The 72,089-nt window shown below is 35.1% G+C and overlaps 2 protein-coding genes and 1 long non-coding RNA gene across 3 annotated transcripts; 2 read left to right on the forward strand and 1 right to left on the reverse strand.

Annotated features, from left to right (window-relative positions):
* The first annotated feature begins 20,529 nt into the window (after nucleotides 1–20,529).
* Nucleotides 20,530–25,978, forward strand: LOC108363842 (uncharacterized). Its single transcript, XR_001847665.1, has 3 exons — nucleotides 20,530–20,539; nucleotides 24,630–24,637; nucleotides 25,867–25,978. It is a non-coding gene; the product is annotated as an uncharacterized LOC108363842 (long non-coding RNA).
* A 7,194-nt stretch (nucleotides 25,979–33,172) lies between these two features.
* Nucleotides 33,173–33,865, reverse strand: LOC108363841 (uncharacterized). Its single transcript, XM_017617348.1, has one exon. The coding sequence runs from the start codon at nucleotides 33,863–33,865 to the stop codon at nucleotides 33,173–33,175; it is 693 nt and encodes a 230-aa protein (XP_017472837.1).
* A 22,840-nt stretch (nucleotides 33,866–56,705) lies between these two features.
* On the forward strand, nucleotides 56,706–58,163 carry LOC108363843 (putative nuclease HARBI1). Its single transcript, XM_017617349.1, has 3 exons — nucleotides 56,706–56,924; nucleotides 57,000–57,144; nucleotides 57,817–58,163. Exons 1-3 carry the CDS (start codon nucleotides 56,706–56,708, stop codon nucleotides 58,161–58,163), a joined length of 711 nt encoding a protein of 236 aa, XP_017472838.1.
* Nucleotides 58,164–72,089: the final 13,926 nt, after the last annotated feature.

The raw sequence follows: 72,089 nt of genomic DNA on the forward strand, positions 1-72,089 counted from the left end.
CAAGGAATTTTAACTACTTTATACATATGAAAATAGTTGAAATGTTGATTACTCATTTTACTCGAAATGTTGATTAATCATAAAGCAAATTACTCAAGTATTTCTTTTTTTTGGTTAATCAAAAATCTTGATTACTCGAGTAACTGAACTTTTGAGTAATCAGAATTTCCAATTAATCGAATAATTGAGTTATTTACTTTATGATTAATTAAAATTTTGAGTAATCAATTAATCGCACAGCCCTAGTAGAAAAATTTTAATCGAAATGAGTTTGAATGATTTGAATGTTTTTCATTCATTCATTCACATTTTTCCATGTGAAGGTCCTGAGCTGAGTTTTTGTATGTGAAGTAAGATATTCCCATCTACTGTACTCTGTTTGGGTAGAAGTTTGAATGAATTCATGCAGCCCTCTAATGTGTAAGCATTCCGAAATCAAAGCGATCCCCAGTAGAAATTTTATGTATATGACATCATTTTGGTGGCATGAACTTGCTGCCAGTATAAATGTACTTTCATTTCCATTTAACAGCGTATGCGTACTCTAACCATACCCCTGTACTACTGCTGTATGCATATGGTTGTATTAATGTTTAAAACATGCAAAAGCACTACTATACAGGCATACAAAAATACACATAATTAGTGCTTGCAAAAGTACTAATGCTGCACTAATGGAACTGTATTAAAGCATTCTAACACGATATACATTAGGCTGGGTCGTATTGTACTAGTAATATTATGATGATGTCTTAGATCTAAGCCAATTGTTATTGGCCACAAAACAGTACGTCCNCCTTTGAAGGTCTTCTGTTTATATATTTCCATATTTTCTAATATATTCAATCTTTGTCCTTTATGTTGTACACGGAGAAGTTCTGTTGTTTGTCCAATCTTCATTGGTGTGCATTTATTTTTGATCATGTGATTCGCGAAGTTCGATTCTATTGCAGCCTCTGGTTTTCGTTTTTTCTTATTATAATCCCTTATGTGTTCTCGATACCTTGTTTTTATATTTCGCCAAGTTTATAAGATGTCTTCCCTGTGTAAGTTATAACTGCCCAAGTTTTTTTTATTGTTTTCCTCTTTTCTAGTTTGAACCTCTAAAACCACGATGTAGGGAGACAGAGGTGGCGCAATCAGCAGTACAGCTACTTTGTTCGTGGCGAATTTGACAGAATCAGCTGTTCGTGTGATGTCATTTTAGCAAACTGTTTGTATGTATGCAGAGATGTTTATATGTATGTAAATATGGCGACCTCCATGGTTTGACAGTTAACACTCTTTCTCTCCTCCATCTCCAATTATTCTTTCCTTTATCTACACTATTCGTTGCTATCTTGACGTCATTACCTGCAGGAATGCGCAATCTTGTATTCTATCATTCTTGCTCTAAAACTACTATACGAGAAGAAAAATGACAACAACAAAATATTAAGGACAGACATGGAAGGGAATACACCAACTGCAAAAACAAATAAGGTAAAAATCACGGACTTCTACCTGCCGTCAAAAACGAGCCAAAACAATTCATCTACCTATTGAGCACCGCAAACACTGCAAAACTAAAAATACGTACCTAACAAAAGAAAGAGGTAGTTAACAAGGAGTATAAATACGAGCAACCAACAAAAAACATGCAGAACGAAAAATGACACTGAAGATGGCACAACGCCGAAACCGGTTTGTCTCCAAACCAAATTTGACAAGGGATGACGGAAATTCGTTCCAAAATACATTAATTTAAAACTTATCTTTAGCCCGCGCAATTGAATTTTGAAAATGAAACTTTGACTTGTAATATCTATGGAATGCGGTAGTTGTTATAAACAGGACGATAGGGTTATTAAATTTCGTACCTTACGTTCATTTATCAGTCTACCAGTTTTTAAGATATTAAGATAAAACTTACACAAACTACAATTTTCCCTTATGAATTTTCAATTCTTCCTTACTTCAGCAATCAAGTCAAAAATACAAAAAATTTAGACGAGAATTATTTCAAACAACTTATTTATACAATTGAAGATACATTTTTTTAGAAAAAACTGAAGATCCACTTTTTCGATATAACTTTGGTAAATGTTGCTCGATCGGTACATAATAATTACAAAATTGAAGGCGCAACTTACTGTTACTGATTTATAATAATAATATGATGAAAATCGTTCAGATTATAAACCAATTAGTTAAAAAAAAAAATGTTGAACAACATTTTTTATAATTTTCCTATATTTGTAATTTGTATATTGTATGCATAAACATAAGTATGCTAATTAGTGTTTCAAGAAGTTGTGCCTGTTCAGCTTTTCCATACAAATTTGCATAAACAAAATTTTTCCACGATGATGGAAAACAATGGCTTTTCTATTAGAACTACCGAAATTGTTCCAAAATTTGCAAACAATAGCTAATATTAAAAAAATATTAGAATATTTGGAACCAGCGACCTAAATGCACGCCAGAAATATTAATGCTATTCTTTACACCTTTTGACTATAGGCAAGTGCAAATACAAGAGAACAATTAAAATTTTATTGAAAAAGATAACTTTGAGATTAACGATAAGCTAAAGGGCTGCGAGAAATGATATTTGACTTTATCTTTTGCGTTAACGGATTCATTATCTAATAATACGCACCGAACCTTTTTGCTGAACCCAGAATTTTTAACAAGAATTGGTCTTATTCGACCAGTGGGCTGTGGTCACTTTGCGGTCGATGCGCGTCGGCGGCTCTTACAATTAAAACAAAATACTAATACTTTGCAGGCTTGTTGTTGACTTCATGATACAATATATTTTTACTAGGGATTTGAGAAAAATTATATTTTCGACCCGCCCTAATATTAATATATTTCCATATGTAAATTCTACTTTTCTGATGCATTTTAATATATGACACATACGAGTACAAACAAAACGGTAGCATTTACATATGCATATCCACATCATATAAAAGCCCTCTTAGTGACGAAAATATTATCGCACAACACGTCCGCTCGCTACAATTTTTGCACAAGACTGAAAATATTACAAACATTTTGTGTTGCGATTTATAGAGAAATGTACTTAAAATAACAACAAAGTACGTTCGCTTACAATTCGCTAGAATTTGACTTTATTTCTGGAAATTCATGGCCGCTCATGAATTCTTCACCCTTTTTCACTCATACGGCATGCATACTTCATGAATGCATACAACCAATTTTTACTGGGGAGACAGTCTGTACCGTTTTTGTGAATGTATTGTGTATGTGAGTTTGTTTATAAACGTATGTGTTCATTTTCTGTTGTACGTGTTTATTGATATATCTGTACTGTAATGTTTTCGGACGGTACTAGCTCTTACTGCCAATATAGGAATATTACATATATGAGAGAACCTAACTACATATACATATGTACATTGGTAACTAAGTAAAAAGTTCTGTAAAAGATTTTGAATCGCTTAGTCAAAAATGAAAACATATATATTTGAATTTTAAGAAAACAAGGCAAATAGCAAAATCGGCTAAAACGACTATTTTTTTACAAAACGGCTGCCGGTTAAACCGAAATGTTTCCGGCTGTTTGCTATTGCAACCGGCTAAATCTAGCCGGAAAACTGCTAAAATGCCTGTAAAACAGTCTGTAACAGTGGCAATGGCCCGTGAGCAGAGCACTTTCGTGCCGTTCAAGAGATCCGAGTTCGATAAATAAAAGGTTTTTATTAAATTTTTTTTTTAAGTTTTATTGCATAAAAAATTAATATTTTTTATTTTATTTTCGTTTAGAAACTTTTTTGATTAATCTTTTTTCTTTTACTTTCAGTTTCTCAAATTCTTAGTTTTTCCTGTTTTAAAAAAATATGTTTTTCCTTTCGTTTAGTTTTTAGAAAACTTATTGCTAAACGATAAATATAAATATAAATATAAATATTAGCACATCTTTCAATTAGTCACTCGAAATACAGAAAAGAGCTTTCAAGATAGTTGCCGGAATATAAAGTCTTTTGTCTCTCGAAAGACTGAGGTGAGTTCAGACACAGATGTCAGAATTTGCCTGTTATTGGTTTTGTTGGTCTTTTAGCAAACAGTTTCTAAAAATTTAATTATATTTAAAAAAATTTGTTTCCTTTTTACAGCAATTAGATCTACAAATTAAAAGAAAATTTTATCAAAAAAGCAAAAAAATCCAATAAAAACAGTTTATACATTGAACAAGAAAAAAAAATATAAAAAATTTCCTGCCCTAGGGTATGAGTCTAAGGTAAGTGGGTATGTTGGTATGTTGGCTTATGCGTAAACGTAGTAATAGCTGGCTTATCGACGAAGACTTTTGACTTCACATAGCCCCAAAGAAAAAAATCCAAGGTGTGAAACGAAACGCTGCCGGCATCACGGGCGTCAATTTCAGGCAACAAAAAGGTAGTTATAAAGGTGCGGCAGCGCTCTTTATTGGCGTTTATTTATGTTCTGCCCGCGACCAGCATTTGAATCAAATTATTTTAAAAAAGTAAATTTCAGAGAATTTTCTTTCGGGTAATAATAAAAGTTCCGACATCCAGTTCTGTTTTAAGTGTTTTATTTAACATTAAAAAAGGGTCTATATCAGGCATGGGCGGCAGCGCTGGCAGAACTCAATAAGCATGTACAAAACTTTTGCACTTGCTTATGGAGTTCTGCCTGCGCTGCCCATCACTGGTCTAGATGGATCACCCGATAGATAGCCAATTTTATTGATATAAACTGAGAAAAAATATAACAACATAACCCGATAGCCACGAAGGCGGTAATACATATCTGCAGGGAACGGATTTTATGGAAATGGCATTTTTATTCGCCAAAGAGATAGAGTATATTCGATTTAGAATGTCCACGATTTAGCTTTCCCTGATTCCATATATACACATTTGATGTCGCCTTTTTTAAGGTATTTTACTTTTTTTGCCTTTTCTAACTTTCAATTGTAAAGGGCAAGCCCCTATTTCCTGATAATATAAGTTTTAAACGGTCCATATTTAAATTGGGGGCCACTTGTATCAACTCACGTCAGCGAAGGCTTTTCTTCGCGTGAATTGAATAAATATGCTGCCAGAAAACTTCAAAATGCATCTTGTGGTTCAATATTCCTACAACTATAGAGATTGAAGTCCTAAAAATCTGTTCCCTGCGTATATGTAATAAGAAATAATGTAAAAAAGAGCCGTAGATTTGCAGGCAAATAGCCGCATTTGCCCACTATGGCTATATAAAAATCTCATTCTTACGGGCCATCTCCACAGGCAAAAGTTTTTGTCTTGATAACGTTATCAGACAATATATTGTAAAAGGAGGCAGCAGTAAGATGACTTTTCAAATTTGTTTATCTCCGATTTTTATTTTATTTTATATTCGCACACTCATCCCGAACATATGTATGTATATTCACAGCTTTAAAGGTATAGCATTAATTGTTTTTTTTTTTGCGTAAAGGTAGAAGCGTTTGGTTTAATTGGCGATTTTCTGCTCTCGGAAAAAAGTAGATCAAAGAATTTCAACCAATTTTGTGTAAAGAAAGAAGTTGCTAAAGACGTGGGCATTCCGGTTTGGGTGTCATACAATTTGTTCCTTTGTTTTGGGCATGAAACATATGGCAGCAGTCATCGAATTAAATTACGTCAATAATCATCCTGACATGCTCAAGAGAATCATAGCTGGTGACGAATCATGGGTATGTGGTTGTCAGGTCGAAAACGCAGATATATCGTCCCAAAGAACCCAGAAAAGCAGGACAAGAAATCGCCGATGACACTAAACACTTCCAACCTTTCCGCATCTCACAAAAAAAAAAACAAATAATGCTATACACTTGAAGTTGTGAATATATGTTTGCGATGAGTGTACCAACATAAAATAAAATAAAAATTAGGGGATCGAACATACGTACATAGCTCAAGCAATATGAAGATGCAATTAAATTAATTGCAATTAAACTTTTAATTGCGCATTGCAACTAAATTTACTGAAATTGAACTTTTACTTGCACACGGCAATTAATTTAATTGCAATTACTTTTCTGATAACAATTAACCTACTTATAAACAATGATCGGACTTCAAAAAAAAATGTGTGTGGTAGAATCTGGAAAAAAATGTGGTTGATTTCAAAAAAATGTTGTAGATCTAAGGTTCTGGATCAAACTTTCTAGAACAAAATTAATTTTAGTATAATAAAGTGCACGATTGTAGTTGCTATTCCGTCGAGTTTTGCTATTTTTTTCTTGACAGTGTAAAGCAGTTCCTTCCATATCACGATGTTTTTCGAACTTATTTTGAAAAATTTCTGCAACCTTGCGGAGTGCTTCCAGCTTTTCTTTTTATCACATTACGATGTAGCGGACAAATGTGGCACGTTCCAGAAACCGCTACTTGAGATTTGCCGATTTTGACAATTCTCAAGTAAAAGTAAACAACGCTTTATAAACTTTAGATGCACTGAAATTTTCCAATACTTTCACAAAAATCGCCGTTTTTTTAACATTTTCGCTATTAATTCTTTTTTATAAATCATATATTTTGCAGTTTAACACAATAAAACCATGTTTCCTGTCGAAAAATTGAATATTGGGAAGATTTACTATTTTACGGTTTATTTTATCCACCCATTCTGCCTGGTGTTAGTGTTTAAAAGTTGACTAAACGGCAGCCGAATGTCAGAAAATAAAGCGAGAAAGCTGTTTTATTACTTCACCTTTTTATTGCGCCATGAGTAATATCGCATCACTATTGGATTATTTATGATTACGTCAAAGGAAGTTATTCAGTAATTTTTTAGGCTCTCAAAGCCCTAAAATATGGAGAATGTTGTCTTTTGGCGTTATGTGACAAATACTTTTATCAAGATAAATAGTGTCTTCACACAAATATTTCGACTGATAAAATATATTCTGCCAACCAAAATGACAGTTGGGTAGGCAATAATTTTTGCCCGTGGAGACGCATCGTTAAGGAAAGTAAGGGGCAATTATGAGCCTAACAACACAATTTTCAAATAACTTACATTTCTTTGGCAGCAGCTGTTGTACTGGAGTGTTTTTTTTTATATTTTGCAGCGGAACGTAGCACTTAGTTTTTTTCCCCAAAATTGATGGTGATAACATTGCTATCTTTGCAACCAGTTCATTTTCATCTACAGTTGGAAATGAATTATTGACTTTTTTTTTAGATGTCTGCCCTTTAGGATTTAAATTGTCAAAGAACTTTTTTTTAGTTGGTGATCCAGAATCACTTTCAGTTTCCAGTCCGTGAGCGCTAATAATGGAACCATCTTTATTAAATCGCGTTCGTGATTTCCGCGGTCCTTTAGGAATTTCAGCTACTCCATCAGACTCCTCAGATTTATCGCATTCAGAACACTGCCAGCCGTAAAGTTTAGACTTCTTTGGGTGGCGTGTGAGTGGTGGATTCAAACAGCTCAAGTGATAGTGTAATTGGCAAGTGTCGCATTTAGCCAACAAATGCTGATCGGTTGTGCGTTTACATATTCCACATTCGAAGGTCTGAACGTTTGAGGTAGGTGTAGTTGGTGGTGAGGAAGTTGGTCCACTAACTATTGGCGAAGATTTGGCATGAGTGCTAAGCAGACGTGACGAGTCGACCTTCGTGCCTGGCGGCCCAAGATGAACTAAGGGAAATCCCACCCCCATTTTCAGAGCAGCAGCCGTTGGAACTGAAATGGGTCTTCTGGGTGTTGTTGACGCAGATTTATGAACCTCGTATTGAGCATGGCCGATATTAGATGGGTGCGGAAAAATTTTGTTTGGGCACACAAGGTTAATTTCTTTGTGAAATTGAGATATTTTAAATATTAAAGATTCCTGAAAAGAGAAAGCAAAATGAGATTTAAATATGTATTTTTTTGGATTGCATTGAATCATATATGAATAATTTATTCACATTTTACTCCACATTACTCTGAACATAGCAAAAATACTTTCATTCTAAAGACGGCACAAAAAGGTCCGTTAAACTTTGCTAATGGTGTAATACTTCAGTCCAGGGTTGTTACGAATATTCGCATTCGAATTCGCAACCGTGGAGTTTCCGCATTAATTTTAACATTCGCATTCGCAATAATCAATGCGGAGCTTTTGTGAAAGCGAATATTGTGCAAGTGCACTGATAAAACGTATATCTGGCAAATAAAATGACAACTTGTACCAAATATTTTTTGCCTGTGGAGATCCTACGTTAAAACTGTCCCCCTTTTCTTTTGTAATTTAAAGTCAAAAAGTAAAATCTGGATGGACTTCACAAACAAAAAGGAGAAGGTTATCAGTACATCGGTACATTTTTTTAATTTTATTTTTTATGTATGTTACCGCATAACTTAGGACCACATTAACCGATTTCTATAATCCTTTTTTTTAAAGGAAAGGTGTTACCTCACAACAGGCGGTCCCATTTTAATTTGGTTTAAATCCGATGATTGGATCATAAGAAATTACCGACAATCTTAAATTTGTATATGATAATTGAAGTCGGTTTTGTTTTTTGCTTGAAAATTACTTATCATTCTACACTGTGCAGACATGTTGTTCTGGTGCTCGTCAAAAATCTTGATTTTACCCGGTATAAACATTTTAAATTTAAAGTTTCTGTCGCTACGTCTTGCGAAGTTGGTGCGGGGATTCCTGTTGTCATTAATTCGTTTGTTTGCTGTATGTTTTATTTAGTTTTGTAAACCAATCCTACCACCTGCTACATATGGATTCTTCTGGTAAGCGAGAACCCACAACAACAACCATTAGCAAAGATTCTGCGGCACGTAACGGTAGTCTCTCTGACGCCGTAGTGAAGGCACTGAAGTCAACAGAAGAGAAAGTCTCTTTGATGGAAGAGAAGATCAAAAAGCAAATTAGTGGCCTCTACAGTCAGCTGTCGCAGCAGATCTCATCACTTGAACAAAAATTCACTGCTGGGTTATTCCATTGTGACGGCTGTGACCATGATACTTCCCACCCTAGCATTGAAGTCGTACGATTTTGATATCATGGCGGGGACAACGCTCGTATGTGCGCTTCAAGCGCTCATAGAAAAGATCCTTGGACGCCTCGTCCTTCTCTTCCGTCGGGGTATTGGCGCAGATCAGCGAGATGTTGAAGAATCCTGCTTTGGTGCGGATTGCGGCTAGGCACTCGACCACCGGGGTGAACGACAGTGCTCGGCGACGGAGTCTCTCTCCCACCACAAATCCAACACCGAATTCGCGCTCCTTTACATGGCAGCTGTAGTAGACGTCGCAAAGCCCAAGACATTTTTTGCCTTGCCCCGTCCAACGCATATCTTGATCATTTTATCTTTTTCCTTCCAATGACTTTACCCATCATCATCTTCTTAGCATCTCTTCTTTTTTATCCCTTTCTCTCTCTAAAGCTAAATGTAGTTCATATTTATCTTTGCTATCTTTAAGTTTCTTCCCTCGCTCCCGCTTTCTATTTTTGGCATTAAAAAAATCGCACTTAAGCGTTGGTGTGACGGGTGTGACCGAATACTTTCTATTAAAAAATACTCCAATATTTAAAAGAAGTGGATATATTTGGAAGAAGTGGAAAGTATAAAGTGTTTATTATGTCAAGCTAAATTGTATTTAACTTTTTCAATGTTTACTGTGGCGGGTGTGACAAAAATTGTAATATTTCAATTAATCCACAAAACTCTTCTTATAAAACATACAATGTCGAAACTTCAACAAAAAGCAAACAAGATGATGAGAAAGAGAAGAAAAGAAATTGTAAAATAAAGACCAAACATACAAAGACGGAGAACTGAGGTTCAATATATACAAATTTCAAAGTGTTGCAAAATTTATAGAAATAAAAAAACTTTTAGTTTTTTTATGTGTCCATAATTGTCACTCTCTGGTAGACATGAATTGGCCGAATTTTATTAAAAACAAGCAAATTATTATTCTTCTGTGCGGGGCGTTTTACATGGAATTTACCTGCTAAATTGCAAGACAACTTCGAGACTGTATCGCAGCGTATTGATACGGTTGAGTGCAGGTGCACTAAACTTGAGGAATACGCTGCTTATATTGTTAGCTTCTCCGCTGAACTTAATACAGTCAAAGACGAATTAAATAAACTAAAGAAAGAGAAGGCGGCTGGTGAATCGACTGATGCTATAATTTTGGTTTGCCCTTTGCTAAAGAGGAGAGTCTAAGAGATATCTTCAGCTGTGCCGGCAAATCAGTGAGCGGACTTCTGCCACTTTTTTGAGCATCTACCACATCTACCACACAAGGTCTGAAATCTACCACATATTCGCGTGTTTGAGTAGTTTTATTTTTGCTCGACATAATTTTCTTAATTTTAAGAGCAAAAATTGTCCAACACTAAATACTAACAACAGGCAGAATGGGAGGATAAAATAAACTGTAAAATAGTCAATTTTCTCAATATTCAATTTTTCGACATCAAACGTGGTTTTATAGTGTTAAATTGCAAAATATATTATTTATAAAAAGAATTAATAGCGAATATGATAAAAACCAGCGATTTTTGTGAAAGTATTAGCAAATTTCAGTGCATCAAAAATGTCTAAAGCGTTGTTTACTTCTACTTGAAAATTGTCAAAATCGGCAAATCCCAAGTAGCGGTTTCTGGAAGGAGCCACATTTGTTCGCTACATCGTGATGTGATAAAAAGAAAAGCTGCCAGCACTCCGCAAGGTTGCAGAAATCTTTCAAAATATGTTCGAAACTGTCAAGGAAAAAAATTGTCAAAACTCAACGCAAATTTTAGTAACTTCAATCTTGCACTTTATTATACTAAAATTAATTTTGTTTTAGATTCTAATTAAAATGTTGGCAATTTAGGTGAAACCTTGCGTAATTTTTTTAATTTTTGTACAAAATTTGATCCAAAACCTGAGATCTACCACATTTTTTTTTTAATCTACCACATTTTTTCCCAGATTCTACCACACAAATTTTTTTTTTAAGTCGGATCACTGCTGCAAATCCGTCCACCTTCCATCTCCGCTGTTTCGTGATATTTTCGCACAAGACATACAGCTGAGCATCCAAACAGTGCTGTTATTGTAAAGCAGAGGTCGGCAAAATTAACTTTGCGAGGGTGTTGGTGAGCACAGAGTAATCGTAATGCACAGTGGTGAAAGGAGTAAAATTTAAAGAGCAAATGTGTCAACAATGCAATGTGTCATACAGTGCCGGTCAAAAATAGATGAATGGGGCTTCGTTTTTAATATCTACAATGTTTCTCAAGCTAACATTTTTTTTATAAATTTGTTTTTGTTATTTTATGGCCTTATAACAATTATATTCAACAATTTTTATTGAGCTCGGGGCCGTTTTTAATGAAAAACTTATTGTGGAAAAGCAACAATAATTTGAAAAAATGGTAGTAGTGATAGCTATTTCAGAAATCACCACATTTCCTCATCATTCTAAAAATAGAATTATTAGCAAAAACCAACAATACCAACAACCACATGATCAAGTGGATTGCAGCGGAATAGCTGCGCTTGATTGTGTTGGCATAACAAAAATGAAAATAGTGGAAATAAGCAAACGATAATTTACAAGGCGTACTTAGCACGGTGCATAGGCAACTGGCTGAGTCAGTGGGATCGTCGGTTCGAATCCTACTGAAAGAAGTCTGATGAGGAAATGTGGTGATTTCCGAAATAGCTATCACTTCTACCATTTTTTCAAATTATTGTTGCTTTTCCACAATAAATTTTCATTTAAAAAATGGCCTCGAGCTCATTATAAAATTGTTGAATATAATTGTTAAAAGGCCAAAAAATAACAAAAAACAAATAACTTAAGGACGAGCACACCTAAAAGTTAAACATTCTAAAATTAGAATTATTAACAAAAACCAACAACCACATTATCAAGTGTAAATCGTAGCGGAATAGCTGCGCTTGATTGTGTTGGGCTTAGCAAAATGAAAAAGTGGGTAAAAAGCAACGATAATTTACAAGTCGGACTTAGCACAGTGCGTAGGCAACTGGCTGAGTCAGTGGGATCGTCGGTTCGAACCCTACTGAAAGAAGTCCGAGGAGGAAATGTGGTGATTTCCGAAATAGCTATCACTTCTACCATTTTTTCAAATTATTGTTGCTTTTCCACAATAAGTTTTTCATTAAAAACGGCCTCGAGCTCAATAAAAATTGTTGATTTTTTTTATAGAAATATGGTTCATGCTATAACAAAAACCATATAAATCGTACTTTCAAACTTTATAAATTCCCCAAGTTTTTATCTAAATTTTGAGCTTTTTAATCTGACTTTTTTAATTTTTTTGGGTATCTATGCAGCTAATGGGATTATAAAATTTTAGTAAAATTAGTGCAAGTTTTGAGCGGCTAAAATATCACATTGATTTTTAATAATTTTTTTTTTTTGCTAACGGCTCTTTCTTTTTTTTTTTTCATATAAAAAGCGAAATTTAGGAAAACTGGCGTTCACTTTTTTATCGCAAAAGTCTTGCGCATATTCTTCCACAAAAAATTCATGCTTATGTGGAAAAAAGTGCGAAACGCCGTCAACAAAAAAAAATTATTAAAAATCAATTCGATTTTTTAGCTTGAAAACCATTGTATATATTAAATACGAAACACCATTCATCCACTTTTGACCGCCACTGTGTATGTATACGAATAAAATTATAGTTTATACATATATTATATCGTCGTTTAAAGTACAAAACCGCATATCGTCATTCTGCAAAACCGCGTAACTGACATTGGCTGCCAAAAATTGGATTTGCTCACACAAGCTCTTGACTCAATCCTTATCCATTCGTCCTGAAATATACTAGCCAGAAATGCGATTGCTTTAAAATTTATTTTGCACTTAATCCTAGTTCATTTTAGAATAAATCAAATTGACGACAAAGAAACATATACTTAAAAAGCAGTTTATTTAATATTAATACTTTTGGGACAGTTTCTGGTTAGAAGTATATTTTTTTAATTGGCTTGTATTTAATTTGTTTCTTTGCATGGAACAAATAAATTTTAAATCCGAAAAAATTTGTTCGCAATAGTACGTAGAAGGAAAAAGTGATAACATCTTAAAAGAAAATTATTTGAGTTGAGGATACAAACTGTTATCTTATGTTAATTTTTCCAGAACTCAATTATATCGCATCTATTATAAAACTGTATCTCGCTTCGTAGGATTATTCTTTCTACTTGAATTTCAAAATCATACTTGCTCACATCACAAGTAAAGGGGTTTTCAAAGAGATCAATAAAATTCTGAGTTCCCTTAATGTCTTTTTTGTAGGCATCTCTGTCTCTGCAAAAATAGCAGCGGTTCGTGGGAAATTTGAATAATCCCCGACCGAACTTCAGAAAAATGTAAAAATTAAAATGGTTTGAAAGTCATAATTTCTTTAAATAAAGTGGTAAAAGTTATTTCTCTTCGTTGGAGTTTCAAATTCAGGTCAATTAAATAATTTTTTATATCCGAGAGAAATGCCAAATCTAAAATAAATTCGATATCCTGCAAAGCCTGTACTAATTTTTCTGTTCCTACCAAATTCTCAAAACGTAAAAATTCCAGAACTTCTTTCCTTTGAGCGAATAATCTATTCAGGGAGTCACCACGGCTTAACCACCGGACTTCCGTGAACATTTTAAGATCATAATATCTGGCATTAGGGAGTGATGCCCTCTCTTATTTCATTTATTATTTCCTCTGCAGTTTTTATGATGGAAAGATTGCTTAAAATTTTAGAGGCAAGAGAGAGTTGATGAATACCCCATCGAATTTACGTATTTCTACTTCAGAAAAAAGTTTTTCATAAACAATGTCAAACACTAGTTTACCGATCACGTGTCCGTAAAAAGTTTCTAACGAAAGCATTGAATTAAATACATCGTAATTAGAATCCACGGTTCGAATACAAATGACCAACTGGCAGAGGTCATTTATATCCGTACTTTCATCTAAACATATGAAAAAAAATTTGCATGAACTAATTTTATTTTCAATTTCAGTTTCAATAAATGCACCTATTTCATCCGTGCGGCGAGCTAATGCCCTAGGAGACAAAGGAATATTTTAGATAACAACATCATGCATGCAATTGAGTTCCTGCAAAACTTGTTTTGAAATTTCTTTGATGTAGATGCCATCTGAAAAAGGTCTTCCTTTTTTAACGATATTTAAAGTAATTAGGTTTGCCAACGTCTTTTTTAATGAAGTTTGTGCCTTACTAATGCTTTTACTATTTTCTTCAACTTGAGAAATCCATTCCTTAAACTTTAGAAGAAAAATCTTTTTCTTTTCAGTAAACAATTTATCCATCCACACACCTTGAAAATTATTATCTCTATGAAAAATATTATAGAGTCTACTGAAATTATATTCACGAGTTCCTTTAATTGATATGTGGCACAAGAGGCATTTGGAATCATAAATTATTTGTCTTCAATCATTTTACTCATATATCCATATGTCTACTGTAGCATAAGTAAATTATCAGCATAGCCGCTGCGTATGTTGCTTCGTTGGTGTCAGAACAACGACTGATTTAAAGAGCGTAATAATACGTGTGTTGGGCGTACTGCTCGCACGAGTAAGCTTTGCCGACCTCTGTTGTAAAGTTTAATTCCCAATCAGGGATGCCGTTTGGATCTAAATAGATCCAATTGGATACATTTTTAGACGAATTTTTGCGAGATACTTCTTTTTTCCGATCAGTATAAATGTGGATACTTTTTTAAATAGGCCAAAATTGTATTGTTTCTATAAATTTTTTTTCGTCAAAAATCGATTTTAATTAAAGATGGTAGAAAGCACTGCGTTTTCTAAATGTATTAAAAAGCACTACTTAAGCGTGAAATTAAAGCATTTTATTGTGAACGAAGCAATGAACATATGAAGAGATCTCTCCAAAATAGGTATAAGTGCAATTGTTTTAATTAGCTAAAAAGGATGCTTTCAGCAAGATCTTAATATATATATCAAGTAAATAGATACTCTTTCTGTTGTAATCCCTTTCATTTTATATATTTTAATTTGTTAATTTAAAAGGAAAGATCTCGATGTAGGTTAAAATACACTGTTTAAAAACTAAATTTGATTTATTTAAGGAAATTCTTATGAATTTTACTGAAAAGTCTTTAAATACACTTTAAAATTTTTTGTTTATTTGCGCATATTAAGAGAGGTATCCAGTTTCCTCCTAATTTGCACACCGTGTAATAAAATTAAACATTGCCTGTTCCCCTTTACATACCAAATTTGTCGCGAAGAGCAAAATTACACATAAAATGCTTAAACTAGCGTAAATGTGAGCCCCTAATGCTTTTTATTAATAGAAAATTAATTTTTAGTTTAAAAATTTTTGCATTTTTAAACATTTGATGTGTATATTTTAAAGATCTCAAGTTTCAAATCAAATCCTGAACATCTTATACGTATATTTATACAGATTCTTGTTGAAAAATAGATACTTTTCATTAGTAGTTTTACATGAACTTTTTAGAGTGTGCATGTACAAATGTAACATATTAATTACTTTTTATTATATTTACTTTGCAAAATACTTATGATAAATTTAAATTACAATTGTTTGATTTTATGAAAAATAAAAATATATAAACATGTATTTCCAGTCCTTAGGATGGGTTAAATTATGTCTTTTTTCTTTAAAATGTTTGGTTTTCTTACTAATTATGAGATGGATACGTAAAAAAAAGAAAATTGGATACATTTGGATACATTTTTGGCTAGGTCGGTGATAGATTTTCTTGAGACGGCGCGGCAACACTGTTCCCAATACGATCGCGCACGCACTTTGTCTGCTTTCGCCAGATACAGCACAAAAACCAGAGCTGCGCTATCTGTTAAGTTAGCAGGTTTTGGCTCTGACAGTAACTTTTCCATTTATGAGAGTCTTTCTGTTGTTAAGAGAAAAATTTTGCAAGCTGGAATTATGCTTAAAAAACTGAAAAAAACTGCGTAGTGTGTTTTCACGGCGAGGCGAGGTGTTTGTACGTGTGTCTGCTGACAGTGAGCCGGTTGCTGTACCCAGTAGCACGGACTTATTCAACATAATTAGTTATAACCAGGGAACGGATTTTTAGGACCTAAAAACCTATAAAAAAGGCAAAATAAAATAACGAAATAGGCTGGAAAAGGCAAAATAAAATAGTGAAAAAGGCAGGAAAAGGCACTAGGTGTTGCAAAAAAGGCAAAAAAAGGCAAAACAAAATAGCGAAAAAGGCAGAAAAAGGCACCAAAAAAGACAGAAAATACGAAGAACAATCAAAAAATACATTTATTTTAGAAATGTTTATATTACAAGTAAAAAGAGAAAAACTATGAACTAGTTTCATATATGGAAAATTTGTACTTTGAATCTTTGACTATTTTATCCTTTCGAGTTTCTAACTCATAAATCTTTAATCTGAATAGTTGTAGTAACATTGAACCACAAGATGCATTTTGAAGTTTTCTGGCAGCATTTTCATTCGATTTTCGCGAAGAAAAGCCTTGAATGTACTAAATGTGTGCTCGACGTAAGTTGATACAAGTGGAGCCCAATTTAAATATGGAACGTTTGAAACGTTCATATTATCAGGAATAAAGGCGTTTTCCTCGCCCTTTACAATTTTATCCACACCCCTTATTGTCTCCAAGCCTTCGTTAGCTGAGAAAACGGCTTTGAATTTTTCCAACACCAATTTGGCAAGAGGTCTCTGCGCTTCTATAAGCCGCATGGGCAATGTGTATGCTATAATCATTTTTTTAAAGGTAGAAAAGGCAAATATCTTAAAAAAGGCAAAAAAAGGCAACATGAAATGTGTATATATGGAATCAGAGAAAGCTAAATCATGGACATTCTTAATCGAATATGCTCTATCTCGTTAGCAGAAAAAAAGGCAATTTCCATAAAATCCATTCCCTGGTTATAACACATTAAATAATGTCTAACGTATATTGTTCCTCTGCCATTATCCATATTTGCATTATTTTTGTTTTTCCCTCCTCTTCGTTTTCAATCTCTGTTAAGTTAGTCAATAACCACCACTTTTCTGCTATTGATTAATTACTTGAAGTTGTCTCTCCCATATGTTATTCGTATTACGGCGGATAACTCATTTTCTAGCGTTGACGATAATCAGTTGGTACTGCTAGATTTTCTTTGTAAGCAAGGCAATGGGCTAAACGTTGTACACTTCAATGCTCGTAGCCAGTGTTCGGCATGAGAAAACGTCCCTCTTGGTCTGAAAAAATGCCATTTCCTACCCAAAAACGTCTTTTTCAAATGAATGTACAAAAAATTGTTCTTATTAAACTTTCATTGTATACAAAGGTACATATCAGGGTTGTTGCGAATATTCGCATTCGCATTCGCAACCGCGGAGCTCCCGCATTAATTTTAATATTCGCATTCGCAATAATCAATGCGGAGCTTTTGCGAATGCGAATGTTGTGCAAGTGCACCGGTAAAACGTATATCTGGCAAACAAAATCACAAAACATATTATGGATATTCATGGAAACGCGTAAATCCCTAGCAACCGCGTAAACTACGTAAATAATTAGATTTTTCATACAAAATTAAGTAAGTTTACGACGTTTACATGAAAAACGGCCGCTGTGGTGTAGTGGTAAGCAGTGCGCGCTTCGACTCCGCAGCGCTTGGGTTCAAGCCCTGGTTAAAGCAACATCGCAAAAAAATATAGAAAAATGTTTTTTTCTTAACAGCGGTCGTCCCTCGGCCAGCAATGGAAAACCTCCGAGTGCATTTCTGCCATGCAAAACAGCTTCTCATAAAAAATAGGTCCCTCCGCTTTGTGTGACAAACATCAAGGCGGACGCCACATATCGGAGGAGAACAAACACTAACATATGGGTGTTTCCATGAAAATGTCTACCAGGACTGAAAAAATAAAACCAACTGAAAAGGGGTTTTAAGACGAATTAATAAGAGAAAAATACACGAATTTTTATATTATAGAAGTATTTCAGCTTATTGGAATTTTAAAACTCAANGAATGTCTCTTCGACTCAGTTTTCTCTAATGAAATGAACTATTTTCTCTTTCCTATTAACTAAATTAAGAGATTTGAAACATTACAATTACATCTTAAAATCAAATTTGCAATAACAACTAACTATAAAAATGAGAAAAAGGAGAAGTTAGAGCTCGAATAACGGTAATTTTTTTTAATATGTCGCGTACGTTATGCAAAAACATTGTTTGTCTATGTCATTTGTATATTGGCAGTCGCAGGTAATGCAGATTACAATTCTTAAGCGAGAATTCTTCTAGTTAAAGATATACAGTAAAATTTTCTTTCCAACCGAAGTAAAAAAAATTGTATTACCCTTTAAAGTTTGTCGCATACGTTATTGTAAGTACGATAATTTCAATCAAATACATCAAAACCAATGTTAATTGTAAATTTTCCATTTAAATTACTTAGAATAGTTGGTNTTTCCATGAAAATGTAAACCGAAAATGCAAGCAAATGAATTCAAACGGCTTTATAACTTTAAATTTCGTATTCAGATGGCGGAAAAAGGTTTTGAAAACGCGAAACGGTGGAGAGAAGAACTGAAAAAATTTAATTTAGAATGTGTTACTAGTAAAAATATTGTATGGGGGAAAAATCTGTCGCGTACGTTATGTCGCGTACGTTATTATAATTTTTTTTAATAAAAACTAACCAGAGATAATTTCTATCAAAAAATTGAAGGATTGTAAAGGTACATTATTGAGCTTAGTTTAGGAATTTTTAAAGAAAAGAAAAACTCTCATGATTCGCAGACTTTCGCAAATATGTATATGTGCCTTAAAACCACTTCTTTTTTTGTCGCGTACGTTATCACCTGGTTTTGAACGGATATTTTCCACACCAAAGTTTCGAGGCTGCTAATTTTTTTCTCAAACATAGTACCCTTTGGTTGCAACATAACCGTAATCTTTTTTTTCTGTAACTTCTATTTTTGATAGATTTACGTTACTCTATAAGCGTACGAATGTCGCGTACGGCTGTATGGAAACACCCATATGTGTTAGCGCCAATCTATTATTATTATTACTATTATAAAAAACGGGCTGTTTTTTTTCAAGGAATGAAACCGGTTCAAAATAACGTTCCGGTTTGGGTTTCGGTTTTGCCAAGTGTTTCGGTTTCGGTTTTGGTTTCGTTCTTCAAAATTTATTTCGGTTTTGGTTTCGGTTTCGTTCCGGTTTCGGTTTTTCACAAATTTTGTTGATATTTTTTAAATCACAATGTCTTAAACGTTGAGGAAAGAAAATCGAAAATTACAGTTCACTGATAATATCAACACTAGGTTCTTTCCCTAACAATCCGGACCGGANATTTTTGCGAAAAGTTACCTTGCCATACTTATTTACTACTTAACAAGAATTTTAGCAAAATGTTGCTGATTTTGGTTAAATAAATCATTTATTTCAAAGAAATTTTTATTTATTATTTTTGTAAATTTCTGGAAACCGATTGAAACCTGTGATTGAAATGGTTTCGGTATCGTTCCTTTTCAGGTCAAGATAACGGTTACGGTTTCGGTTTCGGTTTTGAAAAACGAAACGGTTTTAAACGGTTACGGTTTCGGTTTGGGTTTCGGTTTCATTCCTTGGTTTTTTTTTTTAAATAACAATATTCTGATCCGATTCGGCTGGCAGCTAAGACTTTGAAAACAGATATTTGTTCAAAATTTTCATTCCTGGAAAATAATAGTTTATTTTGCATATCCACCTATTTACATCGCTATAAGGACACATTTTTTAAACCAGTCGCAGAAGAAAGTATTAAAAATGAATTACAAAAACTAAAATCGAAAATCGCTGATGAAGTTACAGATTCCCCAAATTCTGAAACAGCCAAAGAAATGAGAATGAAGAACTATTTTTAAAAAGCTTTAGAAAAACCTGACACATCTGGTTTGGCTTGTAAGCGCTGTTTAAACAACGATCCCGCCATTATGCTAGATTCTTATTGTTTCTGGAAAATACTTGACATCCGCATTCGCATCCGCATCCGCGGATGTTAGCTGTTAGACATCCGCATTCATACCATTAGAATTCATTGTAAACTGGTTTGAGATCGTTAATATAAAAATGATTTTATACATACACTTGTGATCAGCTGATTAAGTCATCAATATTTTGATCGATTTTGGCTTTTTCTCTTTTGTTTATTTAATGTTTATTATTTTTCCATAAAAGCCAAACTCATTATATAACAAACAAAATATAAACCCATATTTGAAATTTTGTGCAAAAATTATATAAAATCTGCAAAGTTTCAGCTATATTTTCAACTTTTTATTCAGATTTTTTTTTTTTGAGTATGCTGTTTGATAGCCCATTAAATTTCAGGGCAATAATGTGCAAGTTTAAAGGGGCAACATAATCGCGTTGATTTTTAATAATCTTTTTTCCTTGTAGACATTTAATTAGGGGGTGGGTTGTCGAAAATGCTAAATGCTAAGAAGGAGCATAGCAATATTTCAGCCTTTTTTACGTTCATTACATTTTCAATGAAGTCTTAAAAAAGTCGCCTACTTTTTTCTGACTTTTTATGCTTATGCAAAACACAAAGTTTGTAAAGATTTATTAAGAAAATAATTCAAAACCAGTTCTACTTATAAGATTTAGTAACAGAGAAAAATTACTGGGAAGTTAAAAAACGTCATTTTTTACACAAAAAACGTCCAAACTTCAACAGGATAAGAAGAATAAAAGACGTCCAAATGACGTTAAAAACGTCAACCTGGCAAAGCTGCTGGTAACCTTAATAATGAAAAATTGGATTATGTGAGACACTTATTTGAATCCTCGTCTGTCGAGGTGATTTGTGTCCCTGAGACCTGGTTCGATGCAGAACTTCCTGATAGTTTTCATTCCATTCTAAATTACAATATATATCGAAGATCGCGTGGGTAAAAGAGGCGGCGGGGTAGCTTTGATAGAGTAAAAATTTGCATATTTTATGTACTTATTATCTACGGTAGTCAGTACATGCTTCAGCCTAATAAAGTCAGTCTGTGAAAACAAAATATAATATAACAAAATATAATATAACAAAATATAGAGCTCAAGAACGTCGGTTGTTTTATTCGCAAACGTTACTTCCAAAATAATTCGGATTTAGAAAAATTGTGAAACTTGTATTTTTCTTTTATCGTTATGAAGCATAAACGGATAATTGCACAAGAAAAACTCGACCCTCGAAAAAATGGTGGCCCACTTCACAAATTTTTACTCTATAGTAAATTATTTTTAAATGCTAAAATTGTAAGTTGCTTGTCTACGTCTGAAGTTGAGTATTTGTCTGTTTAACTGTCTGATGCCAACAATAAAGTACTAGTGTCGTGTGTGTATAATTTCAATTTTTTGACGACATCTCTCAACGTCTTTTTGACTATGACCATTACGTTATCTGTGGCGATTTTAATGTTAATTTGCTTAAGCATGATTCCTTATCAGCTAGGTTTCTTGACTGTGTTGCATCTACTGGTATGTCCGCAGTTAGCAATGTTGTGCCTACGAGATTTTCTTGTAATAATCGTCCTAGTTTATTAGATGTGTTTATTGTCCCCGAATCAACGGGTGTTCGTCTGTTTGGTCAAATCTCTTTTAGTTCTGACCATGACCTTATTTTTTGCAAGTTTGATTTGAAATTAACATATGTAGTGGATGCAACAACACAATTCTCTTTTCGTGATTATAAGTCAATTGATTATGACACTTTGTTCACAGAACTAAATAACTTCCATTGAAATCATTGTTGTAATCTGGAAACTGCTACTGAGAAACTTGGCTTTTTGCAGAATAATATCTTATAATTTTTTAATAAATCTGTGGCTCTTCGCCAGTTCACAGATCCTGCTCTTGTCCGTTGTTTAGTCAAGAAGTGAATTCGGCTATTAAAAAACGCAACATTTTGTACGGAATATGGAAAAGAAAGCCATTCGATGAAACCTGGAATGCTTATAGAATTGCTCGCAATAAGGCGTCTATTTCGGTCCACCAAGCAAAGATAACATACTTTAGCACAAAGCTAAATTCCCGCTTGCCTGCCAAGCAGTTGTGGTCAAAGTTGAAACGGTTGGGTATGCGCTCGGGCTCTGAGGCTCCATGCCAACTCGATGCCGATTTCCTAAATGAGTTATTTGGATCCAAAAACTGTCCATCGGATATTGGTGCATTGGTTCCAAGGAGCATACCTGTTAAGTCTTACTTGGCAGAACAATTTAAATTCAATTCTGCCTTTGAGGACGAGGTAAGTGCGTTCTTCACAAAAAAAAAACAAATGCCGTGGGTGCAGATGAGCTCCCTATTAAATTCATCAACATTATTTTACCATATACATACATTGAGTAGTTTTACGCACACAACTAACACTGTACCGCAAAATCAACTTTTTTTTCTGGGTATTCACCAAACCAACTTTTTTTAAGAGATTCGAGTTATAAGTAAAAAACTAAGTTTCCCGTTTTTCGAAGTTAGCCTCCGAAATCGAGATATGGGCCTTCGAAGTTCGAAATAGGACCTTTGGTAAAAAATTGTATTTAATTATTGCATATAAATAACTAAAAACCTTAAAATACAGACTTAGGCCTCCCTTTGCTCTTATTTAAATGGTATATAACTTTGTTGTGCAAACTTATATTACAGGTGCTATAAAGGGTCAAAGTTCAGGTCTTCGAAAAATTAAAGTCCTTATATTTCAAACAATTTTGAGCTGATTTTTAAAAAAATTTAATCGTTGTAAAGGCGATCAAACCCCCTTTCTTTCGATATGCATATTTGTATACTTCGTATATTAAAAACTTTAGAAAAAACACATTTAAATGAACAAATACCTTTTTTATAAAAACAAATACTTTAAACAAAAAATTACTAACCGATTTTTAAAATCGTTAGTAACAGTGGATCGTTGTAACGACGATTACAGACCCTTTCTTCTGATATGCATATTTGTATACTTCGTATATAAAAATTTGAGCAAAAACACATTTAAAGGAAAAAACACATTTTTATAAAAAAAAATATTTTAAACAAAAAAAGTACTAACCAATTTTTAAAGGGTTGATATCGATGTGAAGGCGCTTAAACTCCCTTTCTCCGGATGTGCATATGTGTATAATTCGTATATAAAAATAAAAAAATACACATTTAATTAAAGCATATGTATCTTTTTTATAAAAAAAAAAAAAATTTTAACAAAAAAATACTAACCGACTTTTAAAAAATTGGTATCGTTGTAAAGGTGTTTAAACTTCTTTCTTCTGAAATGCATATTTGTATACTTCGTATATAAAAATTTTAGAAAAAACACATTTAAAGGAAAAATACCCCTTTTTTTATAAAAAAAAATATTCTAAACAAAAAAATATTAAAAGGAAAAAATACCAATTTTTTTTTAATAAAAAATATCTTAAACCAAAAAATTACAATAAGTAATACAATTGAATACTTTATTTAAATTAAACAGAAATTTATCTTTAATTTTTATATATAATCTGTTATGTAAAAAATCAAAAATCATGGTGTTTTTATATTTTTATATGCCTTAGACTTCTGTTGCATATATTTTTGCTTTATTTTTAACAGGACTGTGGGTGAACAAGAACAAATTAACGCTTAAGACTATACTAATTATTTGTTTTATTTAAATACGTTATTTAATTGTATTACTAATTAGTAATTTGTTTGTTAAATTTTCTTATACGAAGTGTTTTAGTGTTTTTCTCCAATTTTTATATACGAAGTATGCACATTCGACGAAAGGAGGTTTTATCGCCTCAACAACGATGCCAAGTTTTCAAAAGTCGGTGGGTAATTTTTTTGTTTAAAATATTTTTTGATAAAAAAAAGTAATTTTTTACTTTTAAGTTTTTTTCTCAAATTTTCATTCACGAGGTATACAAATATGGACATCAGAAGAAAGGGGGTTTAATCGCCTTTACAACGATACCAATTTTTTAAAAATTGGTTAGTAGTTTTTTTGCTTAAAATATTTTTTTTTTAAATGAAAAAAGGAATTTTTTCCTTTAAATGTGTTTTTTCCCCAAATTTTTATATACGAAATATGCAAATATGCATATCAAAAGAAAGAAGGTTAAATCACCTTTACAACGATACGAATCTTTTAAAAATCAGTTCAAAATTTTCTGAAAAATTAAGTTTTTAATTTTGAAGATCTGACCTTTGATCCGTTATAGGACCTGTAATATAAGTTTTCACAAAAAAAGTTATATACCATATAAATAAGAGAGAAAGGCGGACCACGCCTGTATTTTTACTTTCATCGCTTTTTACATGGAATAATTAAAAATAATTTTTTACCAATTTCGAACGTCGAAGGCCCATATCTCGATTACGGAAGCTAACTTCGAAAAACGGGGAACTTCGTTTTTTTTTACTTGTGACTCAGTCTCTTAAAAAAAGTTGGTTTGGTCCAATACCCAGCCGAGTGCTGTACAGTGTAATCACTGCTTTACTACCTCATCTTTCCCTGCCGCATGGAGAGTAGCCACTGTTACACCTATAGCTAAAAAACCGGGTGCCTCTTCCCCGTGTCATTTTAGGCCTATAAGCATTTTACCGGGACTTTCCAAAGTATTCGAAAGGCTTGTAGCTTAACAGGTTATGGATTTTATTGAGACGAATAAGCAGCTGAGTCGACTTCAATCTGGTTTCAGGTCCTATTATAGTTGTTCAACATTGATTGTAAAAGTGTTGGATGATATTCGTTAACCCTTCGATCAAGGTCACCTTACCTTGCTCTGCCTACTCGATTTTTCTAAAGCCTTCGATTCAGTTAATCACACATTGTTGTGTAATAAGTTAGCTAACTATTTTGGTTTTAGTGAAAGCGCAGTAAGGCTGCTTAAATATTACTTAAGTAATAGAATTCAAAAAGTTAAGTCTGGTAATAAGCTCTCTGAACTCGCCTTACTAATTTTATCAAGGATATATTTACGAGATGCTCAAATGCCCATGTACATGAGTATGCAGATGACGTACAACTACTGTGACCATATTTATGAAAGCCGAATACAGGACAAAAAATAATTTGGAAAGTTTTTTCCACACTGTTTTCCCTGATACAGCATCCTTATAGTAACATCAAATATTTGTAGGATAATTTTGTCGAGATTTTTACCCCGTAAAATTTGTTAAATTTTAGTATAATAAAGTGCTTTTTTAAGTCGTAAGGCTAAAGTATGTATGTTCGACCTTTTTTTTTTGAAAGAGAAGCAAATGAGTAGCACTTCCCACTCGCACTTTATTATACTCAATTTTAATGAGTTACAAAACTGCAAACAAAATTTTTTTCTAATTAAAAAGTTTGAAATTTTGGTGAAACATTGCACAATTAGTTTTTATAGTTTTTACACAAAGTTGGAATTTGGTATATTATGGTTTGTTAGGAAAAAAGTAAATAAGAGAAGAGAGAAGAATCACGATTTTAGAATTACTTCGCAATCTGTTCCTTCAGGCACTAAGAAAAAGTTGGTTCAGAGTTTAATAGTTCCACTTGTTACGTATTCTGAGGTAGTTTATAGCAATTAGGGTGAGAATCTCCCTAATCACAATTTCGACGTCGCTTTTAATTTTGCCACGAGATACGTATACGGTAGAAGAAGTTTGACCATCTGTCTTTGTTGAGAAACTCGATACTTGGTTGCGACATACAAAATTTCTTAAATTCCAGGAACTGCATCTTTTTTTTAAGCTTATTACTCATGCGAAACCGGAATACCTATATGTATGAAAAACTCATATTTTCTAAATGCTCTCGCTCTCTAACTCTAATTTTGCCCAAGTTCAATTCCTTATGCTCATCCCGACTGTCGTTAACGCTGTTACAGCCGCACTCAGAGTCGCTAAATGATTACTTAAGGAGTCCCTCAGTAAAGATTTGAAAAACTTCCCTCTCAGAGTCAGTTAATGATTCGTTAACGGCATTTAATGAACATTAAAGTTAAGTAAACAAAAACCTTTACTTAACTTTTTGACGAAGAATTTTGAAATTTTTTGTTTGTTTTCAATAATTTTCAATTTCGCAATGGCCCAGTGAGCAGAGCACTTGCGTGCCATTCAAGAGATCCGAGTTCAATCCTCGGCAACGAATTTTTTTAAATACAATTTTTTTAAGTTGTATTGCTTAAAAAATTCATATTTTGTATTTTATTTAACGTTTGGATATTTTTTTGATTCTCCTTTCACTTTCTTCACGTTTCTCAAATTTTTAGTTTTTCCAGTTTTAAAAAAAGAATTTGTTTCATTTCGTTTAGTTTTTAGAAAACTTATTGCTAAACGATAAATAATAATAACACTATTGGCACATTTTTCAATTAGTTATTCGAAATACAGAAAAGGGCTTTCAATTTAGTTGCCGAAATATAAAGACTTTTGTCTCTCGAAAGACTGAGGTGAGTCTAAAGACAGATGCCAGAATTGGCCTGTTATTGGTCTTGTTTGTCTTTTAGCAAACAATTTAATTTAATTAAAAAATAATTTTCTCTTTTTAAAACAATAAAATCTATAAATCAAAAGAAAATTAGATCAAAAAAGCAAAAAAATTCAATAAATATTGTTTATAAAAATTAAACAAGCCATTGCGTCTATTGAGCCAGTGCGCGCAAAACGATATAAATATTTATTTTTATATTTTATTTCAAACTGAACGAAAAAAGTGAGTGATGCCACAAAAATGAAGGGCCGCAACTGGGGCCATACTTAAATTTTTTATTTAATAATTTTTAACTCTGAGAGGAAACATTAATTAACAGATTTAACGATCATTAGTTAAGTGCCCATTAGAGCTAATTTAAGGAACGTTTCTGAGTGCGGCTGTTAGACTTTGGAACTCCCTTCCTCAATCGCTAAGGAAGTCATTGTCTAGAGCAGAGGTTCCCAAACTTTTTTTCTCGTAGACCCCTTTCAAAACATTACTGGTTTCGGTGGACCCCCTGCAGCTACATTTCTAACATATTCCCAGAGCTCGTAAAAAAATGTGAAAATTAGATCTAACGATGTAAATTTGTTCCAAAACTAAATTCGGAGTGGCTAAATAAAAATAAAAAAAATGATTTTTTGATCACACACTTTCCAGTTTAATAAACAGAGCTCGTAAAGCCATCAAAGTACTCTCGTGCTCGGAGGAGTTATATTTTTTAAGAACACTGCGAGCGCTAGCGTTATTTACATTCTCTTCTCCATAAACTCCTCACATGTTCGGCTCACTCATGAATTTGCATGTGACGTATTTGCAAAATAGTTTATTTGTGTTGATGGCATAATTTTTATTTTTATCACAAAACATACAAAAAGTATGTATATGTATACAGTCCACAACTCTGTCAAATGTATGATAAGCAAAGCAATAGAATTTCTCTGCGATCTTGTTGCCTGACTACGAAGATTGCTGCTATGAATATAAAATCACATAAATTGTAATACTTAAGTACAGGCAAAAATGTACAGAACTGAAATAAGAGATCAATGCGTTTATCTCTTGTAGACAAATATACGTACATACAGAGAAATTATAATACAGTTTACTAGAAGATCAGTAAAACAATGCATTTTTGCTACGATCTTTTTGCTTAGGTACATTCATGCATAAGCATAATACAGACATACAGTTGTCTGATCCTTGTGTTTACAAAGGAATAAACTAAACAAAGAAAACACGTTAAGTGCATATGCAGTAAAACATAACGAGCTCCCACATAAATATGTACATTAAAGTGGTCCAAAAATGTATGTAAAAAAATAAGGTCGGATTTTTAATGCCGCCACCCCCTAGGATTGTTATATACCGAAAAAATATACCCATATTTTTTTATTTTGAAATAAAAAAATATTTAGGGAGTGCTCAAAGCGCTCAAAGTTTTCCATGTTTTTTATATGGAGAAAAAACAATTTTTCGCAGAAATGGTATAAAGCTCTTGAAAATCAATATTTTTCGATTTTTCAATATGGTTCTCTTCAGGAGACTTCCAGTATTAATATCCAACTGTTTATTTAACCATTTTTTATGATTAAAGATTTTTTATTGGTCCCCCATTGCATTTTCTAAGGGCTTTGGAGGACCTATAAAATATAGTTACCATGAAAAAATTGTTAAAGAAACAATTGAGTATTATTACTGGGAATCTCCTGAAGATAAGTAAAGTTTTCCGATCGAAAAATATTGATTTTCAAGAATTCTACACTATTTCTACGAAAACATGTTTTTTTCTCCATATAAAATACATGGAAAACTTTGAGCGCTTTGAGCACTCCCTAAATCATTTATAAACTCGTGCAAAATGGTTTGTCTCGTTTCTAACTCGGTTGCCATTTTTAACTCAACTAGAAATCAAATTCAAATGAAATTTCTTCTACGTCCAACTAAGGTCATGGTCAGCTTATGGTGTTTGAATTTCAAAATATTGAAATCTTTTTTGGTAAGTTATAAGCTTCCCAAAGTGTCGCAGCTTTGGTGTGTTCACCCTTTATATGTATAATAAAAATAGGGGGTTTATACCTTTACTATTTCCGCGAATTATTAAAACAGTCTGGTTTTATCTGTGGCTACAAAGAGGGATGAGATGAGTTTACTGTGTATTTCTGTCTGCGCAGTCTGCGCATGGGTCCGCTTGTATTCCCTAATTGTATATGTATGGAAGTAATAGTTCAACTCAAAAATGTTTATGTAATGTATATTTCGGCAATCTTTCTCGGAGATTGAGCTAAATATTATGCAATAGCAGTATAAATATTACCTTTCGATAATAATCTTCGGCGCTAGATGCACTATAATTAGCCCGACAATTTTATCTATCTGCTCTCCGAGGAAGGACAATGTCCAAATAGTATAATTCCTTAGCGATATCGGTAACTAACGAGGAAAACGCTTTTTCTACGCATTTTGCTGTTATCCCCCTACGAATTTCTGGTTACACAGTTTAATGTGAAATTTTCTACATTCACCGCGGAAATAGACAAAAAGTTGTATCAAAAAGTTTGATTCGACATGCATACATATAGTTCTTAGCATAACTTTATACACTCACACTCAAGATTTCACCATTTATTTTAAAAAATTTTTATTTAAATTATTGGTTTTTAAAGGTACAGCATATTTTTAACAGAAACCATATAAATCCAAGTTTCAATCTTTGTGCAAAATTAAAGAAGAAATCAACAAACTTTGTAAAAATTTCGAGCTTTGTAATTCGATTTTTTAGAAACATTTTGAGTATGCAGTTTCGTAGCCCAATTTCAAGTACCATTAATTTTTGGGAATTTTTTTCGTCGAAGGTGTTGCTCATTTTCTCCATATAACAAAACAATCGTCAAAAATGTTTTGTATGGAATAAAATAGAATAATAATAATAGAATAAAATAAAATAAAAAAAATCCAAAAATCAGTTACTTTAAACTTGCAGTAAAATTGAATGGGCTAAAAACTGCTTACTCAAAATATTTCTTAAAAATCGAATTAAAAAGTTCGAAGTTTTTACGAAAGTTTGTTGACTTTTTAAAAGGGATGATTATTGAAGATAAGCTAAGTTGGCTTTGGGACAATCTTGACCACCTTATATATAGAAATGTTAAGCCCGTCTTTTGCTTTAAAACGTCGTTAAGATGAAGTCTCTACGATGCGCAGAACCCGCGATATAACGATTTGTAGTACAAGATTAGTCAGAATCACGAAAAAATTCAAACTTTGACAGATCATATCTCCGAAGAAAAAAACTTAAAAAAAATTCCTCGAACACGTGTTAGCTTATTTCATGTATAGAACCCATAAAAAAAAATTTAAGCCAATCGAAAGAGTGACACCAAATTTGGTGTCCGGTATGAAAAAGAATGCCTCATACAAACATTTAAGCAAGGTGATTGTATTAATTATATTATTTGAATTATAAGCGTAACCGTGGCTTTCGGAATGGACGGGATCCCGAGCAGCCCGAATGTTGGGTACTGGTTAGGTGGGCGGTCCGAAAGGACGAGTTCCAGAGCCGCGCTTCCTATACCGTTGATGTGGACTTTATTCCCAGTCGCATCTACGCTTCAGGCTATAAAGTAATTTGTGATCAGTCGGTAAGTACTAGTTTCCGAGCCAGTCTAACTTTAGAAATTGGTGTTATACAGGCGGTCTGAAAGGATGAGATCCAGAGCCGCACTGTAAAGCGAATGGAAAGGACTAGTTTCCACGCCGACCCTCTCCACTGTTCTTTACGCGCTGTGGGCCGGATGGAAAGGACTAGTTTCCATGCCCACCGTCTCCACTGCTCTCTACTGGATCAAGCAGCAATCCTTTAAAACAAAGTTTTCATCATTTCATTCTATACATACATTTTGCAGTGGGTGTTGCGGCAGATTCCTTTCAGCGAATGTTTCCCATAGGTTGCGGTGATAAACCCATCCAATTAAACGAACGTTTAATTATTTAACTCAATGTATTTAATATTAATAATGTACAAAAGGCGATTTAATTCACGGCAAGGAAAGCGATAGCGAAAACGAGACGTTGCAAAAAACGAATGATCGCAAAATCTTAGCAGAAAAACAAATATCAAAACAAAAAAAAAGGCGGAAATTAACTTGACAGCTCATATTAACCCTTAGGCAAGAACGCAAGCTTAACCTTTATGCATGTGCATGTATTAACACACATAACTAATACGCGTGCATATCTGAATCCAACATACCGCCTCCCTTGAACTATCTTGATATGTTTCATTCAGAATTTACAAAAATTAAAATGATATCTACAATAACAATTTCGATTAGCATCGACAAACTAGATCTTATAAAGTTTCGTCACAAAATATATCTCCTTTCGTTGGTAGAATGTAAAGTTTCACTATCGGCCTGGCCAATTCTCCATTCGGCGTTTTTAATGTTACTACTCGTACACGTCCATCAGCGCCAGGATGGCTTAGGCTCACTAAAGATGAAGACACAATCACCTTCTTGTACGTTGCGGGAATGCCGCAGCCACTTGGTGCGACGCTGCAAATTAACGAGGTACTCATCTCGCCAACGGCGCCAGAAATGCTGCCTCATAGCAGAAATCGCCTTCCATCGCTGATGTAGACTTCCACAGAGCCCTTGACCTTCAGGCTCTGGGATCGATTTCAGCGGTTCGCCAATGATGAAGTGTCCAGGCGTTAGTACCTCTAAGTCGTCTACATTTGCGGAGTTGTCGCATAGCGGGCGGGAGTTCACACAGGCTTCTACTTCAGTCAACAGCGTGCTAAACTCTTCAAATGACAGCAAAGACTCACCCAAAACGCGTTTCAAGTGGTATTTTATGCGCTTGATTCCAATTTCCCCAATAGCCTCCCATGTGAGGTGCGCTAGGAGGGTTGAATCGCCATTCGATATTGGAGTGAGCGAAAAAGCAGCAAAGCCTGCTACCTGCCATGCAACGTTGGAAGCTGTTACGAAGCTCCCTTTCAGCGCCAACGAAATTGGTGCCATTATCAGAGAACATGACTTTACAGTGTCCTCTGCGGTTAACGAACCGTTTGAACGCGTTTAGAAAAGCTGATGCTGACAGGTCTCCCACGAATTCCAAGTGCATGGCGCCGGTGCACATGCAAACGAATGAGCAGATGTATCCTTTGGTAGATTTTGCACCAGCGTAGACGACTGCGGTGCGGGTAAAACAGCGGGCGTACGTACTCCGAGCGGCGGGTAGATCTCCTATTGATTGTGTGGCGACATGACGATTCAGACATGTGCATTTTACGCACTTATGGTAAACGGTGCGAACCAGGCTCCGGGCGCCAACAACCCAATAACGGCGTTGCAACACAACCTGTATTATACGGGGTCCCACGTGCAATTTCAGTTTATGAATATCGGCTACTATTGCTTCGCCAGCGGAGAATTCTTAGGTAAAATAATAGGATGTTTCATATCAGGTGTAACTTCGCCTCCGATCCGTAGAACACCGTTTTCGTCGAGAAATGGATGCAAGCGCAAAATACTGCTGCGTAACGGAATAGACTTTTTTGCGCTGGAAAGATAAATCTCGTTAGAAAAAATAAAATGTTGTGTATACTTAATTAGACGGCTTTCAGCTTCGGATATCTCCTGACAACTTGGAGGACCACATCGTTTCCCAGCGGTGGATTGAATTCTCGTGCGCGCATTGTGGAGGAATCGTAGAACATACGCTATAATTCGACGCAGCTTTGAAAGCGAGGACCACTTCGTCATTATGGACCAATGACTGTCTGAGTCAGCGATGTGTACGCGAACCTTGCTTCGTACCCCCAACTCCGGTGAGTGCTGCTCTGACATACTTTTTTTCCAGCACTGTTCTGAACTCCTGGAAAGCTGGGACCAGCCCACCACAGCGGATGACCCACTAGTTCAGCTGGAGTTATGCCTCTTGAGGCACAATCTGCTGGATTCTCTTCAGATCGGACATGGTGCCAGCACTCAGGCGGTAGGACTTCTTGGACATCAGCAACACGGTTCGCAACAAACGTGACCCATCTGCTGGCATGCCCCTGCAACCATGCCAATGCAATGGTTGAATCCGTCCAAGCATACAGAGGGAAACGTAGATCGCTCCAACTATGCATCGCGCTTCGCACTAATTCAGAGGCGAGATGTGCTTCACACAGCCCGATACGCGGTAACGTTGTGGGTTTTATTGGTGCTACCTTGGATTTTGATAAGACTAGCGCAACAGTGACCTTGCCATCACTTTGAAGGGTGCGAGCGTACAAAACTGCAGCATAGGCGTGCTCCGATGCATCGGCGAAGACATGGAGCTCTGTAAACGATCCGACTGTTCCTAAGACGAGCCAGCGATTTACCTTTAACCTGGAAAGATGTTGCAGATCTGAGCGGTGTTGGATCCATTGCCTTGCAATTGTGTCAGGTACCGGATCATCCCAACCAACCTCAGCACGCCAAATGTCTTGAAACCACATTTTGGCTTTGATCGTTGGCGGAGCAAGCAATCCTTACGATCGAACAGAGTACTAGCGTCGGACAGGAAAGCTCTCTTAGTTAACCCTACAGGCAGGTTCTTGAGATTGACTGCTAACGTGAGGTAGTCTCCATCGGTGTTCCAGATGAGACCCAGTGCGTGAACGTCCTTACCGTCAGCTAAGTAGTGCGAAATATTCTTAGATGCGTTGGAGATGCTTTCGTTCAGTTAGACGCCCATTTACGAAGTTCGAAGCCCCCTTCGCTTAGGATCTCAGAAACATTCCTTTGCAACAATTTGAGCTCGTTATCGCACGATGCCCCAGTTAGCAGGTCATCCATATAAAAAGCCTTAAGGATGACGGCAACAGCTTTTTCACAACTTTTGAGCGAACACTTAGCAGTTTGTTGCAGTGATTTGACTGCCAACTGGGATGCAGCTGTCACTCCATACGTAACGCGTAACATTCGAAAATCTTGAATTGGTAATGACGGGTCACGACGCCAGACGATTCGTTGTAGGTCAACGTGCTTTGATGATACGCAAATCTGCCGGTACATCTTTGCTATATCCGCCGTTACAGCAAAGCGGTGCGTTCTGAAACGCATCAAAATTGAATATAAATCTGGCTGCAGTTGTGGCCCGACGAATAACACATCGTTGAGCGATTTCCCAGCAGTGGTTTTGGCGGAAGCGTTGAAAACGACCCTCAGCTTCGTGGTCACACTCGACTCCTTTATAATTTGGTGATGTTGCATATAATATGCCTGACTAGCTGCGGTGCATACGGGTTCCATATGATTCATAGCGATCAACTCCTCCATAAACTCATTGTAGCGTGAGCGTAAATCGGCATAACCTCTCAATGTGAAGCAAGCTGCGAACAGCAAAACTTCGGGACTCTCCCAAAGAAACATCAGGTTTCAGTGGCAACTCGACTATGAATCGACCATCAGAAGACCTTTGGTGTGTCGACTCGAAGTGCTCTTCACAAAAACGTTCTTCATGGGTGAGATGCGCCTTTCGCGGTGTTTCCTCTAGCTCCCACAATCTGGTGAGCGCACGATCCAGGAAAACATCACAGTGTAAAGACGGTAAACATGACGTTGGTGGACTAGAACCGTCAATACATCCGAACAGCGTCCAACCGAAGACCGTTCGCTGCGTCATTGGAGTGCCGGGTGGACCCTTGTGAAGTTCCGAGCATACGAGTCGGTCCATGACGTCCATTCCGACTAATATGTCTACTCTACCAGGCTTCATAAAGTGCGGATCGGCTAAGAATAACCCCTGAAGATGTTGCCATGCTGGGGCGTCAAAGGTCTGCGTCGGTAAGTAGCCTGTGATTCTCGGTAAGATCAGCGCATTAATAGAATAGCGTTGTTCTGAGCAGTAGGAGGAAAGAGAAAGTACTGTCTCACCTCTAGATCGGCCTCCTTGCGATGATCCAATCCCAGTGATGATCACCGTTGATGACGTCCTTGGTAGACCTAATCGTTGCACACACGCCTCCGTTACGAAAGAAGCGTGCGAACCTGAGTCGAATAGTAAACGAGTGTGTTGCCAACGACCGGCACAATCCTACCGTACCTTCACCAAAGCAGTAGCCAACAGCACGATCCTTTGCGTTGCGGGTAGCGGGTTAGGACTGGAATTTAGACACGAGGAAACGGTGCTCGTCGGGGAATCAATAGCGGCTGAAGGGGTTGCATTTTCAGTCGGAGCAGCGACGTCAACGACGAAGTGAGCGGGGGTGTTGACGACGGATGAGGACGCGCTGTTATGCAGTAGCGTGTGATGACGCTGGTGACAAATTCGGCATGCGGACGTACTATTGCAGCATGACATGTAATGTCCAGGGCTTAAGCAGTTTAAACAAGCCCTGGAGTCCTTGAGGAATTTTGACTTAGCGGCCGAATCCAATCGATGAAACTTATCGCAAGCATATATCTTGTGTGCTCCCTTACAATATGTGCAGCCTGTACTGTTCGGTTCTGGTGTCGCGTGGAATACTTTAGTAGACTTGCCGGCTTTGCTCGCTGTAATCGATTTGCTCGCTGATGTTAATGAGGCTGCCGATGAAAGCATGGTTAACGAACGGCACCTTATTTCCAAAAATGTTGTTAGCTGTTCAAAAGTCGGAGGATCATCCTTAAGGAGGGAAAGCTCCCACTGGTTCCTTGTGTCAAAAGCGAGTTTGTTCACTATTTCGTGAACCAGCCAATCGTCCCAAAATTCTACGGCGCGACCTAGTTGAGCTCGCGGATATGTTGCTGAAATGCATCAAGCACATTCTTAATAGCATCCGCAGTGTCACTTGGGGCTTTACGAATCTCAGCCATTGCTTTTAAATGCGCTTCCACGATGACTCGCATGATTTTTAAGCGGGAATTAAGCAGGTCCCATGCTTCCTTATAATTGGCGTCGCAGATCTCGAAGCCACTGATCATTTTCAATGCATCACCTTTCAAACAACTGCGTAGATAATGCAGTTTCTGCCCGTCCGACAAAGTAGTGTAGGAGTCAACCAGTGACGAGAATGCGTCGTAAAAACTTATCCATTCTGTGGAATCCTCAGAAAATGACGGTAGTTCCATCTTCGGTAGACGTATTGCAGCAGACACTGGCGTTGAAGAGATTGCAGGTTGCGATGCCGCTTCCGAGCGACAATTCTGAACGCGGTTAAAATTCGCCAAACCTGTGGTGTACCACGTTTCGGCCTGAATGCGAAAATTTTCTTCTAACTCAGCATTGTCGGTTCCGAAAGAAATCTCAACTGCATCTTGAGCAATAGTAAAACGATTCCATTGCTCATTTAGTAATTGCAAATAACTTGTGATGCTTTCCACATCCATTGCAATTGCTTCATCCATACTTTTTGCCATATACCTCTTTATGGCATTGAGTGCAGAATCACGTGATTTAACTGCGTTTGACATTGCAATTTGCCTTTGACGTGCCCTTGGTAGTTAAAATTGTTGTAGCGTACTTGCAGAGGCCAATTCAAAGTCACGACTAAAAACTAGAATATTGCGCAGAATGTTTATTAAACGATTGCTTCACGATGATACAATCTTTTTAAATGCGGCTTAAACCCTTTTATTCAAAGTTGTTTTGTAGCAGAGGACACACAGTAGGTATTAATATTAAAATACATATGAGGTTGTACATGTACTTATGCACTTTGCGAGCGAGATGAGCAATCCGACGATAAAGGACCAGAATGTTGCGGCAGATTCCTTTCAGCGAATCTTTCCCATAGGTTGCGCTGATAAACCCATCCAATCAAACGGACGTTTAATTATTTAACTCAATGTATTTAATATTAATAATGTAAAAAGGCGATTTAATTCACCGCAAGGAAAGCGATAACGAAAACGAGACGTTGCAAGAAACGAATGATCGCAAAATCTTAGCAGAAAAACGAATATCAAAACAAAAAAAAAGCGGAGATTAACTTGACAGCTTATATTAACCCTTAGGCAGGAACGCAAGCTTAACCTTTATGCATGTGCATGTATTAACACTTGGGATAACTAATACGCGTGCATATCTGAATCCAAAAGTGGGGTATAATCGACTTTTGAATTGTTGTAAGCTGTTGCAGCTTCTTATATTTGCCGGCAGTTCGTTGTGAATTTTTAAACCTTTATGGTACAAATCTTGTTTTAGGTTTTCCGTTTGGCAGAATGGGAATTTAAATTTATCCCTAACTCTTGTTTTACAGGTGTGAGCGTCACTACTATACCTAAAGTGGTCACTCAAATATTTCTGAAGAGTCCATTCTTATATATGTATATAACAAGTAATTTTTAGCAAAAAAAAAACCGACTTCAACTCCCATATAAAAATATATATATATATATATATCTCATGATCCGCTGATCGGATCTTAACGAGATTAGTATGGGACCACTCTGAGACACTACCTTTCCGATGCATGAATTCCTAGATTTTTCTAATATCTTTGTCAGAGTGCACAATTTAAACATGTTAACGATTGAAAACTATTTTCGTTTCAGGTACAGAGGAAAGAAATCTCCAGATGCAATACCTGCTGAAATTTGTTGGTGGTATAAAAACACCTTTGAAGAAGAGGAAGTCGAGGAAAAAGAGGAAGAAGGGGAAGACAAAGATGAAATTCCAGAATATCTGTTGGACGAAATTATCGACCTTTCTGATGATGATGACGATGACCAAGATATTAGAGAGAGCAGTGATGTTGATCCACAGCCGCCTGCTAAACAGCAACTGGTCAAATCATTAATTTAATTTATTTAATTTTTTTACTTAAAACTTTTCATAACTAACATTTCAAAATTATATTTTTTTCCATATTTGTATAATTTCTTTTTCAACGTTTCTTCAAAACCAACACTGAAAATATTGGTACATAAGAAATGAGAAGCAAATTAATATTAAGCTGAAAAACGCAAGTTTTGTATTATGATTGTTTTCTTTTCAAATAAAAGTTATTGAAGAAACTGAGAAGCATATTATAGATCAAACAGAAAGCAAAAAAGACTTAGTTTTGTGGAAAATATGTTCAAAAAGCATGAAAAAAAATTTCCAACATTTTGCTTCATAAGCACTACAAAAATTTTCTAAATCAATTTTTTTTTTTAAATTTTAATTGTTGCACAGGTCTCTAGCAATAATTTGGCTTTAGCAGATTGAAAAAATATCAATTAGTCGACGAGTTATAGCCAAAAAACCATATAAACAATATGCTGAAAATCGGCATTCGACTGCAAAGTTCGAAGGTCGATTAAAAAAAAATTCGAACTAACATAAACAAACGCCGCGAAACGGGTCTTCTAATTTAGCCCCTTTTTTTACCCCTCACTCTCAGAATCGACCTAACTTTTGCTAACCTGAATTTGTTCCACAGTGTTATTGTTGAGTACACATTAGAATATAATTGCATATTAAAATACATACAGACAAGAAAAGTTAACAAAAGCAGATTATTTAATCTTACTTTAGATATATACGAGTGGATAGAAAAATAAAACAGAAGTAAACATAAGAAATAAAATAAAAACAAGTAAGAAAGTCTATGTTCGGGCGGGGCCGAACATTAAATACCCGGCGCAAGTATTACATATATGCCTTTTCACCTTTCCGAAAGCTACCGCTACATGGTAAGCCGGGGTGTATCAATTTTGAATAAATTAGCGTCCTTAAATTTCGAAATATTGACGTTTCGAGCATTTCTAAAATTTACCGTTATATGAAAAGCCGTAATTTTAGTCCGATTTCAATAATTTTGAACGTTTTGCTTTTATGTGGCAAGCACAAGCAAGTACAAATTGGTAGAACGGTTACCGAGATACATATATGTGATCATAAGTGGGCGGTGCCACGCCCATTTTCCAAAATTTTATGATAAGCGTATTTCCTGATAAAGAATTGTTGCAAGCATCAATTTTGAATAAATTAGCTTCAATATTTACGGATTTATCGAAGATTTCGTATTTCTCCAAATTACCGTTATATGGGATGTGGGCGTGGTTATTGTCCGATTTTTAAAATTTTCGGCCATTTGGTATCCTGTACCAAGGCCAATAACTGTGCCAAGTTTGGAAGAAATCGGTGCAGCGGTTGCCAAGATATACACATGTAACCATAAGTGGGCGTGGCTACGCCCATTTTCCAAAAATTTATAATATTCTTATTTTTCGTCTAAAAATTATTGTAAATATCAATTTTGAGTGAATTATCTTCAGTAGTTACTAAAATATCGCAGTTTTCGTATTTCTGGAAATTACCGTTATATGGGAAGTGGGCGTGGTTACAGTCCGATTTCGCCCATTTTCAATACCAACCTACCTTGGATTAAGGGAAACCTACATACCAAATTTCGTTGAGATATCTCAATTTTTGCTCGAGTTATCGTGTACACGGACGGACGGACAGACGGACAGACGGACGGACAGACAGACATGGCTTAATCGATTTCTTTTTTCATCCTGATCATTTATGTATACATTTGTCTATATCTATCTCGATTCGTTTTGCCTGTTACAAACAACCGTTATGTGAACAAAGTTATAATACCCTTGTGCACAAGTGCGCTCGGGTATAATAAAATTACATATGGGTGTTTCCATGGGAAGGTCCACCACGACAAAAAAAAATAAATGTCTTATATCTAACGTATTTACGGGCCGATTTGTCTGCTTTTTAAAATATATAAACTGGTGGCAATTCCCATAAACTCATTCGTAACTAAAATAAAAGTAGCGACGCTACTGTTTAAAAACTCTTAGAATGAAAAATGCGCATTTACTTAGAGGTGTCTATGCTAACGGGCGACAATTTAACACAGTTAAGGACCTGAAAGTCGCGATTAAAGAGGCCTGGGCTGCAATACCGGCAGAGACTTTAAAGAACTTAGTCCTTTCTATGCCGAAAAGATTAATTCAAGTTTTAAAACGCAATGGAAAGTGGACAAATTACTAACAAAAAAAATGTGAGTTAAAACGTTATTGATTTGTTTTGTTTTGCAATTGAGTTTATGTGAATTGCCAGCTAAGAAGCATTAAAATAAAAATAAAATTTCTAAAACTTGAAAACGCTTGATTTTAATCTTAATATTTTTGCTCACCTAATAGTAAGTATTTGTAAGTATTATTAATTTTATCCATACTTCGTCCTAACTTAAAACTAAGTATACAATTTTTAGGAAAAACAATTGAGTTTATGGGAATTGCCACCAGTGTACTGGCTATGAGAGTAGAATCATGTTTGCGTATAATTGTCTTCCTAGGTGGCGCCAAGGTCGAAATATTTCGAAAAACCGTATTTATGGTCCGATTTGGTTCGAATTTAGCGTATGTAGTTGAAACATAATAAACCATAGATTTCCAACAAATCCACCCTGAATTGGCGCTGAAGTCAAAATATATAGTATATTCTACATAAAATACATGTGTTATTTGCGTTAAAAATTCATTTAAAAGCAATATTAACAAAAATATAACGATGGAAATTTATGTCACGTGACGCTGAAATAAAACAGAAGTAAACATAAGAAATAAAATAAAAATAAAATTACATATGGGTGTTTCCATGGGAAGGTCCACCACGACAAAAAAAATAAATGTCTTATGTCTAACATATTTACGGGCCGATTTGTCTGCTTTTTAAAATATATACTGGCTATGAGAGTAGAATCATGTTTGCGTAAAATTGTCTTCCTAGGTGGCGCAAAGGTCGAAATATTTCGAAAAACCGTATTTATGGTCCGATTTGGTTCGAATTTAGCGTATGTAGTTGAAACATAATAAATCATAGATTTCCAACAAATTCACCCTGAATTGGCGCTGAAGTCAAAATATATAGTATATTCTACATAAAATATATGTTTTATTTGCGTTAAAAATTCATTTAAAAGCAATATTAACAAAAATATAACGATGGAAATTTATGTCACGTGACGCTACGTCACGTGACGTTTCACACTTGAGGTTGTAAAAGAAAATTGAAACAAGTTGCATTAATTCCAAAAACTCTAAAAACAACTAGAATTGCTCCAAATCATATTAAAATAAGTTTCATGGAAAGAGCCATCCACAATTCGCAGAGTTTTGCGATTTTGTAAGAAAAGAAAAATCGACTTCCATTTTTTGTCACGTAACGACACTCTCTTTAAATGCTTATATTTCAGGACCAAGCAGTTCGATTGTTTTCATTTTTGGTTAAATATAGAGCTAATTATGTGCTATAAAATGGCCCAAAAAAGTTGAAGAAAACAAATGGTATTCCTTGTTTGTATCACATTGAAACGTACGACTGTCACGTATGCGACGTAAGGAAATACCCATATTCAAAGATTAAGTACGAGTACGTTTATAACCACTATTTATTATCACAATTGTTAGAGAAAAACTTAAATATGAGGTTTTTGAAATTACCCTTATGTAAGGAGTTCTTTAATGACAATGGAAGGGAGTTCCATAGTCTTACCGCGTTTATAAAAATCAGTCTTGAAGTGCATAAGTAATTGAATTTTTGTAAAATAAGCTTAAAGCAACGTGTACTTTTCGAAAAGTGAAGTTTATTATAAAGGTATTCCGGTTTCTCAGTAATAATAAGTTTAAACATAAAAATACAATTACGCGCTTTTAAATAATTTTGCAAATCACAGCCAAGTAAATAGTTTCTCATAGATTAAAGGTGATCAAACTTCTTTAAACCGCATACATATCTTGTAGCAGAGTTGAAGACAATGTTCAATTTATTAAGGGAGTGTGAATCTAACTTACTATAAACAATTTCGAAGTACATAATATAAGGAACAATTAAGCTTGTGACCAACTTCCTTTTCGTATCTAACGGTACATAGGAAGATGTTATTCTTAGACAACGTAGTGTATAAAAGATTTTGCTAACAACTTCATTTATGTGATCATCACACCCGAGTTTAGAGTTAATAATGAACCCTAGGTTTTTTACTTTTTCGACAACTTTAAGCTGATCTGTACCAATAAGTAAGGTGGGAATCTGAGATACCGATATCTTATCTTTATAGATTAGGAGAACGCAGGATTTCTGGGCATTAAGAGAAATAAGGTTGTTCGTTGACCAGGCAAGAATAGAGTTTAGATCGTCATTAAGTTTATTACAGACATCCTGAATTAATTCAAACCTATTAGAGAGATACAGTTGCACATCATCGGCATAAGCATGCAAGCGAGCATGGGAGTAGGTGGTGAATATATCATTTATAAAAATACTAAACAACAGAGGACCCAAGATGGACCCCTGTGGTACACCTGAGTACATCTGCACAAGTGTAGAAAGTTTTTTCCGACTTTTACTTTCTGAAACCTTTCACTCAAATAGCTCTTTATTAGTTTAGCTGAAGTATCACTAAATCTAAAGTATTTAACTAGTTTTTCGCATAACAAATTGTGGTTAACGGAATCAAAAGCCTTGGAAAAATCGAGTAGACAAAGTAATGTTAGGTGACCTTGATCAAATGGATCGCGTATATCATCTAAAACCTTCGTAACCGCCGTAGAGCACGAGTAGCCAGCTCTGAAACCAGATTGCAGGGGACTCAGTAGCTTATTTGAGGAGATAAAGTCGGATATTTGATGTGCTGTTAGCATCTCGAACACCTTAGAAAGACCTGTTAGTAATTATACTAATGGGCCTAAAGTCAGAAATCAGAGAAGCGAGTGATTTCTTGGCTACCGGCGCACAGTGTTTCGACTATATGGAGGCAGATAGAAAAAAGTCATGGTGATAGTAGATAAAAGAAATCCGGTTAGACTTAGAGNAACGGTACATAGGAAGATGTTATTCTTAGACAACGTAGTGTATAAAAGATTTTGCTAACAACTTCATTTATGTGATCATCACACCCGAGTTTAGAGTTAATAATGAACCCTAGGTTTTTTACTTTTTCGACAACTTTAAGCTGATCTGTACCAATAAGTAAGGTGGGAATCTGAGATACCGATATCTTATCTTTATAGATTAGGAGAACGCAGGATTTCTGGGCATTAAGAGAAATAAGGTTGTTCGTTGACCAGGCAAGAATAGAGTTTAGATCGTCATTAAGTTTATTACAGACATCCTGAATTAATTCAAACCTATTAGAGAGATACAGTTGCACATCATCGGCATAAGCATGCAAGCGAGCATGGGAGTAGGTGGTGAATATATCATTTATAAAAATACTAAACAACAGAGGACCCAAGATGGACCCCTGTGGTACACCTGAGTACATCTGCACAAGTGTAGAAAGTTTTTTCCGACTTTTACTTTCTGAAACCTTTCACTCAAATAGCTCTTTATTAGTTTAGCTGAAGTATCACTAAATCTAAAGTATTTAACTAGTTTTTCGCATAACAAATTGTGGTTAACGGAATCAAAAGCCTTGGAAAAATCGAGTAGACAAAGTAATGTTAGGTGACCTTGATCAAATGGATCGCGTATATCATCTAAAACCTTCGTAACCGCCGTAGAGCACGAGTAGCCAGCTCTGAAACCAGATTGCAGGGGACTCAGTAGCTTATTTGAGGAGATAAAGTCGGATATTTGATGTGCTGTTAGCATCTCGAACACCTTAGAAAGACCTGTTAGTAATTATACTAATGGGCCTAAAGTCAGAAATCAGAGAAGCGAGTGATTTCTTGGCTACCGGCGCACAGTGTTTCGACTATATGGAGGCAGATAGAAAAAAGTCATGGTGATAGTAGATAAAAGAAATCCGGTTAGACTTAGAGAGGGAAAAGTAAAAGTCACAAATACCACATTTCACATTACTTATTCACACCTCTTCTTCACGAACGATACATTTCGAAAGAAATACGGGAATCGGCGCAATACCGGGTAATCGCCTTTGGCGATTAACCCATTAAAGAAAATGTTTATTTTTCAACTGTAATCAATTACTTAAATATCGTGGAATATTCAGGTGAAGGTATTTATCATTTATTTGGTACTTTCCTATTTTCTTACCAAAAAATTTACTTTGAAATGTGGGTGCTAAAGATTATTAGTAATTATTAGTAAAAAAAAGGTGAGTACCGGTCCGTCAGTTCTTGAAATTAAACGAATGTTTTAGAGAATTTTATGTAGTTTTAGAATACATAATCTGAGCTTTGCGCGCGACTTTGCAAATATATGTAATTTTTAATTTTCTTAATTTTTGATTTTCAGCTTCTTTTTGTATAATTTCGCGAAAAGAATTTTCGAACAATGAAAAAATCTCACCAAACATGGGGAGAAAAGCGAGCATTTGACACCTGAGTCATTTTATAGTATAACCTTTGTTTTCTGAGAGTGAAAAGCAGCAAACAACAATTAACCAAGATTCCATCACCTTTAACGACTAGGCCCACATTTTTTAGAGTTTTGGACGTTATAGTGATCCAATCTTCCAATAAAAGAGAGAGCACAAACTAAATTTCATCGAAATCGGATGAAATTTAATATTTCCGCCCACAAGAGTAGAAGGCGTAGCAATTATTCCATCTCTACCGAATTTCATAATTCCCCTATTTATAAGTAAAACTAGAGCTCATGTCAAGTTTCAGTAAAATCGGTGCAGGTTTACTATTATTTCCACCTGCCTCCATATAGTCGAAACACTGTGCGGCGTGACGATTGCTACTTTCCACGAGGAAGGAAAAGATGAAGTGGTCAAGCAATGATTGATTATATGTGTAAAGCAGCAGAGTATATGAGGTAAAATGAGTTTGACAAACTTTATCGGGAGCTCATCATTCCCGACGGCATTTGATTTAACACGGTAGACACAACTGTCTACCTCCTTCTTTTTTTTTTTTTTGAATCAAGCGCGCTACCAGACAAAGAGCTACATGAAGCAAACAAATTATTGAGATCGTTTGGATCAAGTGGACAGGGGACTTCAGAAACCGACCGCACACCAAGCTTTTTTAAGTTCGTCTAGAGCTGTTTTGGAGGTAGCGTAGCATTGAGCTTTGAGCTGAAGTAGTTTTTTTGGCTAAACGTTCAGTAGCAGACGCAAAGTTCCGAGCTCGCTTATAAGCATTCCAATTGTCCTCAGTCGGCCTCCTTTTCCATGCGTTGTAAGAAATATTGCGCTTTTTAACCGCCAATCTAACTTCACGATTAAACCAAGGGCACGAGAGTGATCTATAAGTACACTGGCGGATAGGTACGTGCTTATTAAATACGTACAAAATGTTACGCACTAAAAAATCTAGCTTTTCCTCGGCAGTAACCAACAGCCAACAAGAATTCCAGTGGAACCGACTTAATTCAGAAAACAATGTGTCTAGTTTAATAGCATTAATAGTAGTTCGTAATTGCCAGGAGAAGGTTTTTACGAAAGAAAATTTTGGGAAAACCCTCCAGGAAAGTCGGGAAATTGGAAAAATTGATTTTTGGTATGGCATTTTGTGAGCAATTGCTTCGGAATGGCATTCGAATGGAAAAATAGAAAATTCTAAGTGGAAACTCGGAAAAATCCGGAAGAACGCGAAAATTTTGGATTTTTTGCGACGAAAGCTTGGAAAATTTCGGATAATTGTGAAATTCATTGGGAGCATCAATCAATTGAGAACAATTTTCTCCTATGTTTCATAACCGATTCGAATGGGTGCTGCTTTTTTGGAAAGGTGTTCAGAAGAAGCAGTGCACAAAGTTTTAATTTTACCGATAGGTGGCGCAGTCGTCGAGCTACGCTAAAAAAAAATTCATTTGGTTCGTTGGTAGCCTTTTGCCTACATTACATATAGGATCCATTTTTTCTTTTAAGTGGGCCAGGGACCGATCTTTTCGAAAAAGTCTTATTTATGATGATCCGAATTGCTTGAAAGTTCGCACGTAGGTAGCTTATTGGCTGGGTTAATATATAGGATATATTTTCTGATAGGTGGATCAGATACCGATCTATTCCAAAAATCTTATTTATGGTCCGATTTCCTTGAAATTCGATACCCGTATTATAAACATGCGTAGAATAGAATCAATGTTTTACAGTTCGAAAGGGGTTTGAAGGCGGCGCAAACATGCGGGTATTGGCTATTTAACAATACTTATTACACAGGCCAACAAAAATGGGAAAACATTTGATGCAGCAAATCTTAACGTTACCTTTACCGAATTTTAGTGTGCTGATTACGAATCCGTAAGCATAAAGTTTCTATCAGCTCCAGATTTTAAGAAAAACGAGGACAAAGTGTCAGAAAATCGCGTTTTTTTTTCAATACTTCAGATGCTCTAGCAAAGAAACAAAAGGCGGTAGAACCTTAAACTTAGGCTCTTATTAAAGCTAAAAATTTCGAATACTATCCTTGCAAATTCCTGCACCTTTGCTTGATGGTCACTTATAGTCATTTGTTGAACGGGAATAACTGATTTTGGGAAGTTTGAGTACCTACCGCAATTAAGAAAAAGATGATAGAGCCTTCCACTTAGGCTTAAATTAAGGCTTGGACTTCTGCCTTCAATCCCTCAAAATACAATTCCTGCACCTTGACCCTCAGGTCCCCTATAGTCATTTATTGAACAACTAACACTGATTTTTACACACTTTTTTGTTTTCAGTTGCATAATTTTCCACTATTTTTTTATTGTTGGACGATAAAAAGTAAATGAGTATAGGTGACGATCTGGGCAAGGTGCAGGAATAGTACTTTCAGGGATAGTAGTCTGTAGTTCAAGCTTTAATTTAAGTCTAAGTGGAAGGTTCTATCACCTTTTGTTTCATTGCTAGAGATTCTCAAATATTGCAAAAAACGCGATTTTTTGACACAAAAAAGCCTATCAAAAACAGCTTTAATATTTGCCGCATCAAAATCGGTGTCGCCCTGAGTTACCTATATTAATTATATAAGAGGTGATCTCGCGAACGGCTGTACCGATTTTTTGAAATTTTGGACAACTACTGCAGACTTTCGATATATTAAGTGGCATCACCCATACATATCGAATTTTTCATACCGCAAGGACTTCTTGCCGGTATAACGCTTTCGTCAGGTTATTTAAGACGGCAATGGAGGATATGCCTGCTGGCGAAAACGCTGGACCAAATGTTTCAATAAAAAAATTAATTTCGGGCGCGACGAAGTTCGCCGAGTCTACTAGTTATAAATAAATTTCATTGTGTGGAAGAAAATTAATTGTTTCGCATTTAGCCAGTTTAACTCATTCAGCACTGTCAAAATTCTGGTGTCGTATCGTGCGTTAAGAATATATCTCATAGCCCTATTTTGCATTTTTTGTAGCTTATCTATCTGTGTGTCAGATGTTATGAACAGTATATGAAGTGTGGCTCAATAATTGATCTATAAACTATGATTTTATATCTCCTACTTAGATGTTTGCATGTTCTTTTCATAAATCCAATTTTTTTCGAGGTTTTGTTCACCGTCAATGTTATCATGTAATTTTAATTTATTGTCAATTAGAACACCAAAATATTTAATTGTAGTTACTTCTGAAATTTTTTCGTTCTTAACATGTAACTCACGGCGTTCTGAACTCGTTTTATTAGATGAAGAAGTTACCATAAAACTTGTCTTTTTTACATTTAACATTAGGTCCATTCTTTTGCGACCGAGCTACAAAAGAACACTCGCTTAAATGACGAAAAACACGCAAAGCAACAACCCAAACTCGGCTATTTATCCGAGTTCAGCCAGGTCGGTTAAACATACGCGACCTGAAGAGTAGTGTTGTTTAGCGAAAAAATTGCTCTATTGTGAATTGGTCATGTGAAAGCGGAGGGAAATTTTTTATTTTTCGTATATACATGATTTATATTTTAAATAAGTATATATATTACGCAAATACCTCGTATAATTACTAATTTCTATTGTTTTTTGTGTCTAAATCACGTTGAACTAGTCACATGTTTCTTGCCAGCTACCAGCAGGGTTGCTTAAGTAGCTAAAAGGAAATTTAACCCGAGTTGAGCGTTATTTTGTCGCTCGCTTACAAAAAATTCAGCTATTAACTTATTTTTGCATAACCAGATATATAGTAAGTCCAAGTCATTTTGCATTTTATGGATTGCTGCGCCTAAATCATCTTCTCTTATGGTCAACAATGCATCATCAGCAAACAATCTTATCTTACAATACCTGATTGAGGATAAAATATCGTTGATATAAATGTTGAACATAATGGCGCTAGCACAACACTTTCCCTATGACTGTGTGCTGCTTTCTGTTGGTTAAAAAGCTCTCAAACCATTTCAGCTCAACCTTCTTGATGCCTATTTGCTGTAGCCTACTTAACAGTAACTTTCGATCAATGATTTCAAATGTTCTTTTTAACTCTATAAAGACCGCAAGTATAACTTTTTCCCCTCATATATTCTTTCCATTGAGATATAACCCAATTGAGAGCCGTTTCGCATGAGTGTTTTGCCCGAAACCCAGACAGTTCTTTGATTAGTATATTATTGATTTCAATATACTCAACCAGCTGATTTTTTACCACTGTTTCTAAGACCTTCTCAAGATTTGGTAAGGTATTCATTGGTCGTATCTCCTCAGCCGTAACTGTGTGTGTTTTGAACCTTTTTGACCGGAACTACTGTAGATACTTTCCATTCCTCGGGCACTACACGTAAACTTTTGTGGATAAGTTTTGTCAAGAAGTAACCTAAGTATGGTAATGAATCTCTGATTACAACTTCAGTGATAAGTTTTTTTCCACCAATTTTGTATTTAAGCTTTATAATAATTTGTTCTAAATCTTCTAACATTATTTCTTCCAATTTAAATGTAGTATCAATAATAATTATTTTCATTATTTTCTATGTTCTCAATGCTGTTATTAATATCCACTATACTGTCTACGTAAAAGTATTTAACACCTCTGCTATTTGACTTTTGTCTTTAATGCATCGAACATTATGGTGTATTAATGTAATATCGTCCTGAATACCTTTAAAACATATGGTTCGCTTAAAGTGTTTCCACATTAGCTTGCTATCTGATTTATTATTTATAATTTTATGTTCCATATATTCAATTTTTTAATATTCAATCATCATAATCATTTTTTTTTTCTTTTTTTAATTTTATAATATTCGGACCTGTCACCAAAGTCTATTGCTAACTAATTTTCTTTTATTTAATTGGGTTAATTCATAATCATACCATTTATTTCTTATCTTAACATTTATTTCTTTCGCGTACGTTAATTGTTGCATGCAGTTAAGCAGACACAAATTTATGTACGCCAGCATGTCATCTAATTCAAGTTGGCAAATTATTGAGAAGTCACAGCTTCTAAGTAAGTTAACAAGGTTTTCTCCGCTGTATTGTTCCCAGGAGACTATCTTCGACACTGATCTGAGGGAGATATCTTTTCTTACATTAATATTGAACATTATGGTCTCATGATCAGATATTCTGTGTCGATAAAGCCTCTTAGGTACAATGGCGCATATTCATAGTCATATTTAGTACTCAGCTAAGTGGAAATTATTCTAAGTCACAACTAAAGCTATTCATAGTCGCCTTAGTTTCGACTTTTCTGGCTAAGTACCAACTTAAAATTTAGTTTCGGCTGCAGCTGCAACTAAGTCGTAACTAGGAAGAAGTATTTTATCAAATTAAGGGAAAATAGACGAAATATGTAAAAATTAAGTTGGTAGGGGGTGATTTTGATAATAATGAATAAACTCCAATTAAAATTTACAAAGATCAATCATTTTAATCGGCAGATGAAATTAAATGCGTATTACAATTCGAATAAAGCTACGTCACATTTGTATAATTGGAATAATTTAGATAAATTGTCAAATAATACGTCAGTTTCAGGCTAGTTCTTTTAAAGTAAATTTGTGCATAACATTTAGATATCTACTATTTGTATGTTTCACAGCATGCTTTCGATAAACATCGACTTCACATCACTGCGGTTGTTCTGGCTATTTCACACAATTAACAAGAAAATGATACCTTATTCTTTTGCATAATCATGCAATGAAAATAAAAATTACATAAACGGATGATCAAACTTGATATTATTTAATAAAAATTTAATTTTTCCAAAATATCGTAAAGAAAAATCGATACATTTTCACACTCGTTTTGCTATATCGTAAACTAAATCGAAACTACTTAGTAGAAGTCTGAAATGCGACTATGAATAGAGGTAAATTTTAAGTTGGTACTTAAATTTAAGTTGCAACTTTATTAGTTTCGACTTAGTTGCTGGACTATGAATACGCGCCAATGTGTTTATCATTTGAGAACAGGATGTCAGTTTTTGTCTCCGATAGCTCAGCTATTCGCGTATTAAAATCTACAAGTTGGTACATGGAAATAGAGCTAAACAACTCCTTTAGTTTCGAACTGTATGTCGATTCTTTGTTCATATCAATATTAAAGTCGCCAACAATTATATTATTAGTTGTTGAATCACATATTTCAGTAACTATTCTTTCTAGATATTTAATAAATTCAGAGTCACTACTACTTGGAAGGTGATAAACAACTCCTATTTGCCACTTAACCTAAGATCTTTTAACTGGACGATAGTACACCATATATTACCATCAAAAGATTTATTATATTTTACTATGAATTCGAGTGAATTATTAACGTACATAGCTACACCTCCCATGTGCCTGCTGTGTGAGTTACATCTTACTGTCGTGAACGATGGTATACTTATTTCAGCTTCAGAAATTTCATCGGTTATGCTTGTTTCGGAACACAGTAGGATTGCAGGATCACACAGTTCGACCAGTCTATCTATTTCGAGTTTATAACGTATTAAACTGTTTACATTTAAATTGATTAATTTCAAGTCTTTTGTTGGTTTTCGATGAGCATTCTCTAGACGAGCATACGCTCCTTTTGCAGTTTGAGCTTTCTTTGATATACAGGGCATTCTTTACTGAATATGCTGTTTTGTGTCTAGCTTGAACCCGAGGTCGTTATTGGCGTCTACACAGTTACCAAATACCAGGTTGGCCACCTGGACCTCACATTCTTCAGTTTTGTGTTTAGCCAAGCAACAGCCAACCTTACCTTTTTAGTACAGGTGTTTGCGTTGTGGTTGAACCCTTCACATTTAAAACATCTTTTAACATTTTGTCCAATGTTAAGTCTTGCATGCTTCAACACTTCAGAGTATTTATCATGATCAATGCTAATTATTGCACTAAAGGTGTAATCTGTACTGTAATTTTTTTTTTGTTTATAAACCTGCGCGCATTTTAAATTAGCATTTTTAAGAAACTCATTTTTGGCAACTATTTCAACATCACTATACTCCTCACTCATATTGGTGACTTTAATTTTTGGATTAATGATCTTAAAGCACAAAACAGACGGCAGCGTTGATCCTGATCAACTCGCGAATCAACTGCAGTTGATCCGGAGTAAGTCCGAGTTAATCCGGATCAACGCTGCCGTCTGTTTAAGCTTTTCGATTCCTTTATTTCATACACCGCTAAATCTAACTTCTTTTGCACAGTATTCTTAACTTTGTCCTTCTCAGAATTGTCGGTTGCCCTAATAACAACTGACCCATTATTTTTATCTATTACCTTATTAATTTTCATATCAGTAGCATCAATCTTATTTAAGTCTTTTTTTGTTATATCAACCGCTTGCTTCGCTTTTGGTTTGACAATAATTGGTGGGACAGTTTTCAGAGCTGTTGAATAAGACACCTTATTTTTAATGTAGTTGTATCTTATTCCCCAACTTTTCTTACTTCCTGTACTATCTCCTCTACTTGTTTAGATAAACTTTCAGCAGATTTTTCATATGCTCTTTATTAACCGTGCACAGTTTTTCTAGCCTCCTTATCAGCTCATCTTTCTCTCTGTTTACTTTTTTTAATATTGTCCACTTCTTCTTCTTCTTATTTGGCGCTGTAACCGCCTAAGCGATTTTGGCCGAGTCCAAAACAGCACGCCAGTCATTTCTCTTCTGTGCTAACTGACGCCAATTGAAAATGCCAAGTGAAGCCAAGTCCTTCTCCACCTGGTCTTTCCAACGCAGAGGAGGCCTTCCTCTTCCTCTGTTACCAGCATCGCGGCCCGCGTTGAATATTTTCAGAGCAGGAGCGTTTCTGTCCATCCGAACGACATGGCCAAGCCAGCGGAGCCGCTGAATTTTAATTCGCTGCACTATGTCTATATCGTTGTAAAGCTCATACAGCTCATCGTTAAATCGTCTGCGATATTCGCCATCACCAACGCGTAAAGGTCCGTAAATCTTTCGCAGAATCTTTCTCTCGAAAACTCCAAGAGCCGCCTCATCAGATGCTTTCATTGTCCATGCTTCCGCGCCATACACCAGCACAGGCATGATGAGTGACTTATAGAGTGTGATCTTTGTACGACGAGAGAGGACTTTACTTCTCAATTGCCTACTCAGCCCAAAGTAGCACTTGTTGGCAAGAGTGATTCTCCGTTGGATTTCAAGGCTGACATTATTATTGGTGTTAATGCTGGTTCCCAAATAAACGAAGTCGTCTACTTTTTCAAACTTGTAACTGTCAACAGTGACGTGGGTGCCAAGACGCGTATGCTCTGACTGTTTGTGTGCTGACAGGAGATACTTCGTTTTGTCCTCGTTCACCACCAGACCCATTCGCTTTGCTTCTCTATCCAATCCCGAGAAGGCAGAACAGACGTAGCCCTTGTTTTTACCGATAATATCGATGTCGTCGGCATACGCCAGCAATTGTACGCTCTTATAAAGTATTGTGCCTGAGCGGTTCAGTTCTGCGGCTCTTATTATCTTCTCCAACATAAGATTAAAGAAATCACACGAAAGGGGGTCCCCTTGTCTGAAACCTCGTTTGGTATCAAACGGCTCGGAGAGGTCCTTCCCTATTCTGACGGAGCTGGTGGTATTGCTCAACGTCATTTTACACAGCCGTATTAGTTTCGCGGGGATACCAAATTCAGACATCGCGGCATAAAGGCAACTTCTCTTCGTGCTGTCGAAAGCGGCTTTGAAATCGACAAATAGATGGTGTGTGTCGATCCTATTCTCGCGGGTCTTTTCCAAGATTTGGCGTATTGTGAATACCTGATCTATGGTGGATTTTCCAGGCCTAAAGCCACACTGATAAGGTCCAATCAGCTCGTTGACGGTGGGCTTCAGTCTTTCGCACAATACGCTCGATAAGACCTTGTAACCTATGCTTAGAAGGCTAATTCCGCGGTAGTTGGCGCGTATGGCGGGGTCGCCTTTCTTGTGGATTGGGCAGAGCACACTTAAATTCCAGTCGTCGGGCATGCGTTCATCTGACCATATTCTGCATACGAGCTGATGCATGCACCTCATCAGCTCCTCGCCGCCGTACTTGAATAGCTCGGCTGGCAGGCCGTCAGCTCCAGCAGCTTTGTTGTTTTTCAGCCGCGTAATCGCTATTCGTACCTCGTCATAGTCAGGCGGTGGGACAGCTACTCCATCATCATCGACTGGGGACTCGGGTTCGTCTTCCTCACTACTTTCAGCGCTGCTACCATTCAGTAGGTTATAAAAGTGTTCCCTCCACAATTTAAGTATATTCTGGACATCGGTCACTAGGTCGCCATTGTTGTTCTTACAGGAGTTCGCCCCGGTCTTGAAACCTTCCGTAAGTCGCCTAACCCTCTGGTAGAATTTTCGGGCGTTCTTCCTGTCGGCCAGCATCTCAAGCTCTTCGCACTCACGTATTTCGGCCTCTCTCTTCTTATTGCGGCAAATACGTCTCGCTTCCTTCTTCAGTTCCCTATAACGGTCCCACATGGCTCGCGTTGCGCCCGATCGCAGCGTGGCCCTGTAGGCGGCATCTTTTTTCTCTGCGGCTTCTTGACATTCCTCATCGTACCAGTTGTTCTTTCGGGCTCGCTGAAATCCAACTACTTCTTCGGCGGCGGTACTTAATGATCGGGAAATGTGGTTCCACTGCTCGCGTACGTCGGATTGTTGAAGAGTGCTCTCAGAGAGCAGGTGTGTGAGTCGAGTGGCGAATAAATTGGCCGTCTGTTGTGATTGCAGCTTTTCGACGTTAAGCTTTCCTTGCATTGTTGGGCGCACATTTTTTGCTGCACAGAGGCGGGTGCGTATCTTGGCTACAACAAGATAGTGGTCCGAGTCGATGTTTGGCCCTCGGAGTGTACGTACGTCCAAAACGCTTGAAGCATGCCTTCCGTCTATCACAACATGATCGATTTGGTTTCTCGTTTTTCGATCTGGAGACAGCCATGTAGCTTGGTGGATGTTCTTATGCTGGAACCTAGTACTACATATTACCATATTTCGGGCCCCGGCGAAGTCGATCAGCCTCAGTCCGTTATCGGACGTTTCGTCGTGGAGGCTGAATTTTCCGACAGTGGCGCCAAAGATCCCTTCCTTGCCCACCTTGGCATTAAAATCGCCAAGCACGATTTTGACATCGTGTCGGGGGCAGCGCTCATATGTACGTTCCAAGCGCTCATAGAAGAGATCCTTGGACGCCTCATCCTTCTCTTCCGTCGGGGCATGGGCGCAGATGAGCGAGATGTTGAAGAATCTAGCTTTGATGCGGATTGTGGCTAGACGTTCGTCCACCGGGGTGAACGCCAGTACTCGGCGACGGAGTCTCTCTCCTACCACGAATCCAACACCGAATTTGCGCTCCTTTACGTGGCAACTGTAGTAGACGTCGCAAGGCTTCACGCTTACTTTACCTTGCCCCGTCCATCGCATTTCTTGGATGGCGGTGATGTCAGCCTTTGTCTTCCCGAGGACATCAACCAGCCGGGCAGAGGCACCTTCCCCATTAAGGGTCCGGATATTCCAGGTGCATACCCTTAAATCATAGTCCTTTATACGTTTGCCGTGGTCGTCATCAGAAAAAGGGGGTCTCATCCGAGGCTGTTTTTTTCTTTTCATTGGGCGGGGTTTTAACGTGGCGGGACCCAAACCCAGCGCACGCGAAGTTTTACGCCTTCTCACTTTAGCTCGCTCCCAAACGGGTGTTTGGTTGCTACCCAGAGGATACGTGGATATAAATATCCGGACGTTGTGAGCTGCGATTTGAACCGTACGCACAAGAATCGCTTCTGGCCACTCCCAGGTGAATGGCAGTCAAAAGTTTTCCACTTCTGCGCACGGAACCATCCTCCAATTGTCCACTACTCTCTTAAAATATTTCTCATTGTTTGCCAATAATGCAGCGATCTCCTTATTATGATTGCTTATTAGCTCCTCAATTTCACTTTTTTGTTCGCAAATGTTTATTTTATTGCTATTCGCTATGTCGAGCATCTGCTTAATGCTAGGCACTAAGAGCGAACCAATCAGACGGATTTGTTGGTGTTCGATGTCATTTTTCTCGTTAGTGGCGTGGTGCGCGAACAAATCAGACGGATTTGAAAATTTTCAAACTTTTCTGATTTGTTCGACCGGTAATGGCGCAGTTCGCGAACATTAACCCAAGTGGTCATATCAGTTTACTTTTAACCCATTTCGTCATGTCAGGGTATTTTGAACCATTGAAGTGAGGGCATCGCGGTAAATTGCAAGTAAGCGATTTTTAGAAGTTTTTTTTGGAATTTTTGAAGGGAGAAGTTGCGATTTGGCAAAGTAAAATTGAAATATATAAAGATAGGAATAAAAAACAAAAATCATGGAAAAAACTGCTGGCGAACTAGAGGGAAGTAGACAAAACTGGCACGATAGAAACTGTAAAAAAAAATAACAGGGCATACGAGCCTGCTATCGGGGAAATTGCAAAAAATTCGGAAAAGTGAGAGTGACCACGTTGTGGTACTTCGAAAATTTAGAAACTTTGCGGGACCAAGAAGATTCTTTGGAAGAATATATTAGAAAATTAAGTGTAGTTTTGCATTTTAAATATTGGTTTTTTTTTCAGTTAAGAATAGTAATTTATTGTGATAATTTTAGCTTTGGATGTACACAGTTATTGCACCCTTTGCTATTTTTACAAGCTTTTATTTAACTTGGATTTCAAACTAACTTCCCGATAGGGTGGCCGAATGCGCTGATTTAATCAGTACGTGTGCTGTTTTTTTCTATTGTACTGATTTTTAAGAGCCCGAAATCAGTACGCAAAATCTACTGATTTTTTGAGTTTGTACTGATTTTTACATTTAATATTTGTAAATTGGTGTAATTGACATTTGCTTGAGGTTTACATGTTCAAAACAATGGTTTTTGACAACTCATACGTGTGAGCAGATTGAAAGCATTAATTTAATTTAAACCATTATTAAAAAGGTGTCAGCTTGCAATTGTTTCGTTTCCTGGATTTCGCAAATTAACAAACTGTTTGGATTCAACCCAACCCAACTTCACGATTTGCAGGTTTTACAGGATTTACAGGAAAAGCTGGTTTCGCCATTAATAAATCTTATGAAAGGTGGTGGTGAGTTAATCATATATTAAGTACACTGAGAAGATGACAATAAAAGATAATCTTTCGATTATAATTAAACATCCACTGAGAAATCGGCTGTCAGTATTTCAAACTTAGAACGACTACTGCTACGGTGCAATGTAAGTTCTAAAAATTTGGAAAAGGTGCAAAGTACCGACTCTTGGATATGATATATGTAGCTTTACTTTGATTTTTGATGTTCGACCACCTGTAATTTTACTTGCACATACACATTTAATACTATTAAGGCTGGAATTGCCGCTAGCGAAGCGAATGCTTTTGGCGAAGCGAACGGTTTGGCGAAAATTCGACAAACTGAGATTATGAGAAGCGAATGAATACATTCGCTTAGTTTTTTTTTATTGTCAAATGTATTCAACCAAGTTTGACATTTTTGACGTCTTTAAATTAAATTTCGTTTGTTTTGTTTATAAATTATATTTTGAATAAACTGTGGTTGTAATTTAAAAAGTAAAACAAAAAATGTTTCACAACGTGGATTTGTTTTTTGAAGACGATGATGTTCCGGAGAGAAGGGCAAACTTACTTCGGGAGCGGCGCTTTATCAGGGACCACTCCAATCCTATTGAATTGCCTTCCGTAGTGTAAGTTATCTTTTGAAATAAATCATTAACGTCCAAGTGCTTGTACAATGATCACCATAAAAATTTTTTAATCAGATTTGTAATGAACTTCCGGTTGAGTAAAGATGCTTTCAAGTACCTGCTAGACAACCTAAAAGACGAATTTTCCAATCGCCTTTCTTCATCCGTAACGTCAATGTTGAAATTGCGCTGCGCACTAAAGTTTTTTGCTCATGGGAGTTAACAACAAACTGTGGGCAATGTATTTCAGTTAGGTCTTGCGCAGCCCACAGTTTCGTTGACTTTGAAAGAGATGCTCCCAATCATGGAAGCAAAACCTTGCAATGCATGGATTAAAACTCACATGACAGAAGCGGAAAAGCAACAGGCGAGAAGAAAATTTTATACACAAACAGGAATTCCTAATGTAATTGGTTGCGTTGATGGAACCCATATTGGAATTATTGCGTCCAGCGAAAATAAGCACCTGTATTTAAATCGAAAAGGGTTTTACGGCATAAATGCAATGATTGTAAGTACTTAACAAGCATGTGCATTAACTGAATTTTGTTGTAACACAAATTATTTATTTTTTAAAATTAATTAGGCTTGTGACCATGACATGTTAATACGGTTTGTTGACGCACGATATGCCGGGTCTACCCACGATTCGTTTGTGTGGTATAGCAGCTCTTTAAAGAGGTATTTGGAAAATACGTATCAAAGAGGAGATCAAAATTCTGCTTATTTAGGTACTTCAAATTGCGCTTCCTCTAAATTTATTCATGTATACACTTGTGGTCAGTTGATTAAGTCAAGTGACATTTTGACTAGTTTTGGCTATTTTTTCTTTTGTTTGTTTAATGTTTATATTTTTTTTTATAAAAGTTTAGCACTTTACCTACCAACGCCACATAAATCCATATTTTAACAATTGCATCCAAAAATTTTAAACTTCTTATTTAGATCTTTTAGTAAAATTTTGGGTGTGCGGTTTTATAGCTCATTAAATTTGAATAGATTTTTAAAATTGTTTTTTGCTGATGGTGCTAGACATTCTTCCCCATACAAACGAAATTGTCGAGCATACTTTATTATATGCAAGAAAATGCATAACGTCAGCAAAAAAAAAAAATATTGAAAACCAACGCGAAAAATTTGTCTAAAATTCTAATTAAAAGGTTAAAATTTTTGGATGCAATTGTTAAAGTTTGTTAAATTTTCATAATTTTTATACGAAGTTTGAAATGTGGATTTATGTGGCCCTGGTTAGGTAAAGTGCTAGACTTTTATAAAAAAAATATGAACATTAAATTAACAAAAGAAAACTAGTCCAAACTAGTCAAAATGTCACTTGACTTAATCAGCTGACCATAAGGGTATGTATGTATGTACATAAGTATGAATAACGAAATATTCTTTAGGTGATTCCGGATACCCGCTACACGAGTACTTGTTGACACCGTTTCGAAACGCTTTACCAGGAACAATAGAGGCAACTTTTAACAAAAAACATTCAAAAGCTAGGAATGTTGTGGAGAGGACAATTGGCGTGTTGAAGTGTCGGTTCCGATGTCTCCTAAATGAGCGAAAATTTTGCTACGCTCCTAGTAAAGTGACAATGATAGTTAACATTTGTTATGCCTTACACAATATTTGCAAACAATACAACGTAAATGATCCTGAGGGAAACGATAGTTTTGTCGATGTAGTGGTACCATTGGAACCACCGGAAGAACACTTTAGTGGTTCCGCAGAAGAGCGTCGCTGAAGACAGATTGCCAATGCATTATAAGTTTATATGAATTAGTTTTTCATGTTTTCAAGTTCACACACGTACCCTTGTGGTCAACTAATTAAGCGAATGAGATTTTGACCCGATTTGTCAGCAAATTTTTACCGAAATTTTTTACTTTTTATTCAGATTTTTACAAAAATTTTGCGACGCAGTTTTATAGCCCATTCAATTTTAATAGAATAAAGTGCAAGTTTAAAGTCGCTAAGAATTCCCGCTGTTCTCCATTTTCTTCCATATATGTACATACATAAAGTAAGTTCTAACTTTCTTTTATATGGAAGACAATGACCAGTACCGTTAGTAAAAAAAAAAAAATTATTAAAAATCAACTTGAACTTTTGGCGACTGGAAACTTGTACTTTATCCTACTGAAATTGACTGGGCTTTAAAATTGCATACCAAAATTTTTGTAAAAATTCGGAATAAAAAGTTAAAAATGTCAATGAAAATTTGCTGAGTTTTTATTATTTTTGCAGAAACTTTAAAATGTTAATTTATATTATGCTTGCAACACTTTCAAAAAAAATTATACAGTAAATAAACAAAAAACGCGAATCGTTGAAGTTCGGTTCGATTCGGTTTCGGCATTAATAAATAATACTGGGTTCTTTAATAAAAACTAACCGTCAATCATAAAAATGATATTTGTATGTTTTAATGACTGTTGTTTATTTTTGATATTTAAGTTTTTTTAGTTCTAATTCCTTCAATTTGATCTCAACATTTTCCTTATGTCGCCTGTTTTTATTTAAATTCTCTTGTTTTTTTCTCTCTTCCTTCAGTTTCAATAATTTATTTTTTTCTTTTTCCAGTTCATAAGTTTTTCTTGCGTAACGTGAAAGGTCATCTATTTTTCTTTCTATTTTTTCCATTGTTTTAATAACCTGTCTTGTACCTCTGCCTTCTTTTCTAAAGCCTTCATACGCATATTTTCTCTTTCCTCTATAGCAGTCGTTCGTCTTCGTCTGCCCGGCGTCCGCGTTACGTCCAGATTTTGAGGTGTCGGGTTGTCCTGTACTTGGTCGTCCTGTGAGTGGTCGTCCAGTGTCTGGCCCGCCTGTGCCTCGTCCTCTTGATCAAATAAACTTGGTCCAAAAGCAGCACCTGTTGGATTGACTGCCTGCTGCAAGCTTAGCAGCTCATCGACCGTCTGCTCCAAAGGCGTCAGACTTCGTTGTGAGTAGGGTCCTCCACCTTTGGCAACAGTCTCACGGCGATTTGCGGCTAATTTTTTTTTTTTAACTTTAGTTTATAGTCCAGCCAAACCTAAGTAAATTATATAAAAGGAATTTAATTAATTTAAAAAGACAATTAAATTAATTTCTTACCTTGTTCCACTCTCGACCATTACGCGTTGGTGGACCGATATTATTTAATTCTAGCGCGATACCCTCCCACAGCTCATTTCTATTTTTTTTTTTGTTGACCCAAAATTACTCATGCCTTTGGCAAGGTCTGGATTTTGCTCCATTAACTTAATGAGCACTTCGAACTGTCTGCGAGTTGTTCTTTTTACTCTGGAATATAAATTAGTTAACAAAATGCTATAATTTAACTAAAACATAAACAATACTAACGTGCTTTCCATTTTCGATTTCCGTTTGCGAATGAAAAAAGCGATAAATTTCAAAATATTTCGCAAGAATTTCCACATACACAACAAACATACAACCTAATTGTATACTAAGCACTTAGCTTGAAATTTTAACATTTTCGCAGCACCCTATGTTTATCTTTATCTAAAACAGGGATCACAAGATTTGTACATTTTAGCAGTTACAGAGTGGTGTTGTTTGAAAGTTGTTATTGAGCTAAACTCATTATTTCTCTCTCTCTCTCTCTCTCACTCTGTGTCTGTACAAATGTACAAATCGTGCGATCCCTGCTTAACAGCTTCTTTACAGCGTGTTCACTACTACTAGTGATAGCAGAGCGTAATTTGCCGGCGCAACTATGTAGGATAGTTTTAGGCAGTGGTATGATAGATTCTATTGTGAATTCCTTGGTAAGATAAAATACCGGAAATTAGTTTGAATAAATCAGCTGTTAACCTTGGGATATTTCTATACGAATTTCTGCAGAGCACCTACCGGGTGTGTGGTTTGTACTTGATCTGAATGCTTAAATTAAATAACACACCGATTTGTTTCTGAGTATGCTCCTAATTCGTGACACATTGGGCGCGTTCATATTGTCTAACCGTATACTGTTTGTCCTAGAAACGCACAGTTGAGTAGTTCCGCTAAGTTCAACAGTTGCCAACTTTCCGCCATTTTTCCATCGTACAATTTTTTCGCTACCTGAACTCAACGTGTTTCGCTCAGCCTAAACAGATGATCGAAAAGGTTTACGCCGCATATATTAAATGTACCCTGCTCATAAATGGAGAGTCAGCCCTTAATAAAAATATTATGTCCTGGCTATATAAAATATAACTAAAAAGTTCAAAATAAAATAATGTAAAAAAATATTTTTTTAAAAACAAGCTTTTATTTAACATGTACAACCAAAGTGATCATAGGTGCAACTACTTTCTTCGAAGCTCCGTATGTTGCCGTAGGTTGCACCAATGTATTTTCAGTGTAGGCCGAGAAAATAAATAAAGCCACGAAAAATTAATTCTTCGTCAAATATGTGTTTTATTTATAAATTATGTATGTATACACATATACAAATGTAAGGTGAATACGAAATATTACCTGTATGGTGTGTGATGAAGGGTGGTGGCTGATAGGCGTCCGTGCTCTATTAAGTGAAAAACTGGAATGCCCGCGCTATTTGTTGACAGATTTAGCCGAACCCTCAAACAGCGAGATGTGCTGAGGGGAAATTTGGCTAATTCGTTATAATAATTGGCGGGAAAAATAATGCAATTATTTATATGCTCATATTCGTATGTATGTATATATCGGTGTGTGTATGCACATGAACATTAGGGTGGTTCACCCTTTTCAAAGTTGTGTCTAGTGGCCTAAACACAAAGGAATAAAATAAAGTAGTGTAACAAAAGATTTTTTAGCATGAAAATTTTGTCAAAACTGCACTAAAATGATTAAAATAAAATAAGTTAAGGTCTCGTTAAAGCTATTAAAAGCCATTTAGTGAAAGGAGTTACTCAAACTCTAATGAAAATTACTAACAATTTGTACTAATTTACTTCGTTTTTAAAAAAGCTTGTCGGTGAATTCAGCATACATGCATAATTGGTTAGGTATGTATATGTATGTATGCAGATATTTAAATGCCGGTTTGCTATTACAAATACAAATATTTAAAAATCTTTTTAACGGAATCGTAAAAATGAGATTTTTGATGCTGTTTTTTTACTTTTTTTCAAAGATTGATTTACGAGAGACTTGAATAACTGGGCGAAAACTATTCTGATTTAGACTTATGCGATCTCAGTAGAAAGGTATTTCCACTGTTTTTATTTGTGTCCAAAAAAAGTCATTCGTGTCCCTTTTTTTCAAACACCACCACATCTTCATTCAACTTTGAATGACGTTCGTTCATCCTACCTTTCTCTTTCATCCTTTGAATGAGTTTATAAAAAGGGTGAGAAAATACCGCAAATTTATTTTAAGCTCTCGTATGGTGACAATTGTCAGTGTTGTTGTTATGACCTACTGCGTACGCGACAACGGTGAAACAATGTTAATACATACATACATATTGTGTTTTAGGCGCAATAATTGTGACAATAGTCATACGATGAATTTTGTCAGTGTTATGGGAATAAGGCGGTAAATCGGAACAGTTTAGGTTCAGATATTCAATTTTTAAACCTTTTCGTATTCTCCACACTCTTGTAACCGGTAAATTTTGTTACCACCTCATGAGCAGGTAACAAAATATTGCCCCGTGAAATATGCAATACCAGAATTTCAACAAAACTCCATAGCTGAATTGCTGAATAAATTAAAACGTTACCAAGGTAAATAGAATTGCGGTTGCAAGAAGTGGTGACAATTGTTGGTAACAAAATTAGCTTGTTACAAAATGTTCGGTTACAAGCAGAATAGGCCTGTAATTCTATGCGGAGAGTAACAACAAAAGAAACTTAATTTTGTATATTCTTATTTTAAGTCAAATAAGTATTTAGATCTTAAGCATGAAAAAAATTAATATTAAGTATCTATTTAATTTGCAATAGAATAGAATAGAATGTTTCTTAGTAATTTTCTAACAAAGAAGAAAGTAGACTTAGGATTATTAATTACGAGTATTAACGTAGTTTTTGATGAAGTTTTGTTTTTGTTCAAATTTTTAAAACAGTTTTTGACCTAACCGGTGAGACCTGCCCAATCTTTCAAGGGCTACGAAAGGCGTGATGCCTCCCCTTTTCAGCTCCGGTACGACCAATCGACTACGGAATGCTGCGACTCGCAAATTTTATATTTCGAAGTGTTTTATACAGCAAAAAAAAAGGAAAAACCTCCGGATGAGAATACGATCGGCTAGGCGGGCTAACCACATAGATTCACCATTGACTTACATATATGCAGGCTGAGACCCCAAAGGGGTTTTAGTACACCACGTGGGTCGTGATAGCCCACTCACTGAGTTTTATCTCTAGCACACGCTCCTTATAGGTATGTATACATATAAAAATGTTAACTTTTAAAAGTAGTTTTTCTTCTTGTCGGTTGGAACTTTTGTTTTCGATTGACTCCGTTTAACTTTGCGTTAATTTTTCACTCACTCTCCAAGCATAGGAAATCGAAATGGCCTAGCACTGGCATGCTGATCTGATATTGACCAACGGCTTATATCACAATTTCGGGTATAAAAACAAAATACACTCAGGATGACAATAATTACGTTTAGATTTAAGCGAAATGCGCGCTCAGCTATGTAGCAACATGGGCCCTCATCTCCGACTAACAGTGTTGTGAAGCGAAACAATAATGCCTAGCTTTGCAAAACGTTTACTTATGTTTTTGTTTAAGACTATTGCGGCATTACAAGTTTCATAGCCCATTCAATTTTAGTAAAATAAATAAATATTATAATATTATTAAAAAATAAGTAGCCCAAACTGAGTATATAAATACATACATAGTATGTAAACGAATATGTGCTTTGTTTTTTATTAAATAAAAAGTGGATTGTGTTTCATTATAATTATATTCAAGTAATTAACAAACCCGAATATTTTGAAACTGTGTAGTTTTTTATGTAAATATATAAATACATACATATGCATATCATAAGCATTTTTGTTGTTGTCAAACACTGCAGCATAGGAAGTGCGCGGTCAGACATGTATGTACATTTTTTCGCTTTTTACGATCCCGGGATTTTCGGGATGTTGTTATCACAATCCCGGGATTTAGACATTTATTACTTTTGAACAACTTAATTCGAAAAAATTACTTCTACCTCTCCTACCATAAAATAAATAATAAATAAATGGGTTTGAAACCTACTTTTTTATTTTAAGTGGCGCTTTTATTTTTTCTCTCTGACACACTGTGCGTCAGGTAGAAAAAAGTCATGGTGACTGTTGATAAAAAAAAAACCGGTTGGACTTAGAGAGGGAAAAGTAAAAGTCATAAATACCAAATTTTACATTATTTACTCACCCCCCTTCTTCACAAACGATACATTTCCAAAAAATACGGGAATGGGCGCGATACCGACTAATCAGTTTAGTTGCCTTTGGCGATTAACCCATTAAAGAAAGCGTTTCTTATTCAACTGTAATCAATTTTTTAAATGCCGTGGAATATTCAGGTGAAGGTATTTATCATTTATTTGGTACTTTCCATTTTCTTACCGAAAAATTTATTTGAAATGTAGATGCTAAACATTATTAGTAAAAAAAAGTGTGAGTACCGGTCCATCTGGTGGTGAAATTAGACGAATGTTTTAGAGAATTTTATGTAGTTTTCGAATATATAATTTGATCTTTGCGCCCGACTTTGCAACTATATGTAATTTTTGATTTTTAGCTTCTTTTTGCATAATTTCGCGAAAAGAATTTTTCGAACAATGAAAAAATCTCACCAGATATTGGGAAAAAAGCGAGTATTCACACCTAAGTCATTTTATAGTATAACCTTTGTTTTCTGAAAGTGGAAAGCAGGAACAAAAATTACCCAAAATTCCATCACTATTAATGACTGGGCCCACATTTTTTGTGAGTTTTGGACGTTATAATGATCCCCATATTTTATATTTAGGGTTTTCTAATAAAATAAAGACTACAAACTAAATTTCATCGAAATCGGATGAGATTTAATATTTCCGCCCACAAGAGTAGAGGGCGTGGCAATTATTCCATCTTTACAAAATTTCATAATTCTCTATTTCTAAGTAAAACTAGAGCACATGTCAAATTTCAGTGAAATCGGTGCAGGTGTACTATTATTTCCACCTGCCTTCATATAGTCGAAACACTGTGTGACGTCAGGATTTATTTTAGAGGACTTTGTAATTTCAAACATATGATTAATTCCAAAACTTATTCAAAAAATTCAATGCAATGTAGAATAAAAGTATGGGTACCAAATAAAAAAAGAAAGTTCTTTAGAATTCAAAAAAATACAAATTTTTTGGCTTCACAAGGACGACTAGGTAATTTTTTAAGCGGATAAAGTTAGAAGGATTTATTTTAAAGGACTTTGTAATTTCAATGATTCGATTAATTCCAAAAATTATTAAAAAAATTCAATGCAAAGTAGAATAAAAATATAGGTACTAAATGAAAGAGGAAATTTCTTTAGAATTAAAAAAATTAAAATTTTTTGGATTCACAAGGACGAATAGGCAGTTTTTTAAGCTGATAAAGTTAGAAGGACGAAATTCGAAAAAAATATTGCGAAATTTCAAGGATCAAATTTTAAAAGGACTTTTAATCTGATTAAGTTCTACAGAATTTCCTCTTTAATTTGATACCCATACTTCTTCTCTACACTGAAAATAAAATCTGCGGAAATGTAACGAAAACTTGCGTAAATCTTGTGAAATTTTTCGTCATTTTGAGCCTCGAAAGTTTTCGTTGATTTTACAAAACCGTTTTCGTACATAGTTCGAAAATATGAGGCATCAGATTTTTAGTACATTTTACGAATGTATTCGTACTATTTACTAACAAATTTCGTACTATTTACTAAAAAATTCGTACTATTTCTTTATTTTTTTTTACAAAATTTTTGTAAAATGCACAGAAATAATTCGTATATTTAACGAAATCACTTTCGTAAAATCTGCGCTTGTTTCGTAGAATGTGCGATTTTGCTTTCATTCTCCACACTGTAAAAAACATATTACGAATTATAACACAACACTTTTATTTTGTTTTTATCGTTTTGTTGTTATCGATGTTAAGCGTTTTTGTTTAACAAAACGTTTTGCAAAAACGCCTAACATTATTGATTAAAATATAATGAAAGAGTTGTGCTATAATTTTAGTCATGTTTTTTATAGTGTTAATAATAAAAGAAATCATACGTTCTACGAAAGAAGAAGAATTTTCTGACTACACTATAGTTTAGAATTAATAAAAAAGGTAATTTTACCTATAATAAAACTTAAGTCTTTTATTTATATGCATAAGAATAGGTTCTTTCTATTCTATTCTTTCTATTTTTTTATTACTTAGGCTTCATTCAATAAAGTATATTGATGCAAAGTGTTAAACTATGAGACTCAACAAAACTAAATGTAATAAGATATAAAATATGAAAGGATATAAAAAATACTGGTTTTGCTTTCTTAAACATTATGATATTTTTATGTAGACGCACTTGACAGATTCGCAGCTTCATCGATGTTTGTTTCCTTGACGACTATAAATTAAAGGAAAATTATAAGGCGTCTGAAAAGCAAGTTTCAGTGAAAAGTCATACATGTACATACTTACTTTTAATTACATTAAGTAGTGCTCCTGGCTAAGGCTTGCCGTTGATAGGTAACTGATGAAATTGCCTATTTATCAAGTCCCACAATGCAGCGCAAGGCGCAGCGTAGGCGATGTTAAAAACATTGTATGCTTAAAAGCATAGTATATCCACAAGTTTAATATTTAATTTTGTATTGTTTTTTTATCCAGCAAATCCCTTTTTAAAACGTTTAAAATTATATTATACGTTTCACAGCAGCCAACAATTAATTCCACAATGACACGCGATACAAAAAATATTATGAAATATTAAACTGCCGGTAATTGAAAATATTCGTATGTTGTACGAATTTAAAAAACATGTTTCTGCATTAGTACTTTATACGAAAGTATTAACTAAATTGTACGAATACCGAATTTTATATTTCGTAAACTTAAAACCATACTTATATATTACGAATGCCTTCCTACAATATACAAAATTATTCGTAGAGATTTGTACAGTGCTTTACGAATGTGTTTCGTAAAATAAACGTAAGATTTCGTAAATTGTACTGAAAAATACCTTACGAAAGTCCTTTCGTTATATTTACGTATGGTTCGTAAAATCTTGTTTCGTTGTGAAAAATGTGTTCGTATTATGAACGAGAGTTTCGTACATTGTACAAAAACCAACACTACGAAAGATTTTCGTAGCACTTTTATGAAATTTTATTTTCAGTGTAAGCACATTTTACTGAAATTTTTAAATCATTTTTGAATTACTGACGTCAAAATGAAAAACTAAAAACACAATTTTACAATATTTGGCCCATGGTTTCGCGAATATATTGATTTTTGTGTTTAAAATTTACTATCGCACGGTGTTACATGTATAATGAGCTAGACATTTATAAAAAAATATTAATTACACTGGATCACAAATTTTAGTTTGGTTTTTGTTCCCCGGACGCCACTATCCAATTTTTGTATAGAATTGCGCGGTGATTCCGAAAATCGGGTTAATTTTTTTTTCTATGGATACGTTTTTGAGATATTTGCAATTTACCGTTATTCAGCTTAAAGCAAAAATTGGTTCCTTTTAATCGCGTATATCTTACGAACCAATTTAAAAGTCTTAATATAAAATACGGCAAATGAAAGCTAATGAAATTCTCCATATATACATCACTTTCCGATAGAACTCATAGTTTCTAAGAAATTAATTAATCATTCCAGTTTTTTTTTACTCTTTAATGAAAAAATTAAAAACTCAAACTTTAACAGGAGAAAAATTAAAAAAATAACAGGTTCTGTGCCAAATTTTTGCATTTGTATTAAAGCCTGTTCTGTTACAAAAAAAAAAAATCAAGTTACTGATCAGGAAAATCGGCGGATAAATAAGAAATAATGAGTGGTCAAATGAAAATTAGCAAAGATGTTTTGTATGAAAAATGAGCAGGAAACACGCTTTTCTACTCATATTTCAAACAAAAAATCTTTGTGCATTTTCATTTGACCACTCATTATTTCTTATTTATCCGCCGATTTTCCTGATCAGTAACTTGATTTTTTTTTTTAGCAGAACAGGCTTTAGTACAAATGAAAAAATTTGGCACAGAACCTGTTATTATTTTAATTTTTCTTCAGTTAAAGTTTGATTTTTTTAGGGTTTTCATTAAAAAATTTAAAAAAGACTGGAATGATTAATTAACTTGTCGGAAACTATCAGTCCTATCGGAAAGTGATGTATATATGGTTTATGGAGAATTTCATTAGCTTTCATTTGCCGTATCTTATATTAAGATTTAAATTGGTTCGTAAGATATACGTGATTAAAAGGAACCAATTTTTATTTTAAGCTGAATAACGGTATCTTTAAAATATCTCGAAAACGTATCCATAAAAAAAAAAATTAACTCGATTTTCGGAATCACAACACACTACAAAAAGCATTGGATAGTGGCATCCATAGAACATTTCTGTAAACCAGTGTTATTAAATAAAAAAATAAATATAGCCAATACTGGTCAAGAAAAGTAGTTTTTATTATTGCCACTAGTGCAAATTACAAATCCCGAAAATCCCGGGATTCTTGGCAAATAATCCCGAGATTTTCGGGACGTAAAAAAGGCCGGGATCCCTTACTTTTGTGCAATTGGAAATGCACTTAAGCTTGGAACACATTGGAAACGACGGGCTACGGACCACAGCTGTCAAATTATTTTAACACGTACTCTTATGTAGATAATTATTTTGGCGACGACACGGCAACACTACGACTAACCAAAAAGGTAGCTGTGGCCAGATTGGATCTATTTCTATTGTTCTAGCGACAGATAAGATTTTTCCTCTTCTTCTATTTTAAACTCAAACAAATTCATGATGTCGCTGCGGCGTTCAAAACAATCATGTCGCCGTCGACAAGGCGTTTAGATTATGTAGATAAAACCTTAATGTCGTGTCGTGTGGTGATGTCGTTTTCGATGTGTTCAAAGCTTTATGCGAAGCAAGAATTCGCATGAATTTTCGTTGATTAGCTGTCGCCGCTGATTTCTTTAGAGTGATGCGCGCACTTCCATTTGAAAAATTTGAGCATTGCTGCTAACGCATTTTTGTTCTACTTCAGTTTTCTTCTGTTGTTCTTTGCCTATCGTGCAGCATTCGTTCGTATGACAAAAGTTTTCGTCAGTACAGCAGTTAGGGATGTCACCGGCAAAAATACATCGATGTTTCTCTTTAATTCGATGCATCGAAATGTACATCGATATTTTTCGATGTATCGAAGGGCATACATCGATGCATCGATTTGCATAGGATTTTTCAGATAATGTTTCACAACAAAATATTTTATTAGCAAAATTGTAGAAAGTTAGAAATAAACTACTGCAACTGAGCTAATTATGTTTCTAACGGAAAGAAAAACATTTTGGCTCTGCCTTTAAACTTGTATTTATACGGATATTGTTAAAGAATGAACTATAAAAAAACTAACCAAAATTAAATAACAACAAAAATAATATTTTAAAACTTGTCAAAATTTGGTGCGGCTACAATTTTTTCGACTACTGTACATAAGTTGACTATGATTACTCGGCCGTGCTATCAATGCCACTAATATTTGTCTTACAAACAGTGTGCAAACCTCTACCACACATGTGGTAGATCTACCACATATTTTTTTAAATTTAGGTTTCTTTAAATATACCACATTTTTACACAGAATATTTGTTTACAATTTTCGCATAACTCTAAAATTTTCAACTCAATTCTAATAAGAAATATAAAAATTAATCAATAAATTTTTAAAAAGGTACATCATAAATTTTGCTTTAAATATGCCTTAAGTTTTTAATATTTCAAAAATCCGCATATTTATATTTGCTAAAGTATTATGCAACAAAAAGGAGTTCTTTGTTCTATCCTATATTTTAATACATACACAAAAATATAAGTTTGTTAAACGGTCGTATATTTTATCAACTAAATAAAATTACGACATTTTAAGTCTGGCAAAATACGCACAAATAATTAATTATTAAATACATATTATGTATATACGATATACAAACATTTCGCAAACCATCTTTAAAAGAGGCACAACTAAAAATAATATTTTGGTAGATTTTTTTGCATAAATCAATTCGTAGGATTTTTCTCAAATTAATGAAACTATTTTTTGCTTCGTGAATTTATTCTCTAACTAGCAAACTAATGTTATACTTGTTTTTGTATCAATTGCGTTGAATCTGTAAGATCTACAAGCACTTATACTATTTCCCGATCTTATTTTTGAGTTCTATGAATTATGAATTGGAAAATCTACCACATCTTACTCTAATCTAACACATGTTTTTGCCGATTCTACCACACAAAAATTAAAAGGGGTTTGCACGCTGCTTACAAACAAAATACGGGCAGGAATTTCAAAATTTCAACCCTGTTTGTGTGAAATATTTTATTTTTCGTCAATGTTATTGTGGCTTATTAACATTTTATTTTTAATATTTCTATTGTTTTTATTGAGCTTTGTACCACGATTGTTTATTAGGAAAAATTGAAAAAGCAACATAGTCTAAGCGGTAGAAATTATAGCAGCTATTTCGGAGATCACCACATCTCTTCATCAGACTTCTTTTTTCTATTTTTCTATTTGCCGCTATTTAAACTCGACAGCGTGGTTGTTGTTGTCAATTCTATACATCCATTTGCTTATTTTGCGTTTTTTTTTTTGTATAGTTTCAGGCAGGCTCTTCCTAAACTATGTATTTGTCAATGTTAATGTGGCTTATTAACATTTTATTTTTAATATTTTTATTGTTTTTATTGAGCTTTGTACCACGATGGTTTATTAGGAAAAATTGAAAAAGCAACAAAGTCTAAGCGGTAGAAGTTATAGCAGCTATTTTGGAGATCACCACATCTCTTCATCAGACTTCTTTTTTCTAGACTTCAGCAGGGATCGAACCTGCGAATTCGACGTTCAAAGTCAGAAGCCTTAACCACTGAGTTATGAACATCCCGTAAACTCTTGTTGCTAATTCATTTTTCCTTATTCAACCAACTACTATCAAGTGCTGCTGATTTGCCGCTATTTAAACTCGACAGCGTGGTTGTTGTTGTCAATTCTATACATCCATTTGCTTATTTTGCTTTTTTTTGTATAGTTTCAGGCACGCTCTTCCTAAACTATGTATTTGTCAATGTTATTGTGGCTTATTAACATTTTATTTTTAATATTTTTATTGTTTTTATTGAGCTTTGTACCACGATTGTTTGTTAGGAAAAATTTAAAAAGCAACAAAGTCTAAGCGGTAGAAGTTATAGCACTATTTCGGAGATCACCACATCTCCTCATCAGACTTCTTTTTTCTAGACTTCAGCAGGGATCGAACCTGCGAATTCGATGTTCAAAGTCAGAAGCGTTAACCACTGAGCTATGTACATCCCGTAAACTCTTGTTGCTAATTCATTTTCCTTATTCAACCAACTACTATCAAGTGCAGCTGATTTGCCGCTATTTAAACTCGACAGCGTGGTTGTTGTTGTCAATTCTATACATCCATTTGCTTATTTGCTTTTTTGTATAGTTTCAGGCAGGCTCTTCCTAAACTATGTATTTGTCAATGTTATTGTGGCTTGTTAACATTTTATTTTTAATATTTTTATTGAGCTTTGTACCACGATTGTTTATTAGGAAAAATTGAAAAAGCAACAAAGTCTAAGCGGTAGAAGTTATAGCACTATTTCGGAGATCACCACATCTCCTCATCAGACTTCTTTTTTCTAGACTTCAGCAGGGATCGAACCTGCGAATTCGATGTTCAAAGTCAGAAGCGTTAACCACTGAGCTATGTACATCCCGTAAACTCTTGTTGCTAATTCATTTTCCTTATTCAACCAACTACTATCAAGTGCAGCTGATTTGCCGCTATTTAAACTCGACAGCGTGGTTGTTGTTGTCAATTCTATACATCCATTTGCTTATTTGCTTTTTTGTATAGTTTCAGGCAGGCTCTTCCTAAACTATGTATTTGTCAATGTTATTGTGGCTTGTTAACATTTTATTTTTAATATTTTTATTGAGCTTTGTACCACGATTGTTTATTAGGAAAAATTGAAAAAGCAACAAAGTCTAAGCGGTAGAAGTTATAGCACTATTTCGGAGATCACCACATCTCCTCATCAGACTTCTTTTTTCTAGACTTCAGCAGGGATCGAACCTGCGAATTCGATGTTCAAAGTCAGAAGCGTTAACCACTGAGCTATGTACATCCCGTAAACTCTTGTTGCTAATTCATTTTCCTTATTCAACCAACTACTATCAAGTGCAGCTGATTTGCCGCTATTTAAACTCGACAGCGTGGTTGTTGTTGTCAATTCTATACATCCATTTGCTTATTTGCTTTTTTGTATAGTTTCAGGCAGGCTCTTCCTAAACTATGTATTTGTCAATGTTATTGTGGCTTCAATGGCTTTTTCAAATTTTCCTAATAAACAATCATGGTACAAAGCTCAATGAAAACAATAAAAATATTAAAAATAAAATGTTAATAAGCAACACTAACATTGAC

This window comes from Rhagoletis zephyria, unplaced genomic scaffold, assembly GCF_001687245.7.
Source record: "Rhagoletis zephyria isolate East Lansing unplaced genomic scaffold, Rhagoletis_zephyria_1.1 Rzeph_scaffold_01394, whole genome shotgun sequence".
NCBI classification, from domain to species: domain Eukaryota; kingdom Metazoa; phylum Arthropoda; class Insecta; order Diptera; family Tephritidae; genus Rhagoletis; species Rhagoletis zephyria.

Coding starts and splice junctions, on each gene's coding strand:
- LOC108363841 (XM_017617348.1), bottom strand. CDS start 33,865: ATGTTTCTTTGGGAGAGTCCCGAAGTTTTGCTGTTCGCAGCTTGCTTC.
- LOC108363843 (XM_017617349.1), top strand. CDS start 56,706: ATGCTCCCAATCATGGAAGCAAAACCTTGCAATGCATGGATTAAAACT. Junction 56,925..56,999: donor ACGGCATAAATGCAATGATT/GTAAGTACTTAA, acceptor AAAATTAATTAG/GCTTGTGACCATGACATGTT. Junction 57,145..57,816: donor TCAAAATTCTGCTTATTTAG/GTACTTCAAATT, acceptor AATATTCTTTAG/GTGATTCCGGATACCCGCTA.